Below are 72,089 nucleotides of genomic sequence, written 5' to 3' on the forward strand. Positions count from 1 at the left end.
GCAGAATGACTCCTTTTCTCTATTCAAACTGGTTGAATGAGTGATTTTTATATTGCAGGTACCTGTGACTCACTACAGGTGAGTTAAATTCCAAAGGAAAGGAGATGCTTGAAAATCACCTGTTTGAAACCAAACAACTTCTTGAAGGAGCCAATAATATTGTCCGGGCCATTTTCGGATTGATGTGTGGAATAAGTTCAGATTTCGTAGTTTTCATTCCCTTGTTTATTTCATTCCCTTGATGATTTCTCACTGCCAGTTCAACTTTGTTCTTCGATGAGCCTCGATCTTGTAAACAAAGTAATTAAAACGTGTGTGTACGAATAAAATAGGTAAATTTTTACAATCAAACAGGTTTTTTGATGAAATTCATTCGAATACGACATTCATTTCGGCGGCAAATGACTCATTTTTAAGATAGGACTGACCCCCCCCCCCCCCCCCCCCAATCATCAAAAATGAGGTATTTTGACAGATAAATATCAAATTTGAATGAATCTCATGTAACCGCGAACCGTGGAGGCCGCTCATTGGCCTATATGATCACATGATGTATCGCTGCTCTATGATTGGCTCTTTCTCGTCGGAAGGAGGTAATTTATATTCGTATTCTCTCAGTTAATATTTTGCTGCGATATTACTTGATAGAAAAGTTGTCTGAAATGACAGAATATATAATTGATTCTGGGTCTAAAAATTGTGTACGAAACTATGAGCAACTTGTAAAAAAAATACCATAAAATATACGGGCTGCAAAATACTTGTGGGCGATGATTCCATTGGCATGATAAAACGCTTCTTCTTCACTCCGCTCCCCCTTGTGTTGCATGTACGAGTACAATTTGAGTGGAGCATGAAGCACTCGTCCTCTTCGATTCCCGTCTGACCCCCACTCACTCATCCAAGAGATGGCGGCCTATTATCGCCAGCATCCTCGCCAGATGACTGTCCGACCGATCTCAGGGCAGAGCGTCCGCGTCACAGCCGTGCAAGCGGCTGATGATGTCACCACGTAGCCTTGTGCTCCATTCATAAGAAGAAGAAGAACCTAGACAGGAAGTTTTATTTTTGCAGCATTGTGGAGTCGGCTGCTCATCGGAAGGATTTCAAAGCGGTCTTTAGACAAAAAAACTCGTTTTAAGATCGCAGGAAAATCGTCCGGCGTTTCAAAATAAATATTAATACTGTGCGAACATTGTTTATAGTAAATGAGAGCAGCAAGTATATGTTTGCTTTCGTCTCGATGACGCAATATCGTATTTCGACTGCAATTGGCTGGACTGGCTCAGCTGAGGGATGGCTCCGCCCATTGGTTTGGCGGTAGTTGTTTGAGGCGTCGTTTTGATGTTTGATCACCAAATCTACTTGTGGATGTGGTCAACACCAGTCGTGGTGAGTTCATTGGTGTGGTACTCCTGGTATGTTATTGTGGTACTCGTACTATATTCGTGTGGAACTCGTACTATGTTCTTGTGGTACTCGTACTATATTCGTGTGGAACTCGTACTATGTTCTTGTGGTACTCGTACTATGTTCTTGTGGTACTCGTACTATATTCGTGTGGAACTCGTGCTATGTTATTGTGGTACTCGTTCTATATTCGTGTGGAACTCGTGCTATGTTATTGTGGTACTCGTGCTATGTTATTGTGGTACTCGTGCTATGTTATTGTGGTACTCGTGCTATGTTATTGTGGTACTCGTACTATGTTATTATGGTACTCGTGCTATGTTATTGTAGTACTCGTACTATGTTCGTGTGGTACTCGTACTATATTCGTGTGGTACTCGTGCTATGTTGTTATGGTACTCGTACTATATTCGTGTGGTACTCGTACTATGTTCGTGTGGTACTCGTACTATGTTCGTGTGGTACTCGTGCTATGTTATTATGGTACTCGTACTATATTCGTGTGGTACTCGTGCTATGTTATTGTGGTACTCGTACTATATTCGTGTGGTACTCGTGCTATGTTATTGTGGTACTCGTGCTATGTTATTGTGGTACTCGTACTATGTTATTATGGTACTCGTGCTATGTTATTGTAGTACTCGTACTATGTTCGTGTGGTACTCGTACTATATTCGTGTGGTACTCGTACTATATTCGTGTGGTACTCGTGCTATGTTATTATGGTACTCGTACTATGTTCGTGTGGTACTCGTACTATGTTCGTGTGGTACTCGTACTATGTTATTGTGGTAGTCGTACTATTTTATTATGGTACTCGTACTATGTTATTGTGGTACTCGTACTATGTTCTTGTGGTACTCGTACTATGTTCTATGTTCTTGTTCTTGTTCTATGTTCGTGCTCGTACTATGTTCTTGTGGTACTCGCACTATGTTCTTGTGGTACTCGCACGATGTTCTTGTGGTACTCGTACTATGTTCTTGTGGTACTCGTACTATGTTCGTGTGGTACTCGTACTATGTTCTTGTGGTACTCGCACTATGTTCTTGTGGTACTCGTACGATGTTCGTGTGGTACTCGTACTATGTTCTTCTGGTACTCGTACTATGTTCTTGTGGTACTCGTACTATGTTCGTGTGGTACTCGTACTATTTTCTTGTGGTACTCGTACTATGTTCTTGTGGTGCTCGTACTATGTTCTTGTGGTGCTCGTACTATGTTCTTGTGGTGCTCGCACTATGTTCTTGTGGTACTCGCACTATGTTCTTGTGGTACTCGTACTATGTTCTTGTGGTACTCGTACTATGTTCGTGTGGTACTCGTACTATTTTCTTGTGGTACTCGTACTATGTTCGTGTGGTACTCGTACTATGTCCGTGTGGTACTCGTACTATTTTCTTGTGGTACTCGTACTATGTTCTTGTGGTACTCGTACTATGTCCGTGTGCTACTTCTTTGGTTTCACTGTAATTGTGATGTTCAATGCGCAGTTTGTCTGTTATTTGCTCTTTTTCACCCCTCAGCCCAAATTGGGCTAAGGGGTATTGTCGTCCGGGCGTCCGTCAATGTCATGTATGCAGTGCAAATGTTCACCGTTGTATCCCTACACCGGGACCGGGTTGTATCCCTACGCCAGAGCTCGGATGGCGCTGCTGTGAATCGGGCCTTGATCGGCAGAGTGAATAAACGCGTACGACAATTGATCGCAGTTTGTCGAGATACTTTACATGGCGACGAAGGTAAACATCTAGACCATGACATCTTTCGGCCATTTCGATGAATTCGACCCTCATGAGGGGGATTTTGACACGTATTCTGAGCGATTGTCTTTCTACTTCGAGGCGAACGGCATTGCGACCGAAGGCCTGATGAAGGCCGTCTTCCTGTCCGTTTGCGGAGGTGAGACGTTCACACTCGTTAAAAACCTGATTCGGCCTCGGACAATCCAGGAGCTCACGTATGCAGAGCTCAAGGCCGCTTTGAAGGAACATTGCAACCCATCTCCTTCAGTCATCCTGCGTCGGTTTAATTTTTACATGTGCAGACAGCAGCAAGGTCAGTCGATCGCAGACTTCATTGCACACCTCAAAAAACTGTCATCTGTGTGAGTTTGGGGACACGATTGATGACATGCTTCGTGATTTGCTGGTGGTTGGCATGTCCGATGACCGCACTCGTAGACGCCTGCTTGCTGAGAGAAGACTGACGTTCCAAAATGCCAGAGACACCGCAATTTCCATGGAAAGTGCTGAACGCAACGCTACAAGCATCGGTGCCACTCGCTCATCTGGTACCAGCCCTGCTGTGAATCGGTTGGATCATGTTCAGCCACAACGTTGGAACAAGGCTCCTCGTCAGAAGCCAGTGCAGTCTCAAACCCACAACAACTGTTTTCGGTGCAACGGAAAGCACCCTCCGGAGACGTGTCGGTTCAAAGATGCCACCTGCCATTTCTGTTCGAAAACTGGCCATATTGCTCCAGCTTGCATCACTCGCAAATCGGGAAAAGGAAAAGCTGCTGACAAGATTCATCAGTTTATCGGTTCGGAGGAACCCGAGCTTGACCAGGTGAGCTCTGTTTCCGACAACTCAGAATCGTATGACCTGCTTCATATTGATTCTCACCATAGGCGGGACCCTCTTCTTGCCAATGTTGTCGTCAACAATCGACCATTGCAAATGGAGGTCGACACTGGTGCGGCCGTCTCGCTCATCAGCCATGCTGTTTTCACAAACCTGTGGAGTGATGCTGACCGACCCCATCTGAAACCTACTACCTATGGACTCTCCACCTATACAGGTGAGAAGATTGTTCCCTGCGGTACATGTGATGTCACGGTGGGCTACGATAACCGTGAGTTTCACCTACCCCTGATCGTCATTCCTGGAAAGGGCCCTTCCTTACTCGGCAGGAACTGGTTGAGCATAATTCGACTGAAGTGGGAAAGCATTCATCAACTCCGGGCAGCCAACGTTTCTCCTACCGCAGCATACACACTCAAAAATGTGCTGGATACGTACCCGGATGTCTTCAAGGATGAGCTTGGAACCTTGAAAGGACATACGGCTAAACTCAGGGTTGACCGGGATGCCAATCCTATATTTTGCAGGGCTCGCCCAGTCCCTTTCGCCCTGCGTGAGCGGATTGACAAGGAACTGGATCATCTTGAAAATCTGGGGATCATCGAGCAAATCCAGTATGCCGAATGGGCGGCGCCCATCGTTCCAGTCATAAAATCGGACCAGTCCATCCGCATATGTGGAGATTATAAAATGACCGTGAACAGGTGTTCTTCATTGGATAAATATCCAATCCCGAGGATCGAAGACCTCTATGCTCGTCTCACGGGAGGCAAGACTTTTACGAAACTCGATCTCAAATCCGCCTATCTACAGCTCTGCTTGGACGAGAATTCGAAACAGTATCTTACCATCAACACGCATCGTGGGTTGTATAGGTACCACCGACTTAGTTTTGGAGTGAAATCTGCACCTGGAATTTATCAGCGTGTCATGGACAGTTTGTTTGCCGCCGAACGCAACGTCGTTTGTTACCAGGATGATATTCTGGTTACTGGTCGTACGGACGCGGAACATCTACAGAACCTGGAGAGAGTTCTGAAGAAGATTTCGGACTCCGGCCTACGTTTGCGTCGAGACAAGTGCAAGTTTATGGTGCCATCAGTCACGTACCTGGGTCATACGATTGATGCCGAGGGTCTACACCCGACAGATGAGAAAGTCCGAGCTATCAAGGATGCTCCTTCTCCACGAGATGTGACCGAATTGAAGTCATACCTCGGTTTGCTTCAGTTCTATGGTCGTTACATCCCGAATGTGACCGACGTTTTGGGCCCCCTTTATCGGCTTTTGAGGAAAGGAGTCTCCTGGAGCTGGGGGTCTAGTGAACAATCAGCATTCCAGACCTCTAAGGATCTGCTCAAATCGTCCAATGTTCTCGTTCATTTTGATCCAGAGAAGGATCTTGTGCTGACATGCGATGCCTGTCGGTATGGAGTGGGGAGTGTATTATCGCACGTGATGCCTGATGGTACAGAAAGACCGGTTGCATTTGCATCCAGAACGTTGACCCCGGCAGAGAAAAACTATTCCCAACTTGACAAGGAAGGATTGGGAATCGTTTTCGGCGTTGGCAAATTTCGCCAGTACCTTCTTGGACATCATTTCACGATTCGCACTGATCACAAGCCGCTGATCAGTCTGTTTGGTCCAACTAAGGCGACATCTGACACACTACCGCCCAGGATCATCCGCTGGTCCCTGTTTCTCGCTGCTTATGACTACACCATATGTTATAAGCCCGGTTCGTCTATCACAAATGCAGATGCCATGAGTCGGTTACCCCTTCCAGAATCCGTTGATGATTCGCCTACACCAGGATCCATTATCGCACTGATGGATCATCTGGAAGATTGTGCTGTCGATTCTGGCCAGATCCGCACTCATACTCGACGAGACCCCGTTCTGTCCAGAACTGTCCAGGCTGTACAGCTTGGATGGCATTTGCTACCTGAGGGTGACCCAGATTTTGCGGCTTTTAAAGCACGTAAAAACGAACTCAGCGTGGAAAATGGTTGCCTACTCTGGGGATGTCGTGTCGTGATCCCGAAAAATCTGCGTTCCAGGGTCATGGATGAAATCCATGACTGTCACCCCGGGATTGTGAAGATGAAGTCACTCGCCAGAAACTATGTGTGGTGGCCGAATCTTGATGCTGATATCGAACATCATGTTCGACATTGTTACCCCTGCCAGAGCACCCGGAATACACCTGCGAAAGCGCCACTGCATCCCTGGGAATGGCCCAGCGAACCGTGGCATCGCCTACATCTCGATTATGCCGGGCCTATTAACGGCAGCATGATTCTAATAATTACGGACGCGCACACAAAATGGATTGATGCCTATGTGACGCGTGGTACTACGTCAGCCATTGTCATCGAAAGACTCAGACGCTGTTTCGCCACTCATGGTCTGCCCAGGATGATCGTGAGTGATAACGGTTCGTGTTTTTCCAGTACCGAGTTTGCCAAGTTCACACGTCGGAACGGCATCAAACATAAGTTTGTCAGCCCACATCACCAGGCTTCAAATGGCTTGGCCGAACGATCCGTGGGAATCATCAAATCCGGATTGCAGAAACTTCAGGAGGGAACCCTGGAAACAAAGCTGTCTCGTCTCCTGTTCAAATACCGCATCACGCCACAATCAACAACCGGTGCAGCTCCGTCTGAGTTATTGATGAAACGACACTTGAGATCGACACTTGACAATCTCAAACCAGACATATCATCAAATGTTTATCAAAGCCAGCTTAATCAAAAGTTGGTGCATGATAAGACGTCCAACAGTCGATGTATCAACATTGGAGATCCAGTGTTTGCCCGAAATTTTGGTGCAGGTGCGACGTGGCTACCGGGAGACATCATCGAGAAGCCAGGTCCACTGTCCAGTGTGATTCGCCTGCAGGACGGCCGCGAAATTCGTCGACATCAGGACCACATAACCTACCGTCACTGTGAGTCGATGGAGCCTGTAGCATCGTCACAGTCAGGACAACAGTTCGACCCGCCACTGCCGGAGATCGTCGTGGCCGCTCCAGCCGGCTCGGATGCCCCGAAAACCTCTGCAAACGCTACACCCTTCGTGGAGACCAAAGGAATCACCTCGGACTCTGTATCCACTGGTACACCGCGACCCAAAGGAATCACCTCGGACTCTGTATCCACTGGTACACCGCGACGCTCAATGCGTGAGAGAAAAGCACCCGACCGGTTGAATCTTTGAAGATGTTTTTTTTTCACGTTGACACATGTTCTATTTTCACGTATTTTCATTATTCTCATAACCGTTTGCACACATATTTTCACATGTTTTGGAAATGTTGCTTTTGAAATGTCAATTCTGGAAATCTAGCACGTATTGCTCTTGGTAATTTTGGACTTAAAGGGGAGGATGTCATGTATGCAGTGCAAATGTTCACCGTTGTATCCCTACACCGGGACCGGGTTGTATCCCTACGCCAGAGCTCGGATGGCGCTGCTGTGAATCGGGCCTTGATCGGCAGAGTGAATAAACGCGTACGACAATTGATCGCAGTTTGTCGAGATACTTTACAGTCAACTTTTGGTTTCCGTCAATTTCAAGCAGAACGGCCTGTCTGATTAAATCCATGTTTGCAGTGTGTGTTGGGGTTGAGTCGAGGAAGGTTCCTTTCGAAAATGGGCGCGCTGCGATTTTCAATATGGCCGCCACGGCAGCCATCTTGAAATTGGTTTCCACCATGCATGGGCTGAGGGGTTACGCCCGCTTTGCGGTGCTATTTATTTATGGTTTCATTCCCCCCCAGGTTCGTTCGTGTGACGTTTCCACACCACCTGGTAAAAAACGAGGCCATTGTGGCGGTCGGGGAAATGTTTGTTTATTTGTTTTATAATCAATTGGTTTGGAACAATTATTATTATTGTGATATTGACAGGACAAGGACATGCAGCCTGCGAATGTTAAAAGAGGACATTTCGGACGGTAGTAAAAGGCAGGACCGGGTCTTTGACTCCCTCAACAAGGTAGTTGATGCATGGACTCGGTGTCGGATATGTACCTTCCTGCTTCGGGGATAAAGAGGTACATGTCGGGTTGCCATATTTGATTTTCAAAACAGAGGACAATAATAAATAAATAAATAAATAAAAGTCTTCTTAAGAATACAAGTCATGTTGTATTCATGTGTTTTATATATAAACTGTGCACCACAACATGTCATCCAGATTGAGTATCTCGAAATAATAACAAGTGTTATGGCCACAAAAAATCTATGTTATTGAAGGAACTGCGCTCCAACGCGAGTCGAAAGAATTGACGCGACCAAAGACGGAATTCGTCCGAGTTGCTTTATTGAAACAAAACAGCTCAGGTATTCTGACAAGCCCGTTTATCGGGCAGCAATATATATACACATTTATGTCGAAGTTTGCCCGGCAAAAGCTATACCGGGCATGCCCGGGTGTCAAGGGCGAGCCTTGGAAAGGCGAGTCTGGACCTGCCCGGGCGTGTTTGGCTGCGACCTGGCAAGTCGAGGCTGGGCGTGCCCGGGCGCTCTGGACGAGCCCTGGAAAGGCGATAGCGGGCATGCCCGGACGCTCTGGGCGAGCCCTGGAAAGGCGATAGCGGGCATGCCCGGACGCTCTGGGCGAGCCCTGAAAAGGCGATAGCGGGCATGCCCGGGAAAGACGAGACCGGGCGTGCCCGGGAGGTTCGGGCGTGCCCGGGAACAGTGAGTCCGGGCATGCCCGGGAGAGGCGCGTCTGGCCGTGTTCTGGCCGGTGCAAGGCGATTGTGTGCATCCAGCGGTAACCGCTACACACGCCCCTCCAGAATCGACCTGCACCGGCAGGGTTAATTTAAGGGGGGTCCGGATGACCCGGCCGAAGCGACCCCTGGAGGGTCGTGGGGAGGGGTCCGACGTGGTGGTGGGTGGTCGAGCGGGGGGAACTGTGGACGGGGGGCGGCCTCGCCGCGGAGGAAGGGCCAACCGTGGTGGCCGGTCGACGTCCATGTGCACCGGTTTGAGGCGGCCCACAGAAATCCGGTCCGGCCGTCCGCCAAAGTCGACGATGAAAGACTTGTCGCCCTGTCGCAGGACCCGGAAGGGCCCGTCGTACGGCGGCCGGAGTGGCCCCCGGTGCGCGTCATGACGCACAAAGACGTACTCCGCTGTGCGAAGCGCCGGGGGGACGTAGGACTGGGGGCCACCGTGGCGGCACGTCGGCACGGGGGCAAATCGTCGGGCGGCCTCCTGGAGGTCCGAGCGCTGGCGAGCGGCGGACCAGGGACTGGTAGCGTCGGGCACGAATTCGCCCGGGACGCGGAGCGGCTGGCCGTAGACGAGCTCGGCGGCGGACGCCTGGAGGTCTTCCTTGGGGGCCGTGCGAAGGCCCAAAAGGACCCACGGCAGCCGGTCGGCCCAACCGTCGTCCTGAAGGCCGGCCATGAGTGCGGCCTTCATGGAGCGGTGAAACCGCTCGCACAACCCGTTGGCTTGGGGGTGGTAGGCCGTGGTGTGGTGCAGCGTGACCCCCAACGAACGGGCGACCGCGCCCCAAAGCTCAGACGTGAACTGTGGGCCGCGGTCGGACGAGATGTCCGCTGGTGCGCCGAAGCGCGCGACCCAGGTGGCGAAGAACGCCTGCGCCACGTCGGCGGTGGTGGTGGAGGCGAGGGGCACGGCCTCCGGCCACCTGGTGGTCCTGTCCACCATGGTGAGCAGGTGGGTGAACCCCCGCGAGGGGGGCAGGGGACCCACCAGGTCCACGTGGACGTGGTCGAAACGCCGTTCAGGCACGGCGAAAGGTGCCAGCGGGGCCTGGGTGTGGCGGTGGACCTTGACCCGCTGGCAGGCCGTGCAGGCGTTGGCCCAGTCGCGGATGTTTCGTCGAAGGCCGTGCCAGACGAAACGCGCCGACACCAGCTTCTGAGAAGCTTTCCGGCCCGGGTGAGAAAGGCCGTGGATGGAGGCGAAGATGCGGTGCTGCCAGGAAACGGGCACGATGGGGCGAGGCTGGCCCTGGGAGACGTCGCAGAGCAGGACGGTGCCCGCGAAGGGAATGTCGGCCAGGCGGAGGCCCGTGTCCGCAGCACGGAGTGCCTGCACCGAGGCGTCGGTGGTCTGGTCGGCCGCCATGAGCGCGAAGGCCACGCCGAGGTGGACCGCGTTCGCGCTGGCCCGAGAAAGACAGTCGGCCACGGCGTTGTCTTTGCCGGCGACGTGCCGGACGTCCGTGGTGAACTCCGACACGGCGGAGAGGTGGCGCTGCTGGCGGGCCGACCACGGCTCCGTGACCTTAGCCATTGCGTAGACCAACGGCTTGTGGTCGACGAAAGCCGTGAATGGGCGGCCCTCCAGGAGGTGTCGGAAATGGCGAACGGCCAGGAATAGCCCGAGCAGCTCGCGGTCGAACGTGCTGTAGTTTAACTCGTTCGGCCGGAGTTGCCGGCTGAAAAAAGGGAGTGGCTGCCAAACCCCGTCCACCCATTGCTCATGGACGGCGCCCACCGCGTAGTTGGAGGCGTCCGTAGTGAGGGCGATGGGCGCGTTGAGCACCGGGTGAGCCAGCAGCGTTGCGTCGGCGAGGGCCCGTTTGGCGCTGGCGAAGGCCGCGTCCATGGCCGCGGACCAAACAATGTCATGCTTGGCCGGCTTGCCCCGGAGGGCCTCGTAAAGGGGCCGCATGAGCTGAGCAGCGCGGGGCACGAATCGGTGATAAAAATTCACCATGCCGAGGAACTCTTGGAGGGCCTTGATGGAACGGGGACGCGGGAACGTGGTGATGGCCTCGACCTTGGTCGGCAGCGGCACGGCCCCGGTCTTGGTGATGCGGTGGCCCAAAAAGTCAACGGTCGTCGCGCCGAAGTGGCATTTGACCGGGTTGACAATTAAGCCGTGCTCGCTGAGGCGACCGAACAGTGTTCGGAGGTGGAGGAGGTGCTCGGCGCGGGACGTGCTGGCGACGAGGATATCGTCCAGATAGACGAAAAGAAACGGCAGGTCGCGCAGCACGCCGTCCATCAAGCGCTGGAACGCCTGGGCCGCGTTCTTGAGGCCAAACGGCATCCGCAAAAATTCGAACAGGCCGAACGGCGTGATGACTGCCGTCTTCGGGACGTCGGCCGCCCGGACAGGTACCTGGTGGTAGCCCCGTATCAGGTCAATTTTCGAAAAGATGACCCGTCCCGCCAAACGGGCGGAAAAGTCCTGAATATGCGGGATCGGGTACCTGTCGGGGGTGGTAGCGTCGTTGAGACGGCGGTAGTCGCCACACGGGCGCCATCCACCCCCCGGCTTTGGCACGATGTGCAGTGGCGAGGCCCACGCGCTATCGGAGCGCCGCACGATGCCGAGGTGCTCCAACGCGTCGAACTCGGCCTTCGCCACGGCGAGCTTGGCCGGGTCGAGGCGGCGGGCCCTGGCGTAGACCGGCGGGCCCGTAGTGGGTATGTGGTGCTCGATCCCGTGCCGCACCGCGACGGCCGAAAACGTCGGCCGCGTGAGGGCCGGGAATTCCGCGAGCAGGCGAGCGAACTCGTTCGGCTGCCGGGAGGGCGCACGCCAGTTCGGTCGGCGCGGAGCTGCTCATCGTGCACGCCAGGGAGCTGAAGGTCTCGGCGTTGACAAGGCGACGACGTTTGACGTCGACCAGCAGCCCGTGCGCGCAGAGGAAGTCGGCGCCCAGCAAAGCCATGGGGACGCAGGCGGTCACAAAAGTCCATTGAAAACGCTGGCTGCCGAAGCAGAGGGTGACGACGCGTGGGCCGAAAGTGCGTATGGCCGAGCCATTAGCAGCGACCAAAGAGGGGCCGCAAACGGCGTCCCGCCTGTCCTGCTCGGAGGCGGGTATGACGCTCAGTTGGGCGCCGGTGTCACACAGGAAACGCCGCCCAGACGCTTTGTCCTGAATAAACAGCAAGTTGCCCGAGTGGCCGGCGCTCATGGCTGGGAATGAACGCCGGCCCGGCCGTTTCCCGACCTGCCGAAAGTGCACGGGGGCCGGCACGTCCGAGCCTTGTGTCCGAACCTGGCGTGGTAATAACACCACGCCCGGTCAGGTGGAGGCCCCGGCCGTCGTGTCGGAAGCGGGCGGTGCGGCGTGGCGGCCGCCAGTTGCACCGGCAGTTCGGCCTCCAACCGCGCAGGGCGCTCGGGTGTCGTGGGCGTCGCCTCGGACGGCGGCGGGCTCCAGGTAACCGTGCCGATGTGCTGGCCCGCCGAGGAGATCTTATCGGCTTCCCTGGCGAGGGCGCGGGAATCCGTGATCAACGTGCCAGCCAGGGCGAGGCGTACCGGGTGAGGCAGCTGGCGAAGGAACAGCTCGCGGAACAGAAAATCTGGAGAGTGCTCACCGAGCAACGAGAGCATATAGTCCATGCGCTCGGACGGGCGCGTGTCGCCGAGCTCGGGCAGAGTGAGCAGGCGCCGTGCGCGTGCTGCCGGTGAGAGGGCGAAAGCGTCGAGGAGGAGCGTCTTCAGCGCGTCATACTTGTCGGCAGCCGGCGGGTGCTCGAGGAGGCTCAAGGCGCGGGCCACGGTGGCGGAACCGAGCGCCGCCACAACATGGTGGAAGCGGGTGTCGTCCGCGGTGATGCCTCGCAGGGCGAACAGAGTCCGCCTGAGCGAACCAAACAGCCGCGTGAGCCTCCCAGAAGGTAGGCAGTTTAAGCGTCACTGCCGTATCCATGTCGGTAGGTCACCAATGAAGGAACTGCGCTCCAACGCGAGTCGAAAGAATTGACGCGACCAAAGACGGAATTCGCCGAGTTGCTTTATTGAAACAAAACAGCTCAGGTATTCTGACAAGCCCGTTTATCGGGCAGCAATATATATACACATTTATGTCGGGAAGTTTGCCCGGCAAAAGCTATACCGTGCATGCCCGGGTGTCAAGGGCGAGCCTTGGAAAGGCGAGTCTGGACCTGCCCGGGCGTGTTTGGCTGCGGCCTGGCAAGTCGAGGCTGGGCGTGCCCGGGTGCTCTGGACGAGCCCTGGAAAGGCGATAGCGGGCATGCCCGGACGCTCTGGGCGAGCCCTGGAAAGGCGATAGCGGGCATGCCCGGACGCTCTGGGCGAGCCCTGAAAAGGCGATAGCGGGCATGCCCGGACGCTCTGGGCCAGCCCTGGAAAGGCGAGAGCGGGCATGCCCGGGAAAGACAAGACCGGGCGTGCCCGGGAGGTTCGGGCGTGCCCGGGAACAGTGAGTCCGGGCATGCCAGGGAGAGGCGCGTCTGGCCGTGTTCTGGCCGGTGCAAGGCGATTGTGTGCATCCAGCGGTAACCGCTACATTATAATAATTCAAATTTCAATGTACCCCTTTACATGTGGTGAGGCTTTTCCTTTGACCAGTTCTTCAATTTTGTGAGTGAGGATGATGGGCTCCACTCGAGCTCCACAATGTGATTGTAAATCGCACCTTTATTTGCCACAGAGACTACGTACCAGCTCTACGTACCAAGAACTCGGCTTCCCAATCTTCTCGACCACTTTGAAACGCAGGAAGTTTGTCTTTGGTTCTGCAGCGAATGTGAACTTTAGTTTTGGCATTTTAAAGAAGAAAATCGAATAAATGTATACGGTATCACGGTATGGACTCAGAAAAGACTGAGTGAGCACACCACGGAACTCTCTCACTACGAGGTTGGGCAGGAAGTGAACGAATGAAGTTCGAACATGTCCATTACGCCATGACGGAAAAGTAGAGACCTGTACGTAGCTGCCCCGGTCCAAACATCACTTAACCGCATTTTATAACCATAAAAAAACGTACAAAAATGGTTTCATCCACTAAATAAGGTAAAACGTATCCCAAATCTTAAAATTTGTACCTTTGAAAATGCCAAAAAAAACCGGTAAAACCCGGGTATTTATTAATATTTTAAAAAACCCGGCCGGATGGAAATTTATGGATCGAAATGGAGATGTCCATGAAAAACCGGACTATGAATTGTTTTCTATCCTCCAACACTTTGCTTTTCCATGATCTTAGGCGTTGTTTCCCAAAAATCATTTCAGGTGTTAAGGGGGGGGGGGGGGGGGGGGGTTCTACTCTGACCCCAGTCGGCATTGCTAGGCCTAGAGTGGGTAGATTATGTTTTTACTTTGCTATCCAAAGGAGAGTGTGTTCTGAGATGCAGCCATATTCTGGTATTGCTGCAGCTACAAACGTGAGAGGCAGTTTAGAAGCTGGGAAGTTTGCATCCGCGCAGCTACCATCAGCATGTGTGACCTAATAATGGCGTCTTACACCAGTGCGGTGTTAATGATTTCTCTTCCACAGCTTCTTCTCATGGAGTAATTACTTTGATCATGAATATCTTCTGCATGTTTGCCTTGTGCACCAATTTTTATATACAGTCAGACGCCGACGTTCGCGAGGGATACGTTCCTGGATACGATGCATCGTTCCACAACATGGTCTCGGCTTGTGGAAGAGCTAGGACACGGGACAAATCAGGAATCGGGACAAACAAGGGATGTAAGTAACTATGAGTGGTAAGGGAGAACGCAAAGATGGAAACATAAGCAGATATTTTCGGAGTAATGAGGGTGGTTTAACAGGTGTAGAAAAGATCAAGGTTTTGGATGGGGAAGATAAGAGATGGTGGTGAACAGCTGTCTTGATGACCTGGAGGGAATAATGAGATTGAAGAAAGTATGGAAGGTGCTTCCACAGGCAGGGAAAAAGAGGAATAAATGAGTGGAGGTGAGCAGAGGTTCTGGATTTGGGCAGTTTCATGAGGGGGGAGTTGCTGGTGTACCGTCTGCATCCTGCAGATACCTGAGGGGGACAAAGCATGGAGAGGGCAGAGGGTGCAAGTCTTGACAAGGCACCACCAGGTTTTAGAGGAGGGAGACTAGTTTGAAATCTCATTCTTGAGATTGGACAGATGTTGTTGTTTTTGGCTCTCCAGGGAGTAGACACACCTGTTGCGAGCTGTGTGGAATGATCTGAGGTTGTCTTCAGTTGGATTTGCCTTCCCAGAGGGAAATGCAAGTTGTTTTAACGCAACTACTTCACCATAGGATTCAGAGTACCAAGAGCAGGAGGATGGGTAAGATAATTGAGGAGATGGGACGAATCTGTGGATAAGAGAGCAGGTTTCTGTGGAAGAATTCCCAGGCTGAATTGATATCAGCGGCGGTGGATACAGGAGACCAGTTCTGATGTATAAAAAAAAAAAACTGTGAATACGCAAAGCACGAATGTAGAAGCAGGTCACATGTTATGAACCGTGAATACGCGGGGTCCTCAAATGTCGGCACAGCGAATGTCGAGGTCCGACTGTACCTATTTTAATTAATCTTTTTCTTTTTTTTTCTATTCTCATTCTTCACCTGTAGATTTTTATACCGTAGCGGTTGGTACGATCCTTGTCCTGTCCGTACACATGGGCGCACTGCTCTGGCCGCCTGGTGGGCCAAGCCTCGTCTCCCGCATCCTGCTGCTCTTCCTTGTGGGCGTGCTGCTCGCACTCGTACTCGACCTTCTGCACATCCAACGACGAGTCGTCCTCTTCCCTCCTGAGGTGGTCGCGGGATTATGTCCTGGCGCATGGTGGCTGCCTCTTTGCTGTGGATCAGCTGCTGGTAAGAGATGGCATCGAGCCTATTAGTATTGACTATTGTATTATGTCATTGAAATGTACAAGCTGTGCATTCCTCGTAATCTAACATCGAAAGCTCTTTCTGTCCACTCACTCACTGAATCGCTGATATAAATGTTTCGAGGAAATTTTGCATTCTTGTTCAACCTGAAGCCAATATTCCAGGAAAAATGACTAAACTGTCCGTGAATGCAAATACCCGTGAACAGAGGTCTGCCCGTGTTTCCTCTCTTGCTCATGGAGGGTTATGTGACAGAAGATGGCACGTCACATGATCGCTCGTGGGTGTTTCTAGGAAGTATATAAGATGGGAGGCTTGGTGTTGGCTTAATGGTTAAGGTGGCTGGCTTAAGATCTTAGGGTCTTGAGTTTGAGCCCCTGTCGTGCCGTTTAAATAACAGGTGAGTTGACTCAGCCTGTCATCCTTCCGAGGTTGGCAAAATGAGTACCAGCTCGTTGGGGTAATAAACCATTGGAGTATCCTGCGTCGGAGTGGTGACCCTTCCAGGATTGTCCTCCTTAGCCAATGAAACTGCCTCAGCAGCTCAAGACGTGAAGAAATGGTTGTTTTTACATAGGAAGGTGGTGATAAAAAATACCATTCTGTCAACCTGGAGTTACATAAGGTGTTTCTAGGTTTATGGGGGTTTGATTTGAAAAGTTTAGGTGGGTTTTTTGTCATATACGGACACTGTGTCAGAGACTGGGAACAATCATATCCTTGGACATTGTGTGGTTCTGCTCTGCTTCCCCAAAATTTACAATTACTTTGACCAGTAAAGAACCAATCCTCATGATAGGGTTAACTCTCCCACTTTTATGATGTTTATATCGTATTGTGATGGATGTGGCCCGGATAACTCCGAAAGGTCGAATGCACTGATGTCAGTCAGTTCACCGAGAGACCTCGATCAGGTCAATCATTGGTCATAACCCCTCATGAGGATTATCTTGGCAATTGCTGGAAGGAACTGCTTTTCAATTGCTCCAGAATGGCCTAAAATGCAGTAAGCAGACTCTGTGGCATTGTGGTTGGAGCGTCCACTCGGAGTCTGGAAGGTCAACGATTCGATCCCGACTCTGGGTGAGTCATATCAAAGAATATCAAAATGGTAGGTGCTGCTTTCTCGCTTGACACTTGGTATTTAGAGGATAGAACAGGATAAACTTTCTTGCTTGACACATCATTTATATTTTATAAGATAGAATACGGATAAACCCAGTGGGTCAGTATCCCTTGGGGATGGATATTTCTCCCTGAAAAAGACCCCGTTTACTGCGAAGAGAAAAGCACCATCACGAGATGGCACCATGGGCGCCCTGATGTGTTCCAGGAAGTAAATTCCCCCAAGGCCATGTCCTGTGTTGTCTGCTGTCTCTGCATATGAGTGCATGATTTGTATGTGGCAGCTCTTCCAAGAGCCCTAGAAATTGTAGAAAGTGAGAGAAAAAGAAAAGAAAAAAAAAGGTTGACGCTTCTATAAAAAGACCACAGACACTTTAGGTCGGATCCTCGCGCCCAGTGTCGGTTTACCATACCTTTAAGAAGACTGTGGGGATGAGGTAAATGTGGGGAATAGGGAGGGAAACAGTGTAAGCGGGTGTGCAACGGATGTTAATTGGCCGAGCAAACCAGGTGCTGGCTTAGAGGCCAGGTGTTGGCTTAGAGCCTGGTTGAGGAGCCTGGTGTTGGCTTAGCGGTTAGGGTGCCGGCTTGGGATCCTAGGATCCTGGGTTCGAATCCCGGTCGATCGCTGAATTAACGCCAGGGGGATTGACTCAGCCTGTCATCCTTCCAAGGTCGGCAAATTGAGTACCAGCTTGCTGGGATAAATGATCACGGTGTGTACCCCGGTTTAGAATAGGTACACTGTATCCCTGCGCATCGTAAGAGCGTGACCAAGGGTTGGCGTCAGGAAGGGCATCCGGCCATAAAAACATTGCCTCAAAAAGGGAACCATGATTGTCATGGGGCCCGCAAGGCTAACCCCCGCTGTAGTGGGGGAAAATGGCCTTAAAACGTTCATTCATTCATTCATTCATTCATTCAAACCAACGTTACACGCTGCACCCCTTTGGCTACCAAAGGCCAATCAACGGCTTGGGCTAATTAGATCCAGGAGTCCTATCTCCAACCAAACTCAAACAAGATAAGTCAAGACACGATCCTTTATATCACATGAGGTTTAATGAGCAAGCAAGGTGAGATTTGGCAGGAAAACGAGCAAGGACAATTTTGATGATGATAATTATACAGGAAATGGAGTGAAAGTGAGCATCGGCAATACAATAATTATATTATATGCAAATACTACAGGTCAGGTCAGGTATGAGAGCATGCGTCGGAGCAGCGCGTCGCCACATCCACTTTCCGACGTACTCCAGGGGCCTCCGTCTGGCCATCCCAAGGCTGATGCCTGGCCCATCTCCATCTCATTGAGATTCCGATCAACCTGCTGCAACCACGAGGGACACAGTCGGCCGGTTGGCCTACTCCACTCACGAGGCTCCCTTGCTGAGAGTATCTTGTGAGCTGGATCAGCGTCCGGAAAACGAGCCACGTGTCCATACAGCTGCAGCTGACACTCACGGACCAGCTGACACTGCAGATGACGCTCAAATACTACAGCACGCATACATTTCCCCTTATCCCCTGCGTGACAGTGAGGGATCATCTACGAGCCCCAAATACCTTGCCACAACCCGGCTGGATTGTGTCCACCCAATGTTCTGGCCCGATGGTCTGCATCTTGTTCCCCTCGTGCTTCCTCCCAGATTCTCCTCTCTGCTTGGCTCGTGCCCCCAATCTCCTGGGGCGCTTAATGATCTCTGATTGGAGACGATGGACTATGTAGCTCTGGCGGTAATGTTGCTGGTGAGGAGATTGCAAGGTGAGGTGGAATGAGGTGAAATTGCGCATGTCTTGGTGTGATAAGTGTGTGCGATGAAGTGAGGAGAAATGAAAGTACGACAAGAACCAATTGTGAGAAAGAGGCGGGCGTAGCAAAGCGAAGCGAGCGAGCTGCAGAAAGGGAAATAAAGGAATACAACAACAACATGCATTTTAAGGCCATTTTCCCTGCTAGAGCGGGGGTTAGCCTTGCGGTCCCCATGACAATCTTCTCCATTTTGCCATATTATCTGCATATCTCCTTGTTAACCCCCTTGCCCGCATTTCTTCTTCCACCATCTTTAGCCAAGTCTTTCTCGGTCTTCCCCATCCTCTACTTCCTTCTACATTCATTTCCATCACTCTTCTCAACCAGTCACTTTCATCCTTCCTCAACACATGACCAAACCATCTCAACCTGTTTCTCTTCACAGCATCAATCACAGGCTCTATTCCCATCATCTTTCGCAATTCATCATTTGTCTTCCTCTCTCTCAACGATACTCCACACATCCACAGAACCATTCACATTTCCACCCTTTCCAGCCTTCGTTGCTGCTCTACGTTCATTACTCATGTCTCGCTCCCATAAATCATAACACTTCTCACACATGCAGCATACACCTTTCCCTTCAGCTTCAACGACACTCCCCTCCTCATCAGCACGCCACTCAGTTCCCAAAACTTCTTCAATGCACATCTCACTCTAGCAACCGTTGCCGAGTCTGATCCACCTTCTCCATTCAGCATGTCTCCTCGGTAACAAAATGTTTTCACACCTTCCAGCTTCACGCCGTCTCCAAGATCCACCTCAACATCTCAACATTTCAACATTTTCTCGCCCTGGATTTTGCCAAAGTAGACAAACGTGCTTATAGGCCACAGGCTTTCCAATAACGATGAGTTCAGAGGTACATACACTTATATGGGACTTGTCCAAATACCACTTTGGCTTCCTTCTTCATCTATCGGGTGCACATCCTCCTCTGAGAGAAGCTCTTATCGTATCTGATGCATGAATTCCAAAAGGCCACTGATTCCATGGCGAGCAGCATTGCATCCACCGATTCCATGGCGAGCAGCATTGCGTCCACCGATTCCATGGCGAGCAGCATTGCATCCACCGATTCCAAGGCGAGCAGCATTGCATCCACCGATTCCATGGCGAGCAGCATTGCGTCCACCGATTCCATGGCGAGCAGCATTGCGTCCACCGATTCCATGGCGAGCAGCATTGCATCCACCGATTCCATGGCGAGCAGCATTGCGTCCACCGATTCCATGGCGAGCAGCATTGCGTCCACCGATTCCATGGCGAGCAGCATTGCGTCCACCGATTCCATGGCGAGCAGCATTGCGTCCACCGATTCCATGGCGAGCAGCATTGCGTCCACCGATTCCATGGCGAGCAGCATTGCGTCCACCGATTCCATGGCGAGCAGCATTGCGTCCACCGATTCCATGGCGAGCCGCATTGCTTCCACCGATTCCATGGCGAGCAGCATTGCATCCTGGAAGTTGCTTTGACACATAATTATGGATTACCTCGGTTTGCAAATTTGTGCAATAGATGCAAAAGCATGTTTTCTGTATGTTGTGCATTCCTGTGAATAAATGTCACATTGGACGAGCATGACATGTATGCTAACTGCACCAATGATCTGTTGCAGTCGCCATCGGCCTCCTCTACCCCTGCATGGACAGGTGCCTTGGTGAGCCGCACAGGTTCAAACGTGAATGGTCTAGTGTCCTACGGTGTGTTGCCGTCTTTATGGGCATCTACCATGCCAGCGCTGTATCCTTTTTAATCCTATCTTGTGATATCTTGATATGTTGTCCCCTGACTTTTAATATAGATGCTTCATTACTCTCCCTCTATTTATCTCTGCCACTGAAGGTGGGCGCTGCTTATGTCTTCGCCCTTGTATGTCTGTCTGTCTGTCTGTCTGTCTGTCTCTCTGTGTGTCTCTGTCTGTAAGCAAGATATATCAAAAACTATGGACGGATTTGGACGACACTTGGTGGACGGTTGGGTGTGCGACAACGATAAATTGATTCAATTGTGGTAAAAATCCAGATCTGCATCCGGTATTTTAAGCGACACTTTTCACCATTGAGATCGTGCCATAAACGATAGATATGGCACATTGGCACATCTCAAAAACGATAGATATGGCACATTGGCACATCTCAAAAACGATAGATATGGCACATTGGCACATCTCAAAAACGATAGATATGGCACATTGACACATCTCAAAAACGATAGATATGGCACATTGACACATCTCAAATACGATAGATATGGCACATTGACACATCTCAAAAACGATAGATATGGCACATTGGCACATCTCAAAAACGATAGATATGGCACATTGGCACATCTCAAAAACGATAGATATGGCACATTGGCACATCTCAAAAACGATACATATGGCACATTGGCACATCTCAAAAACGATAGATATGGCACATTGGCACATCTCTAAAACGATAGATATGGCACATTGGCACATCTAAAAAACGATAGATATGGCACATTGACATCTATCGTTTTTGAGATGTGCCAATGTGCCATATCTATCGTTTTTAAGATGTGCCAATGTGCCATATCCATCGTTTTTGAGATGTGCCAATGTGCCATATCTATCGTTTTTGAGATGTGCCAATGTGCCATATCTATCGTTTTTGAGATGTGCCGATGTGCCATATCTATCGTTTTTGAGATGTATGGCACATTGGCACATCTCAAAAACGATAGATATGGCACATTGGCACATCTCAAAAACGATAGATATGGCACATTGGCACATCTCAAAAACGATAGATATGGCACATTGGCACATCTCAAAAACGATAGATATGGCACATTGGCACATCTCAAAAACGATGGATATGGCACATTGGCACATCTCAAAAACGATAGATATGGCACATTGGCACATCTCAAAAACGATAGATATGGCACATTGGCACATCTCAAAATGTTGTGGACACATTTGAACAAAACTCGCCCGTTGAGTTGGGTGGGAGATGAGAACGAGCGGATTATATTCAGGTCAGTTGCGAATACAGATCGGGCCTATTGGTGGGATAGCAAACGTTACAGATCGGGCCTATTGGTAGGATAGCAAACGTTACAGATCGGGCCTATTGGTAGGATAGCAAACGTTACAGATCGGGCCTATTGGTAGGATAGCAAACGTTACAGGTCGGGCCTATTGGTAGGATAGCAAACGTTACAGATCGGGCCTATTGGTAGGATAGCAAACGTTACAGGTCGGGCCTATTGGTAGGATAGCAAATGTTACAGATCGGGCCTATTGGTAGGATAGCAAACATTACAGGTCGGGCCTATTGGTAGGATAGCAAACGTTACAGATCGGGCCTATTGGTAGGATAGCAAACCTTGCAGTTGGGGCCTATTGGTAGGATAGCAAACGTAACAGATTGGGCCTATTGGTAGGATAGCCAACGTTACAGATCGGGCCTATTGGTGGCATAGCAAACGTAACAGATCGGGCCTATTGGTAGGATAGTGTGGATCATGAATGTGTGGATCACGAGGATCATGAATGTGTGGATCACGAGGATCATGAATGTGTTGATCACGAGGATCATGATTATGTGGATCATGAATGTGTGGATCACGAGGATCATGATTGTGTGGATCATGAATGTGTGGATCACGAGGATCATGATTGTGTGGATCATGAATGTGTGGATCACGAGGATCATGAATGTGTGGATCACGAGGATCATGATTGTGTGGATCATGAATGTGTGGATCACGAGGATCATGATTGTGTGGATCATGAATGTGTGGATCACGAGGATCATGATTGTGTGGATCACGAGGATCATGATTGTGTGGATCATGAGTGTGTGGATCACGAGGATCATGATTGTGTGAATCATGAATGTGTGGATCACGAGGATCATGATTGTGTGGATCATGAATGTGTGGATCACGAGGATCATGATTGTGTGGATCATGAATGTGTGGATCACGAGGATCATGATTGTGTGAATCATGAATGTGTGGATCACGAGGATCATGATTGTGTGAATCATGAATGTGTGGATCACGAGGATCATGATTGTGTGGATCATGAATGTGTGGATCACAAGGATCATGATTGTGTGGATCAGGAGGATCATGATTGTGTGGGTCATGAATGTGTGGATCACGAGGATCATGATTGTGTGGATCATGAATGTGTGGATCACGAGGATCATGATTGTGTGAATCATGAATTTGTGGATCACGAGGATCATGATTGTGTGAATCATGAATTTGTGGATCACGAGGATTATGAATGTGTGGATCACAAGGATCATGATTGTGTGGATCATGAATGTGTGGATAACGAGGATCATGATTGTGTGGATCATGAATGTGTGGATCACGAGGATCATGATTGTGTGGATCATGAATGTGTGGATCACGAGGATCATGATTGTGTGGATCATGAATGTGTGGATCACGAGGATCATGATTGTGTGCATCATGAATGTGTGGATCACGAGGATCATGATTGTGTGGATCATGAATGTGTGGATCACGAGGATCATGATTGTGTGGATCATGAATGTGTGGATCACGAGGATCATGATTGTGTGGATCACGAGGATCATGATTGTGTGGATCATGATTGTGTGGATCATGAATGTGTGGGTCATGATTGTGTGGATCATGATTGTGTGGATCATGAATGTGTGGATCATGAGGATCATGATTGTGTGGATCACGAGGATCATGATTGTGTGGATCACGAGGATCATGAATGTGTGGATCATGAATGTGTGGATCACGACGATCATGATTGTGTGAATCATGAATGTGTGGATCACGAGGATCATGATTGTGTGAATCATGAATGTGTGGATCACGAGGATCATGATTGTGTGGATCATGATTGTGTGGATCATGAATGTGTGGATCATGAGGATCATGATTGTGTGGATCACGAGGATCATGATTGTGTGAATCATGAATGTGTGGATCACGAGGATCGTGAATGTGTGGATCATGATTGTGTGGATCATGATTGTGTGGATCATGATTGTGTGGATCATGAATGTGTGGATCATGATTGTGTGGATCATGAATGTGTGGATCACGAGGATCATGAATGTGTGGATCATGATTGTGTGGATCATGATTGTGTGGATCATGAATGTGTGGATCATGATTGCGTGGATCATGAATGTGTGGATCATGATTGTGTGGATCATGATTGTGTGGATCATGAATGTGTGGATCATGAATGTGTGGATCATGATTGTGTGCATCATGATAGTGTGGATCATGATTGTGTGGATCATGATAGTGTGGATCATGAATGTGTGGATCATGATTGTTTGGATCATGATTGTGTGGATCATGAATGTGTGGATCATGAATGTGTGGATCATGAATGTGTGGATCATGATTGTGTGGGTCATGATTGTGTGGGTTATGATTGTGTGGGTCATGATTGTGTGGATCATGATTGTGTGGATCATGATTGTGTGGGATCATGATTGTGTGGATCATGAATGTGTGGATCACGAGGATCATGATTTTGTGCATCATGAATGTGTGGATCATGAATGTGTGGATCACGAGGATCATGATTGTGTGGATCATGAATGTGTGGATCACGAGGATCATGATTGTGTTGATCATGAATGTGTGGATCACGAGGATCATGATTGTGTGGATCATGAATGTGTGGATCACGAGGATCATGATTGTGTGGATCATGATTGTGTGGATCATGAATGTGTGGATCATGATTGTTTGGATCATGATTGTGTGGATCATGAATGTGTGGATCATGATTGTGTGAATCCTGAATGTGTGGGTCATGATTGTGTGGATCATGATTGTGTGGATAATGATTGTGTGGATCATGATTGTGTGGGATCGTGATTGTGTGGATCATGAATGTGTGGATCACGAGGATCATGATTGTGTGCATCATGAATGTGTGGATCATGAATGTGTGGATCACGAGGATCATGATTGTGTGGATCATGAATGTGTGGATCACGAGGATCATGATTGTGTGGATCATGAATGTGTGGATCACGAGGATCATGATTGTGTGGATCATGAATGTGTGGATCACGAGGATCATGATTGTGTGGATCATGAATGTGTGGATCATGATTGTGTGGATCATGATTGTGTGGATCATGAATGTGTGGATCATGATTGTGTGGATCATGAATGTGTGGATCATGATTGTGTGGATCATGATTGTGTGGATCATGAATGTGTGGATCATGATTGTGTGGATCATGAATGTGTGGGTCATGATTGTGTGGATCATGATTGTGTGGGATCATGATTGTGTGGATCATGATTGTGTGCATCACGAGGATCATGATTGTGTGGATCATGAATGTGTGGATCACGAGGATCAGCTTGTGTATTATTCCTTGTTTGATTTGTTCCTGGAAGGAGGAGTAACGTGAACAGGACATGATGCATGATGTTAGACCATCCTGGTTTTGTGTACATTGTCATGTACCTGAATACCCAAAACACCCCGAAGACCCAAAACACCCCGAAGAACCAAAACACCCCGAAGACCCAAAACACCCCGAAGACCCAAAACACCCCGGAGACCCAAAACACCCGGAGACCCAAAACACCCCGGAGACCCAACACACCCCGGAGACCCAACACACCCCGAAGACCCAAAACACCCCGAAGACCCAAAACACCCCGAAGACCCAAAACACCCCGAAGACCCAAAACACCCCGAAGACCCAAAACACCCCGAAGACCCAAAACACCCCGAAGACCCAAAACACCCTGAAGACCCAAAACACCCCTGAAGACCCAAAACACCCCTGAAGACCCAAAACACCCCTGAAGACCCAAAACATCCCGAAGACCCAAAACACCCCGAAGACCAAAACCACCCCTGAAGACCCAAAACACCCCGAAGACCAAAAACACCCCTGATGACCCAAAAGACACTGAAGACCAAAAAGAGCCAAAGACCCTTAAAGACCAAGAAGACCCAAAAGCCCCTGAAGACCCAAAAGCCCCTGAAGACCCAAAAGACCCTGAAGACCCAAAACACCTCAAAGACCCAAAATACCCTTAAAGGCCCAGAGGATCCAAAAGACCCTGAAGACCCAAATGGCCCTGAAGACCCGAAACACCATGAAATCCAAAAGACACCGAAATGGTCAAAGATGCCTACCCCTCTGAAACGAAGTGTCGTGAGGCGTGCGGAGCGCGCCGAGTCACGCTAGTAAGCTTGAATTTGAAGGTTAAATGAGTTTGAATTATCCTGCCAAGTTTGAGTGTGGCCTCGCTGTTTCCATCAAATTCCTGCCTTCCCTCCATTTTTCCAAGGTGGTGCTGACCACTACCACCTGATCTCCATACAGTGTCAGCAGTGTTGTTTTTCGTCCCCTTTCAATTCTTCCTTCCCCTGTGCTCCACATACCTACTCGTACCCATGGCAGTCTGTAGTCTACCACTTTCTCAGCATACCCTGTACACCTTTAGTAAACTTTGTCCATGAGTATTGATTTCTCTACTAGTCAGGTATGGTAGTAGCCTTTGTCAAATTGATGGTGATTGCTCAGGTAGATTGGCCTAACCTTTTGCATTAGGTTCAGGGTATCATTTCACGGCTGGGATTGGAGGCCGATGGATTGCATCGTTGAGATGGCGGCTGCATATACGACGTTGTGGAAGGATCATCTTGGCACCTCCATCGGGAGCTTTTGGCACACTTGATGCTATTTTGGGAGTTGAACACCTGAGTTTGCTTCAGTGGCTTTCTGCGAAAGGTAAAAGGGCCTAGTTGGTATAAGCTAGAGTCCCTGTATAAAGAGTTGCGCCGAGATGCGCTGACCCGAGATTTCTGGTCACGTGATTTCGTGGCGCCATTTTGTGTCTAACTTCACCGTGCGTGAACGTCAGCTTGGTACGGGAATGTTGTTTATTGCCAAACAAAATGACTGGTTGTTCTGCTTTTGGTTGTTCAAACCAATCTGGGAAATATAAGATGTATAGATTTCCAAGTGATAAAGTCAGAAGACAAATTTGGGAAGCGAAAGTCAGACGAAAGAGCTGGAAAGCGATCGACTCCTCGAGACTCTGCCAGGTAGGCCCACGCCGCTTGATGATCGATGTTCAAAAGCAATTCTATCTGCTCGGTTTTTTTTTGGTTGTCTGTCCGTTGAAAACCCTTTTAAAGGGAAGTGATTTGTGTTTGTTTATAATCTTCAAGGAGCTGACCAAAAATGCATTTCCGTGGGAAGAACCCTGCTCAATTTTTTTCGGGTAGTCCTAGTGGACCGCATATTGTCCTTGATTGATGAAATGTCCTGGTACAGTGACATTGCCTGGTCTGCGGTTGGGTAGTCTGCGGGCAATGTCACTGTACTTTTTCAGAGGGAATTAATTTTGATTTTATAGGGGTGGGAAACCCATGGTCCGTTTTGTTTTCAGTTGTCTGTCCGTCCATTCAAAACTTATTCCGAGGCAAGTTATTTTTTTGGTTTAAAATCTTTAGCCTAATCGGCAATCATAAAAGCAATTTTAGGGGGGGACCTGCTTAATTTTTTTGCGGGTTGTGCAGCCAAGTCGCCAGCTATGAAACATATTAATCGATCAGGCAATATCCATCAGAGTTCTGGGCAAGGGTGTAGTAATAAATGAACGTTTCAATCTTACAAGATGCCGATGACGTTTTCCTTATGTCAGAGACAGAAGCTGACTTGCAGCTTGTTAAATCATTACAATGGAAATTGTATATAAATGTCGATAAAACTAAAGTTGTACACTATAGAAATATGGCAATACCACGTACAGAATTTGTTTTAAGTGTGTTAGACTATATGTCGGCTGGAAGTCCTACACCGTAATTGCTCTCGGCACCCTTTAAAAAATATTGGATATGCCCACACTCCTTTCTAAAAGTTATTAAAATTCAGAGAACGACAGCATTGGTTTGTCTTACTTATAATGTTAGCTCTTATATGCAGTGTTGGCTTGTAATATGCATTGCCATACCACTTTTAATATCACCACACAGCTCTTTTTCACGGCAATAGCTGAGTTTTTGACAAAACAAATATCACCTGTATGTAATAATGAGACTAAATATGTGTAGTAAAATTTTTTTTGGCAGGTTTAGAATATATCACCCCATATCGCGAATGTACATGTATATCTAATCCGACACACTTAGACACAAAATGGCGTCCAAATTTGAGTTGACACAACTCTCTATATACAGGGACTCTAGTATAAGCCGTGTCCTGCCCTGCTGTACCGAAGGTCGCCCGGTGTTTTGTGCACACTGTTGCTTACCTTTGTTCACTGCACCTCAATTTAGAGCAGCTTCATCCAAGGTACACTCTCTCCCTCATCTCCATGGCATTTCCTTTGTATTCATTGCAACATCTTTACCTGCACCACCAAAGGTGGACGGAGTGTATTCACCCCTATTTGTCTGTGACTAGCACAGGTACGTCCGCAGCACAGGTTCGGACGAACCTTGGTGGACAGGTTAGGTGTATGACGAGGAATAATCGATTCGATTTTGCTGCAGATCCAGATCCGGATCCGGATATGAGAGTTTTTTAAAGTGATTCTTCACCATTGAGAGATTTGTCAAAAACGAGATATAACTTGATATCTCAAAAACTTTGTGGACGACTTATGACAAAACTTGGTGGATGAGTTGTTTCGGTGACGAGGAAGCCGTTTCAATTTCGGTTCAGGTCCGGATCCAGATCTGGCCTATCAGTGGGAAGCAAAATGTAAATTGTTCACACCTGGCGGCGGAGGTATGCGCTCTCCCAAGTGCCCTTTTTTTTTCTTTTCTTTTTTTTATAACAACCCTTCTAGTTTTGTTTCATTTTTATTTTCAATTCCTTCATTGTCTTCCGAGCTATGTCCTTAAACACTTTGGCGGGTGACACAGAAGATCGACTTCGCCAACAATGGGCAGCTGCTGCTTACTCTGGCAGCTCTGTCAGTCGGGCTGTGGTGGATGTTTGATCGGTCATGCAGCGGCCTGGGCCTTGGGATTGGGATCGCTGCGTTCGCCACCCTCACCACGCAGATCCTGCTGTCCTCCGGCGTTTTCCAGTAAATTATTGTTCACATCATACTCTTAACCTGTCCTTTAATTCCACCGTCTTTAAAACGGGAATTTCACAATTGTTTTTGTTTTTCTGAGCATCCCGCTCCCCACCCTAGGTCTGTGTTGCCAGACATCCTCTACGTGCACTCCTCGCTGCCATGCATCTTCTTTGCGGGTGGAATCACGATAGGAAACATTGGGAGGCAGCTCGCTTTGGTGAGAGACCGTGTGGGTTGTCTTTCTTTTGCCTTGCGGATTTGTAACGGGTAGCACAGTAACAGGCAGCAGCCTTTGTAATTCCCTGTGAAGGCCTTGTAATTGTGCTTCCTTAATGGGTTGCTATTGACATTTATAATTTGCTTCATCACGATTTTGTAATTAGCAGGTATATCATCTACCCCCTAGAGCCTAGACCTAGTAGGTGTTACTGAAAACGATGAAGTTAGTGCCCCACTTGATAAAGTTGATCAAACATCGTCAAATGGCCTAATTAGGTCACAGGCTTGCTTTGTTTGGAGAGTCTGACTAAATCCGTTGATATCTTCTAAACGGAGCCCCGGAGACCCCATAAATGTATGACCAGCAGATAGACACATAGCTTTAATACTCATTTTGTCAGTCTCTCAGAAACTGAGCCCCGGAGACCCCATAAATGTATGATCAGCAGATAGAAACATAGCTTTAGTAGTCATTTTGTCCGTCTCTCAGAAACTGAGCCCCGGAGACCCCATAAATGTATGACCAGCAGATAGAAACATAGCTTTAATACTCATTTTGTCCGTCTCTCAGAAACTGAGCCCCGGAGACCCCATCTATTTATCTCCCTCTATTTATCTCTGCCACTGAATGTGGGCGCAGCTTATGTCTTCGCCCTTGTATGTCTGTCTGTCTCTCTGTGTGTCTCTGTCTGTAAGCAAGATATATCAAAAACTATGGACGGATTTGGACGACACTTGGTGGACGGTTGGGTGTGCGACAACGATAATTGATTCAATGGTGGTGAAGATCGAGATCTGCATCCGGCATTTTAAGCGACACTTTTCACCATTGAGATCGTGCCAAAAACGATAGATATGGTACATTGGCACATCTCAATTGGCACATAGATATGACCAGCAGATAGAAACATAGCTTTAATAGTCATTTTGTCCGTCTCTCAGAAACTGAGCCCCGGAGACCCCATAAATGTATGACCATCAGATAGAAACATAGCTTTAATTGTCATTTTGTCCGTCTCTCAGAAACTGAGCCCCAGAGACCCCATAAATGTTTGACCAGCAGATAGAAACATAGCTTTAGTAGTCATTTTGTCCGTCTCTCAGAAACTGAGCCCCAGAGACCCCATAAATGTATGACCAGCAGATAGAAACATAGCTTTAATAGTCATTTTGTCAGTCTCTCAGAAACTGAGCCCCGGAGACCGTGTAAATGTCGTATTATTCGATAGAAATAGATGGGCGCAGGCTGTGCTAAATTGTGCTTCGTTTCACGAGTAGGCCTCCAGGAAGTGAATAATGAAGCAACTGGGCTTATTGATCTCAGGACTAAGCATCAGTGATAACTCACCAAATGTTGAAGGATAGTGTGATTATGCTTGATATCTGGTTAGGAATAATCATTCCAAAGCCAAGTCGTGCCCTCCAAAGGCACGAGTGCTATGAAATGTGGGCGGTAGGCCGGACTATTTACATATCAATTTCACAATCTCTGTCATGGTCGGTACATTTGAATGGCACGCAGACAGACTTTTCCATGTTTTTTTGTACAATCCTGACACTTGCAAAGATCCATACACGGGACACCATTTGCACGACATGAGCAGCGCTTTGTGTCGTGAGTCTTTGCACATTTGCACAATGTTCAATAGTTCATCGTGGACTGAATCTTTCTTCATCCAGCAGATGGCGACGTGACTGCACCCATGGTCTTGAGGTCTTGGCACACCGATGTGGGCACGAAGAGCGTGGCAGTGAATAGCCGCTTAATAATTTACTTGAAGACGATGCTGCCACAGAGCGTCACCTGCAGGTGCTATTGCCCGATCCTCATTGGACCCGAGGCAGAAGATGCGGTAGCAGGCCTACTCGACAGACAGACATCTCTGGTCCTATAGCTGATAAACGAAATTCTCGACAGCAGGTCCTTCAGGCGAATTATCTTCTGCTGGGTAATGGGTTCTCCATCAAGCACATTCTCACAGAATTAGTTGAATGATGCAACATGGGGATCACGATCAGAGGAAGTGTCTCATTTTGATCACGATCAGAGGAAGTGTCTCATTTTGATCACGATCAGAGGAAGAGTCTCATTTTGATCACGATCAGAGGAAGAGTCTCATTTTGATCACGATCAGAGGAAGAGTCTCATTTTGATCATGATCAGAGGAAGAGTCTCATTTTGATCACGATCAGAGGAAGAGTCTCATTTTGATCACGATCAGAGGAAGAGTCTCATTTTGATCACGATCAGAGGAAGTCTCATTTTGATCACGATCAGAGGAAGTGTCTCATTTTGATCACGATCAGAGGAAGTGTCTCATTTTGATCACGATCAGAGGAAGAGTCTCATTTTGATCACGATCAGAGGAAGAGTCTCATTTTGATCACGATCAGAGGAAGAGTCTCATTTTGATCATGATCAGAGGAAGAGTCTCATTTTGATCATGATCAGAGGAAGAGTCTCATTTTGATCACGATCAAAGGAAGAGTCTCATTTTGATCAGGATCAGAGGAAGTCTCATTTTGATCAGGATCAGAGGAAGTCTCATTTTGATCAGGATCAGAGGAAGTCTCATTTTGATCACGATCAAAGGAAGTCTCATTTTGATCACGATCAGAGGAAGTCTCATTTTGATCACGATCAGAGGAAGTCTCATTTTGATCACGATCAGAGGAAGTCTCATTTTGATCATGATCAGAGGAAGAGTCTCATTTTGATCATGATCAGAGGAAGAGTCTCATTTTGATCACGATCAAAGGAAGAGTCTCATTTTGATCAGGATCAGAGGAAGTCTCATTTTGATCAGGATCAGAGGAAGTCTCATTTTGATCAGGATCAGAGGAAGTCTCATTTTGATCACGATCAGAGGAAGTCTCATTTTGATCACGATCAGAGGAAGTCTCATTTTGATCACGATCAGAGGAAGTCTCATTTTGATCACGATCAGAGGAAGTCTCATTTTGATCACGATCAGACGACGTCTCGTTTTGATCACGATCAGACGACGTCTCATTTTGATCACGATCAGAGGAAGTCTCATTTTGATCACGATCAGAGGAAGTCTCATTTTGATCACGATCAGAGGAAGTCTCATTTTGATCACGATCAGAGGAAGTCTCATTTTGATCACGATCAGATGAAGTCTCATTTTGAACACGATCAGAGGAAGTCTCATTTTGATCACGATCAGAGGAAGTCTCATTTTGATCACGATCAGAGGAAGAGTCTCATTTTGATCACGATCAGAGGAAGAGTTTCATTTTGATCACGATCAGAGGAAGAGTCTCATTTTGATCACGATCAGAGGAAGAGTCTCATTTTGATCACGATCAGAGGAAGAGTCTCATTTTGATCACGATCAGAGGAAGAGTCTCATTTTGATCATGATCAGAGGAAGAGTCTCATTTTGATCACATTCAGAGGAAGTCTCATTTGATCACGATCAGAGGAAGTCTCATTTTCATCACGATCAGAGGAAGTCTCATTTTGATCACGATCAGAGGAAGTCTCATTTTGATCACGATCAGAGGAAGTCTCATTTTGATCACGATCAGAGGAAGTCTCATTTTGATCACGATCAGAGGAAGAGTCTCATTTTGATCACGATTTTTTTTTTTTTTTTTTTTTTTGTATACAAGATCGAGGCTCGTGAAAGAGCGAACATTAATCACACAGAAAGACAAACAGACACATAAAACAAATAACATCGGGAGCGGTAGACAAGATGGGGAGAGAGGGGGAAGGACACAAACACAACATTTGAGAGCAGGGACCGAGAGACATGGAGACATCGAGAGATCTGTGGGAGGGAGAGGGCTTTGGGGGGGAGGCATGTGAAGGGGGGGAGGCATGTGAAGGGGGGGGGGGGGGTGGGAGAGGTATAAACATATGGACACTGCCAGGATTTCCAGGAAATAAGTTGGAATTTCAAACAAGGTGGATCTGGGGTGAATTAGTGGGGGTAGAAAAGATCAAGGTTATGGATGGGGGAAGATAAGAGATGGTGGTGAACAGCTGTTTTAAAGACCTGGAGGGAGGAGAGGGATTGAAGGGAGTGTGGGAGTTTGTTCCACAGGCGGGAGAAAAGAGGAATGAAAGAGTGAAGGTGAGCAGAGAGCCGAGATTTCGGCAGTTTAACCATCAGAGGGTTGCTGGCAGATCTTGTGCGACCTGTAGGAATATTTGGGGGACAGAGCACAGAGAGAGCTGGGGGAGCAAGGCCGGAGAGGAGTCGGTAGAAGACAGAAAGACCACCTACCTGCCTGCGGTGAGTGAGTGAAAGGCCCTCAGAGATAGCTTCATCGCGGGAGATTCCAATGATTTTGAAAGCTTTGGATTCAACAGCGTGAAGCCGAGCCAGGTGTGAGGCAGGAGCACCAGCCCATAGGGGAGAACAGTATTCCATTGAGAAAGGAAGTGTCTTCAAGAATGTGTTGTACATCTGAATATTGTACATCTTGTACATCATGTTGTACATCTTTGCACAACAGACAAAGTGAAGATCAGAGGAAGTGTCTCATTTTGATCACGATCAGAGGAAGAGTCTCATTTTGATCACGATCAGAGGAAGAGTCTCATTTTGATCACGATCAGAGGAAGTCTCATTTTGATCACGATCAGAGGAAGTCATTTTGATCACGATCAGACGACGTCTTATTTTGATCACGATCGGACGACGTCTCATTTTGATCACGATCAGAGGAAGTCTCATTTTGATCACGATCAGAGGAAGTCTCATTTTGATCACGATCAGAGGAAGTCTCATTTTGATCACGATCAGAGGAAGTCTCATTTTGATCACGATCAGAAACTGAAATTTTAAATTTGACGGTTTATCCGGTTTCTGTAGGTATAGAGACAATGCAGAGCTGCAAGGGCAAAATTCCCATTTGGGATCATTGAAGATGATCGGAGCAAGTATATTGTTACTCAGGAAAGAATGATGCATGCTGAAAAGCAACAGACTTGCACATCTTTTTTCCCTGGGAGAAATATTGTGGTACTGCCTGTAGAGTATGGGGTATTTGACATCCAAAGCAACACATTCTTGAACTCTTGTATCACGCAAGATGGAGTCAATGTCTTTCACAGTTGCAGCCTGATGTAACGGTCCTGAAAATTGAGCATTCATAGCATATTCAGATGCACGAAGACTTGACAGAATATCATCAATGTACTGTTATAGCACAAAAAAGTGACACATTGTCAACTGTCGGATAACCTCGGGCCGAGCTGAATCCAGTATACTGCTCATGTCATTGATAAGTGGATAACTAACCTGCATCAATCGTTTCAGCTTGAGCACGCTTGTCTCAGATGCAACGTCCTCCACTCTCGATCCATTTCGACTTCTTCTTGCAGATGATGCGCACTTCAGGAAGAATAAATCTAGATCTCTGGCCTGCAGCTGGAAGTGTTTTTGTTGATCGTAGTTGTTTCATTCGCTGAGCTGCTTCTGCCTGGGGTTTTGCAACCGGGGCAGGTGTCTTCACGGACCGTTTCTCAGAACGAGTAACTTTCGTTGAATCCATAAATCTGGCATAATATCGAGAGTGGAAACCACATCCTACTGCTATTTCTGGAATGAGAATGTTATCGATAAAATCTTATATAGGAGCTATATTCAGATTATCAACCATAATTACATGATTTAAAACTAGAACGCCACTCAGTAGAGCGCATGCTCCCGCCGTGGGTTTAGTTGGAATAATACGTTTTGTTTAACATCCCCTCTCCCCAAAACAATAAATGAAAAATAAAGTAAGCCCGAACTGTCAGAGAATTAATTTTGATATATCTCGGAATTAGAGGAGAAAAACATCATTTAAGAATAAGAATAAAAGCTTTAATGCAGCAAAACAGAAAAAATCTTTCCCAAAAAAATTCCTGGATCCAGGATAATATCCAGAGCTTCACCAAAAACTAATCAATTCTTCCTTGTCCCAAGGGCAATCATCCCACCAACTTTCATCCAAATCCGTTCATAACTTTTCCAGATATCTTGGTCACAAACACACGAACATATGAACACACACACACACACACACGGACGGACACGATCGAATGCATTTCTCCCTGGCGGGAGTAATAAACCTGAAAATCGCAGAGCCAGAACCAGAATTATTTATTTGGTCTGGGAAGCCCATGCGAGGTTTCATCTTCTTCAGCCTCTCACAACCCTGGGTGAATATGCGATCTTTTTTTTAAAAGTTGGAATTTTGCCAAATCTGTTTTATTCGTTTGTTAATATACCTCAGCCATTGACAAATCTGGAACTAAGTCTTTGTAAGTTCATCAAATAATGACACCGCGAATGACATTCGCTGAGCTAAATGTTGATATCTCTTCTGAGGTTAAAACAAACCAAAAAAAAACCAGTTTTAAAGCATTATACGTATCAAACGATACATTTTATTAAACGGGGAAACCTAATACACACTTTGGTGGTTTTAAAATGACAGAATATGTCTTTATTAGAAAAAAAAAAAATGAACATTGAAGACGACGCTGCTAAAAAAAATACACCACTCGAACGCATAACCACGAGTTTAAACTACCTTTACAACAAATATGAAAACTATTTTCATATCACAATGTTAAATATAGAATATATAGAAGATAATGTTTTAAAAAAATGAGCCCTATCTTCCAATGGTAAAAAAATCCTTCAAAAAATTCCTGGATCCAGAATAATATCCTGAGTTTCACCAAAAACTAATCAATTCTTCCTTATCCCAAGGGCAATCATCCCACCAACTTTCATCCAAATCCGTTCAGAACTTTTCCAGATATCTTGTTCACAAACACACGAACACACACACACACACACACAAACACACACACACACACACACACACACACACTCGGATACGAGTGAATGCATTACTCCCTGGTGGGAGTAATTACTATAAATACTTTTTTACATCCGAAAATATCCCTTCTGTGTCGGAAAGATACCTCCTAGTCTCGTACATAGGATAAATGATGCTGCCAGTACATCTCCAAAGCCCATCATCACCTCCCTCAATACAGTCGGTTGACAGCCCCCCAGACAAGTTGACAGCCCCCAGACAAGTTGACAGCCCCCCAGACAAGTTGACAGCTCCCAGACAAGTTGACAGCCCCCCAGACAAGTTGACAGCCCCCCAGACAAGTTGACAGCCCGCAGACAAGTTGACAGCCCCCCAGACAAGTTGACAGCCCCCAGACAAGTTGACAGCCCCCCTCCCCTCACACACAATACAATGTCATCAGCGGCAGACGCGTCCACAGAAAATGATGCAACCAGCAGCCGGGTGGCTGCACACCAACCACCCACCACATGTATTAATGTGAAAAAGCGTCAACTTGTGACGTTTAATGTGTGAGACATCAAAGATATGACAGAAGAACGAATTTCATCATCGCCACAACTACTGGCACTATTAAGCTTCCTGCCAATCTCAATTATTTCAAAATAATTTATTGGTACAAGGAAAACAGATGAAGATGAAGATTTTGGGGCTGTGCACATAGTCACTAACGTTGGTGTTAGTTGGTGTGATTTTATTCGCCAGTGAAGCGCCGATGTTAGTAAAGTTGGGATTGAACGAGTTCGCAACATCTCGAAGAATGGAGTGAATCTCCTGCCCATCGGAACCATTTCCCGGAATATCCACTTTATTTCCTTTACCAAGAATTTTAGTAATTTCACACAAACTATTTTTCACGTTATTTTTATTCATGTTAAATTTATTGATGTAATATTTTTTGTTGGCAAGTCGGATAGTAGCGGTTCATAGATTACGGTAACTCTTATAATGTCGCCCATTATTCTCGGAAGGATTGTGTAAGAAGCGCAGATGGAGCCCGTTTTTAGCCGCGTCGCAGACGCTGCTCATAGAGTGCACTCTGCTGTTGTTGTTGTTACAGGAGTTTGTCATGGCTTGGGTGAGCCAGGGATGATTAGTCTTTCCTCTTCCACTCCTTTTGGTAATAAGTGGGAAATGGCGATTGTTCGAGTTAGTGAGAAGAGAAAGGAAAGTATCATAAGCAGAGTTAGCTTCATGGGATTGATTGATTTTAGAGGCAATACTTATTAACCATACAGGTGATTTTAGAGGCAATACTTATTCACCATACAGGTGATTTTAGAGGTAATACTTATTCACCATACAGGTGATTTTAGAGGTAATACTTATTCACCATACAGGTGATTTTAGAGGTAATACTTATTCACCATACAGGTGATTTTAGAGGTAATACTTATTAACCATACAGGAGATTTTAGAGGCAATACTTATTAACCATACAGGAGATTTTAGAGGCAATACTTATTAACCATACAGGAGATTTTAGAGGAAATACTTATTAACCATACAGGAGATTTTAGAGGTAATACTTATTAACCATACAGGAGATTTTCGAGGCAATACTTATTAACCATACAGGAGATTTTAGAGGAAATACTTATTAACCATACAGGAGATTTTAGAGGAAATACTTATTAACCATACAGGAGATTTTAGAGGTAATACTTATAAACCATACAGGAGATTTTAGAGGAAATACTTATTAACCATACAGGAGATTTTAGAGGCAATACTTATTAACCATACAGGAGATTTTAGAGGTAATACTTATTAACCATACAGGAGATTTTAGAGGCAATACTTATTAACCATACAGGAGATTTTAGAGGCAATACTTATTAACCATACAGGAGATTTTAGAGGAAATACTTATTAACCATACAGGAGATTTTAGAGGAAATACTTATTAACCATACAGGAGATTTTAGAGGTAATACTTATTAACCATACAGGAGATTTTCGAGGCAATACTTATTAACCATACAGGAGATTTTAGAGGAAATACTTATTAACCATACAGGAGATTTTAGAGGAAATACTTATTAACCATACAGGAGATTTTAGAGGTAATACTTATAAACCATACAGGAGATTTTAGAGGAAATACTTATTAACCATACAGGAGATTTTAGAGGCAATACTTATTAACCATACAGGAGATTTTAGAGGAAATACTTATTAACCATACAGGAGATTTTAGAGGTAATACTTATTAACCATACAGGAGATTTTAGAGGTAATACTTATTAACCATACAGGAGATTTTAGAGGCAATACTTATTAACCATACAGGAGATTTTAGAGGCAATACTTATTAACCATACAGGAGATTTTAGCGGAAATACTTATTAACCATACAGGACATTTTAGAGGAAATACTTATTAACCATACAGGAGATTTTAGAGGTAATACTTATTAACCATACAGGAGATTTTCGAGGCAATACTTATTAACCATACAGGAGATTTTAGAGGAAATACTTATTAACCATACAGGAGATTTTAGAGGAAATACTTATTAACCATACAGGAGATTTTAGAGGTAATACTTATAAACCATACAGGAGATTTTAGAGGAAATACTTATTAACCATACAGGAGATTTTAGAGGCAATACTTATTAACCATACAGGAGATTTTAGAGGAAATACTTATTAACCATACAGGAGATTTTAGAGGTAATACTTATTAACCATACAGGAGATTTTAGAGGTAATACTTATTAACCATACAGGAGATTTTAGAGGAAATACTTATTAACCATACAGGAGATTTTTGAGGCAATACTTATTAACCATACAGGAGATTTTAGAGGAAATACTTATTAACCATACAGGAGATTTTAGAGGCAATACTTATTAACCATACAGGTGATTTTAGAGGCAATACTTATTCACCATACAGGTGATTTTAGAGGTAATACTTATTCACCATACAGGTGATTTTAGAGGTAATACTTATTCACCATACAGGTGATTTTAGAGGTAATACTTATTCACCATACAGGTGATTTTAGAGGTAATACTTATTAACCATACAGGAGATTTTAGAGGCAATACTTATTAACCATACAGGAGATTTTAGAGGCAATACTTATTAACCATACAGGAGATTTTAGAGGAAATACTTATTAACCATACAGGAGATTTTAGAGGTAATACTTATTAACCATACAGGAGATTTTCGAGGCAATACTTATTAACCATACAGGAGATTTTAGAGGAAATACTTATTAACCATACAGGAGATTTTAGAGGAAATACTTATTAACCATACAGGAGATTTTAGAGGTAATACTTATAAACCATACAGGAGATTTTAGAGGAAATACTTATTAACCATACAGGAGATTTTAGAGGCAATACTTATTAACCATACAGGAGATTTTAGAGGTAATACTTATTAACCATACAGGAGATTTTAGAGGCAATACTTATTAACCATACAGGAGATTTTAGAGGCAATACTTATTAACCATACAGGAGATTTTAGAGGAAATACTTATTAACCATACAGGAGATTTTAGAGGAAATACTTATTAACCATACAGGAGATTTTAGAGGTAATACTTATTAACCATACAGGAGATTTTCGAGGCAATACTTATTAACCATACAGGAGATTTTAGAGGAAATACTTATTAACCATACAGGAGATTTTAGAGGAAATACTTATTAACCATACAGGAGATTTTAGAGGTAATACTTATAAACCATACAGGAGATTTTAGAGGAAATACTTATTAACCATACAGGAGATTTTAGAGGCAATACTTATTAACCATACAGGAGATTTTAGAGGAAATACTTATTAACCATACAGGAGATTTTAGAGGTAATACTTATTAACCATACAGGAGATTTTAGAGGTAATACTTATTAACCATACAGGAGATTTTAGAGGCAATACTTATTAACCATACAGGAGATTTTAGAGGCAATACTTATTAACCATACAGGAGATTTTAGAGGAAATACTTATTAACCATACAGGAGATTTTAGAGGAAATACTTATTAACCATACAGGAGATTTTAGAGGTAATACTTATTAACCATACAGGAGATTTTCGAGGCAATACTTATTAACCATACAGGAGATTTTAGAGGAAATACTTATTAACCATACAGGAGATTTTAGAGGAAATACTTATTAACCATACAGGAGATTTTAGAGGTAATACTTATAAACCATACAGGAGATTTTAGAGGAAATACTTATTAACCATACAGGAGATTTTAGAGGCAATACTTATTAACCATACAGGAGATTTTAGAGGAAATACTTATTAACCATACAGGAGATTTTAGAGGTAATACTTATTAACCATACAGGAGATTTTAGAGGTAATACTTATTAACCATACAGGAGATTTTAGAGGAAATACTTATTAACCATACAGGAGATTTTTGAGGCAATACTTATTAACCATACAGGAGATTTTAGAGGAAATACTTATTAACCATACAGGAGATTTTAGAGGCAATACTTATTAACCATACAGGAGATTTTAGAGGAAATACTTATTAACCATACAGGAGATTTTAGAGGAAATACTTATTAACCATACAGGAGATTTTAGAGGTAATACTTATTCACCATACAGGTGATTTTAGAGGCAATACTTATTCACCATACAGGAGATTTTAGAGGTAATACTTATTAACCATACAGGAGATTTTAGAGGCAATACTTATTAACCATACAGGAGATTTTAGAGGTAATACTTATTCACCATACAGGAGATTTTAGAGGTAATACTTATTCACCATACAGGAGATTTTAGAGGTAATACTTATTCACCATACAGGTGATTTTAGAGGTAATACTTATTAACCATACAGGAGATTTTAGAGGCAATACTTATTCACCATACAGGTGATTTTAGAGGTAATACTTATTAACCATACAGGAGATTTTAGAGGCAATACTTATTCACCATACAGGTGATTTTAGAGGTAATACTTATTAACCATACAGGAGATTTTCGAGGCAATACTTATTAACCATACAGGAGATTTTAGAGGAAATACTTATGAACCATACAGGAGATTTTAGAGGAAATACTTATTCACAATACAGGAGATTTTCGAGGCAATACTTATTAACCATACAGGAGATTTTAGAGGAAATACTTATTAACCATACAGGAGATTTTAGAGGAAATACTTATTAACCATACAGGAGATTTTAGAGGTAATACTTATTAACCATACAGGAGATTTTCGAGGCAATACTTATTAACCATACAGGAGATTTTAGAGGAAATACTTATTAACCATACAGGAGATTTTAGAGGAAATACTTATTAACCATACAGGAGATTTTAGAGGTAATACTTATAAACCATACAGGAGATTTTAGAGGAAATACTTATTAACCATACAGGAGATTTTAGAGGCAATACTTATTAACCATACAGGAGATTTTAGAGGAAATACTTATTAACCATACAGGAGATTTTAGAGGTAATACTTATTAACCATACAGGAGATTTTAGAGGTAATACTTATTAACCATACAGGAGATTTTCGAGGCAATACTTATTAACCAGACAGGAGATTTTAGAGGAAATACTTATTAACCATACAGGAGATTTTAGAGGTAATACTTATTCACCATACAGGTGATTTTAGAGGTAATACTTATTAACCATACAGGAGATTTTAGAGGCAATACTTATTCACCATACAGGTGATTTTAGAGGTAATACTTATTAACCATACAGGAGATTTTCGAGGCAATACTTATTAACCATACAGGAGATTTTAGAGGAAATACTTATGAACCATACAGGAGATTTTAGAGGAAATACTTATTCACAATACAGGAGATTTTAGAGGTAATACTTATTCACCATACAGGAGATTTTAGAGGTAATACTTATTCACCATACAGGTGATTTTAGAGGTAATACTTATTCACCATACAGGTGATTTTAGAGGTAATACTTATTCACCATACAGGTGATTTTAGAGGTAATACTTATTCACCATACAGGTGATTTTAGAGGTAATACTTATTCACCATACAGGTGATTTTAGAGGTAATACTTATTAACCATACAGGAGATTTTAGAGGCAATACTTATTCACCATACAGGTGATTTTAGAGGTAATACTTATTAACCATACAGGAGATTTTCGAGGCAATACTTATTAACCATACAGGAGATTTTAGAGGAAATACTTATTAACCATACAGGAGATTTTAGAGGAAATACTTATTAACCATACAGGAGATTTTAGAGGTAATACTTATTAACCATACAGGAGATTTTCGAGGCAATACTTATTAACCATACAGGAGATTTTAGAGGAAATACTTATTAACCATACAGGAGATATTAGAGGAAATACTTATTAACCATACAGGAGATTTTAGAGGTAATACTTATAAACCATACAGGAGATTTTAGAGGAAATACTTATTAACCATACAGGAGATTTTAGAGGCAATACTTATTAACCATACAGGAGATTTTAGAGGAAATACTTATTAACCATACAGGAGATTTTAGAGGTAATACTTATTAACCATACAGGAGATTTTAGAGGTAATACTTATTAACCATACAGGAGATTTTCGAGGCAATACTTATTAACCAGACAGGAGATTTTAGAGGAAATACTTATTAACCATACAGGAGATTTTAGAGGTAATACTTATTCACCATACAGGTGATTTTAGAGGTAATACTTATTAACCATACAGGAGATTTTAGAGGCAATACTTATTCACCATACAGGTGATTTTAGAGGTAATACTTATTCACCATACAGGTGATTTTAGAGGTAATACTTATTAACCATACAGGAGATTTTAGAGGCAATACTTATTCACCATACAGGTGATTTTAGAGGTAATACTTATTAACCATACATGAGATTTTCGAGGCAATACTTATTAACCATACAGGAGATTTTAGAGGAAATACTTATGAACCATACAGGAGATTTTAGAGGAAATACTTATTCACAATACAGGAGATTTTAGAGGTAATACTTATTCACCATACAGGAGATTTTAGAGGTAATACTTATTCACCATACAGGTGATTTTAGAGGTAATACTTATTCACCATACAGGTGATTTTAGAGGTAATACTTATTCACCATACAGGTGATTTTAGAGGTAATACTTATTCACCATACAGGTGATTTTAGAGGTAATACTTATTCACCATACAGGTGATTTTAGAGGTAATACTTATTAACCATACAGGAGATTTTAGAGGCAATACTTATTCACCATACAGGTGATTTTAGAGGTAATACTTATTAACCATACAGGAGATTTTCGAGGCAATACTTATTAACCATACAGGAGATTTTAGAGGAAATACTTATTAACCATACAGGAGATTTTAGAGGAAATACTTTTTTTTTTTTTTTTTTTTTTTTTTTTTGTATACAAGATCGAGGCTCGTGAAAGAGCTAACAATAATCACAAAAAAGACAAACCGACACACAAAACACAAAAAAACAAGGGGAGCGGCAGACAAGATGGGGAGAGAGGGGGAAGGACACAAACACAACATTTGAGAGCAGGGACATCGGGAGGACTTGGGGGGAAGTGGGAGAGGAATAAAACATATGAACGCTGCAAGGACTCTGGGGTGAATTACCGGGGGTAGAAAAGATCAAGGTTTTCGATGGGGGAAGATAAGAGATGGTGGTGAACAGCTGTTTTAAAGACCTGGAGGGAGGAGTGGGATTGAATGGAGTGGGGGAGTTTGTTCCAGAGGCGGGAGAAAAGGGGAATGAAAGAGTGAAGGTGAGCAGAGAGCCTAGACTTTGGCAGTTTAACCATAAGAGGGTTGCAGGCAGATCTTGTGCGACCTGAAGGAATATTTGGGGGACAGAGCACAGAGAGAGCTGGGGGAGCAAGGCCAGAGAGGAGTCGGTAGAAGACAGAAAGACCACCAACCTGCCTGCGGTGAGTGAGTGAAAGGCCCTCGGAGTTGACTACATCGCAGGAGATTCCAATGATTCTGAAAGCTTTGGCCTCAACAGCGTGAAGCCGAGCAAGGTGTGAGGCAGGAGCACCAGCCCAGAGGGGGGAACAGTATTCCATTGAGCTGCGGATGAAAGCCTTGTATGTGGTGAGGAGCTCAGGTGTGCCAAGGAAGGACTTCGCACGACGGAGGATGCCCAGTCGGCGACTGGCTTTGGAGGCCAGCTTGGAAATGTGGTTTTCCCAAGAAAGATCATGGCAGATAGTGAGACCCAAAAGCTTGAGCGACAGAACTTCTTGGAGAGGATTGTTGAGAAAGTAGATGGGAGGGTTGTCCAGTCGGTCCTTTCGGAGAGACATTGTAAGAGTGTGAGATTTGTCAGGATTGAAAGACATGTTCCACTTGTTTGACCAGTCTGTGATTTTGTCCAGGTCTGCAGAGAGTGAGGAGGCTGCAGACTGCCGATCTGAGGGATGAGGAATGGAGCGGCAGATAGTGGAGTCATCAGCAAAGAGATAGAGCAAAGAGATAATAAGATAGATACTTATTAACCATACAGGAGATTTTAGAGGTAATACTTATTAACCATACAGGAGATTTTCGAGGCAATACTTATTTACCATACAGGAGATTTTAGAGGAAATACTTATTAACCATACAGGAGATTTTAGAGGAAATACTTATTAACCATACAGGAGATTTTAGAGGTAATACTTATAAACCATACAGGAGATTTTAGAGGAAATACTTATTAACCATACAGGAGATTTTAGAGGTAATACTTATTAACCATACAGGAGATTTTAGAGGAAATACTTATTCACCATACAGGAGATTTTAGAGGTAATACTTATTAACCATACAGGAGATTTTAGAGGAAATACTTATTAACCATACAGGAGATTTTTGAGGCAATACTTATTAACCATACAGGAGATTTTAGAGGCAATACTTATTAACCATACAGGAGATTTTAGAGGAAATACTTATTAACCATACAGGAGATTTTAGAGGTAATACTTATTAACCATACAGGAGATTTTAGAGGTAATACTTATTCACCATACAGGTGATTTTAGAGGCAATACTTATTCACCATACAGGAGATTTTAGAGGTAATACTTATTAACCATACAGGAGATTTTAGAGGCAATACTTATTAACCATACAGGAGATTTTAGAGGAAATACTTATTAACCATACAGGAGATTTTAGAGGTAATACTTATTAACCATACAGGAGATTTTCGAGGCAATACTTATTAACCATACAGGAGATTTTAGAGGAAATACTTATTAACCATACAGGAGATTTTAGAGGAAATACTTATTAACCATACAGGAGATTTTAGAGGTAATACTTATTCACCACACAGGAGATTTTAGAGGTAATACTTATTAACCATACAGGAGATTTTCGAGGCAATACTTATTAACCATACAGGAGATTTTAGAGGTAATACTTATTCACCATACAGGAGATTTTAGAGGTAATACTTATGAACCATACAGGAGATTTTAGAGGCAATACTTATTCACCATACAGGAGATTTTAGAGGTAATACTTATTAACCATACAGGAGATTTTAGAAGTAATACTTATTAACCATACAGGAGATTTTCGAGGCAATACTTATTAACCATACAGGAGATTTTAGAGGTAATACTTATTCACCATACAGGAGATTTTAGAGGTAATACTTATTAACCATACAGGAGATTTTCGAGGCAATACTTATTCACCATACAGGAGATTTTAGAGGTAATACTTATTCACCATACAGGAGATTTTAGAGGTAATACTTATGAACCATACAGGAGATTTTAGAGGCAATACTTATTCACCATACAGGAGATTTTAGAGGTGATACTTATTAACCATACAGGAGATTTTAGAAGGAATACTTATTAACCATACAGGAGATTTTCGAGGCAATACTTATTAACCATACAGGAGATTTTAGAGGTAATACTTATTCACCATACAGGAGATTTTAGAGGTAATACTTATTAACCATACAGGAGATTTTCGAGGCAATACTTATTAACCATACAGGAGATTTTAGAGGCAATACTTATTTACCATACAGGAGATTTTAGAGGTAATACTTATTAACCATACAGGAGATTTTCGAGGCAATACTTATTAACCATACAGGAGATTTTAGAGGTAATACTTATTCACCATACAGGAGATTTTAGAGGCAATACTTATTAACCATACAGGAGATTTTAGAGGCAATACTTATTCACCATACAGGAGATTTTAGAGGTAATACTTATTCACCATACAGGAGATTTTAGAGGTAATACTTATTAACCATACAGGAGATTTTAGAGGTAATACTTATTAACCATACAGGAGATTTTCGAGGCAATACTTATTCACCATACAGGAGATTTTAGAGGTAATACTTATTAACCATACAGGAGATTTTAGAGGTAATACTTATTAACCATACAGGAGATTTTCGAGGCAATACTTATTAACCATACAGGAGATTTTAGAGGTAATACTTATTAACCATACAGGAGATTTTCGAGGCAATACTTATTAACCATACAGGAGATTTTAGAGGTAATACTTATTAACCATACAGGAGATTTTCGAGGCAATACTTATTAACCATACAGGAGATTTTAGAGGTAATACTTATTAACCATACAGGAGATTTTCGAGGCAATACTTATTAACCATACAGGAGATTTTAGAGGGAATACTTATTAACCATACAGGAGATTTTCGAGGCAATACTTATTAACCATACAGGAGATTTTAGAGGCAATACTTATTCACCATACAGGAGATTTTCGAGGTAATACTTATTAACCATACAGGAGATTTTAGAGGTAATACTTATTAACCATACAGGAGATTTTAGAGGCAATACTTATTAACCATACAGGAGATTTTAGAGGTAATACTTATTAACCATACAGGAGATTTTAGAGGTAATACTTATTAACCATACAGGAGATTTTAGAGGTAATACTTATTCACCATACAGGAGATTTTAGAGGTAATACTTATTCACAATACAGGAGATTTTAGAGGCAATACTTATTCACCACACAGGAGATTTTAGAGGTAATACTTATTAACCATACAGGAGATTTTAGAGGCAATACTTATTAACCATACAGGAGATTTTAGAGGTAATACTTATGAACCATACAGGAGATTTTAGAGGCAATACTTATTAACCATACAGGAGATTTTAGAGGGAATACTTATTAACCAGACAGGAGATTTTTGAGGCAATACTTATTAACCATACAGGAGATTTTAGAGGGATTACTTATTAACCATACAGGAGATTTTAGAGGTAATACTTATTAACCATACAGGAGATTTTAGAGGTAATACTTATTCACCATACAGGAGATTTTAGAGGTAATACTTATTAACCATACAGGAGATTTTAGAGGTAATACTTATTCACCATTCAGGAGATTTTAGAGGTAATACTTATTAACCATACAGGAGATTTTAGAGGCAATACTTATTAACCATACAGGAGATTTTAGAGGTAATACTTATTAACCATACAGGAGATTTTAGAGGAAATACTTATTAACCATACAGGAGATTTTAGAGGCAATACTTATTAACCATACAGGAGATTTTAGAGGTAATACTTATTAACCATACAGGAGATTTTAGAGGCAATACTTATTAACCAGACAGGAGATTTTAGAGGCAATACTTATTAACCATACAGGAGATTTTAGAGGTAATACCTATTAACCATACAGGAGATTTTAGAGGTAATACTTATTAACCATACAGGAGATTTTAGAGGTAATACTTATTAACCATACAGGAGATTTTAGAGGTAATACTTATTAACCATACAGGAGATTTTAGAGGTAATACTTATTCACCATACAGGAGATTTTAGAGGGAATACTTATTCACCATACAGGAGATTTTAGAGGTAATACTTATTAACCATACAGGAGATTTTAGAGGTAATACTTATTAACCATACAGGAGATTTTAGAGGCAATACTTATTAACCATACAGGATATTTTAGAGGAAATACTTATTAACCATACAGGAGATTTTAGAGATACTTATTAACCATACAGGAGATTTTAGAGGTAATACTTATTAACCATACAGGAGATTTTAGAGGAAATACTTATTAACCATACAGGAGATTTTAGAGGTAATACTTATTAACCACACAGGAGATTTTAGAGGTAATACTTATTAACCATACAGGAGATTTTAGAGGCAATACTTATTAACCAGACAGGAGATTTTAGAGGCAATACTTATTAACCATACAGGAGATTTTAGAGGTAATACTTATTAACCATACAGGAGATCTTAGAGGTAATACTTATAAACCATACAGGAGATTTTAGAGGCAATACTTATTAACCATACAGGAGATTTTAGAGGTAATACTTATTAACCATACAGGAGATTTTAGAGATACTTATTAACCATACAGGAGATTTTAGAGGTAATACTTATTAACCATACAGGAGATTTTAGAGGAAATACTTATTAACCATACAGGAGATTTTAGAGGTAATACTTATTAACCATACAGGAGATTTTAGAGGTAATACTTATTAACCATACAGGAGATTTTAGAGGCAATACTTATTAACCAGACAGGAGATTTTAGAGGCAATACTTATTAACCATACAGGAGATTTTAGAGGTAATACTTATTAACCATACAAGAGATTTTAGAGGTAATACTTATTAACCATACAGGAGATTTTAGAGGTAATACTTATTAACCATACAGGAGATTTTAGAGGTAATACTTATTAACCATACAGGAGATTTTAGAGGTAATACTTATTAACCATACAGGAGATTTTCGAGGCAATACTTATTCACCATACAGGAGATTTTAGAGGTAATACTTATTAACCATACAGGAGATTTTAGAGGTAATACTTATTAACCATACAGGAGATTTTAGAGGTAATACTTATAAACCATACAGGAGATTTTAGAGGCAATACTTATTAACCATACAGGAGATTTTAGAGGCAATACTTATTCACCATACAGGAGATTTTAGAGGTAATACTTATTCACCATACAGGAGATTTTAGAGGTAATACTTATTAACCATACAGGAGATTTTAGAGGTAATACTTATTAACCATACAGGAGATTTTAGAGGTAATACTTATTAACCAGACAGGAGATTTTAGAGGCAATACTTATTAACCATACAGGAGATTTTAGAGGTAATACTTATTAACCAGACAGGAGATTTTCGAGGCAATTCTTATTCACCATACAGGAGATTTTAGAGGTAATACTTATTAACCATACAGGAGATTTTAGAGGTAATACTTATTAACCATACAGGAGATTTTAGAGGTAATACTTATTCACCATACAGGAGATTTTAGAGGCAATACTTATTAACCAGACAGGAGATTTTAGAGGCAATACTTATTAACCATACAGGATATTTTAGAGGTAATACTTATTAACCATACAGGAGATTTTAGAGGTAATACTTATTAACCATACAGGAGATTTTAGAGGTAATACTTATTAACCATACAGGAGATTTTAGAGGTAATACTTATTCACCATACAGGAGATTTTAGAGGGAATACTTATTCACCATACAGGAGATGTTAGAGGTAATACTTATTAACCATACAGGAGATTTTAGAGGTAATACTTATTAACCATACAGGAGATTTTAGAGGCAATACTTATTAACCATACAGGAGATTTTAGAGGAAATACTTATTAACCATACAGGAGATTTTAGAGATACTTATTAACCATACAGGAGATTTTAGAGGTAATACTTATTAACCATACAGGAGATTTTAGAGGAAATACTTATTAACCATACAGGAGATTTTAGAGGTAATACTTATTAACCACACAGGAGATTTTAGAGGTAATACTTATTAACCATACAGGAGATTTTAGAGGCAATACTTATTAACCAGACAGGAGATTTTAGAGGCAATACTTATTAACCATACAGGAGATTTTAGAGGTAATACTTATTAACCATACAGGAGATTTTAGAGGTAATACTTATTAACCATACAGGAGATTTTAGAGGTAATACTTATTAACCATACAGGAGATTTTAGAGGTAATACTTATTAACCATACATGAGATTTTAGAGGTAATACTTATTAACCATACAGGAGATTTTAGAGGCAATACTTATTAACCATACAGGAGATTTTAGAGGTAATACTTATTAACCATACAAGAGATTTTAGAGGTAATACTTATTAACCATACAGGAGATTTTAGAGGTAATACTTATTAACCATACAGGAGATTTTAGAGGTAATACTTATTAACCATACAGGAGATTTTAGAGGTAATACTTATTAACCATACAGGAGATTTTCGAGGCAATACTTATTCACCATACAGGAGATTTTAGAGGTAATACTTATTAACCATACAGGAGATTTTAGAGGTAATACTTATTAACCATACAGGAGATTTTAGAGGTAATACTTATAAACCATACAGGAGATTTTCGAGGCAATACTTATTAACCATACAGGAGATTTTAGAGGCAATACTTATTCACCATACAGGAGATTTTAGAGGTAATACTTATTCACCATACAGGAGATTTTAGAGGTAATACTTATTAACCATACAGGAGATTTTAGAGGTAATACTTATTAACCAGACAGGAGATTTTCGAGGCAATACTTATTAACCATACAGGAGATTTTAGAGGTAATACTTATTAACCAGACAGGAGATTTTCGAGGCAATACTAATTAACCATACAGGAGATTTTCGAGGCAATACTTATTAACCATACAGGAGATATTAGAGGCAATACTTATTAACCATACAGGAGATTTTCGAGGCAATACTTATTAACCAGACAGGAGATTTTCGAGGCAATACTTATTAACCAGACAGGAGATTTTAGAGGCAATACTTATTAACCAGACAGGAGATTTTAGAGGTAATACTTATTAACCATACAGGAGATTTTAGAGGTAATACTTATTAACCAGACAGGAGATTTTCGAGGCAATACTTATTAACCATACAGGAGATTTTAGAGGTAATACTTATCAACCATACAGGAGATTTTAGAGGTAATACTTATTAACCAGACAGGAGATTTTCGAGGCAATACTTATTAACCATACAGGAGATTTTAGAGGTAATACTTATTCACCATACAGGAGATTTTAGAGGCAATACTTATTAACCATACAGGAGATTTTAGAGGTAATACTTATTAACCAGACAGGAGATTTTCGAGGCAATTCTTATTCACCATACAGGAGATTTTAGAGGTAATACTTATTAACCATACAGGAGATTTTAGAGGTAATACTTATTAACCATACAGGAGATTTTAGAGGCAATACTTATTAACCATACAGTAGATTTTAGAGGTAATACTTATTCACCATACAGGAGATTTTAGAGGTAATACTTATTAACCAGACAGGAGATTTTCGAGGCAATACTTATTCACCATACAGGTGATTTTAGAGGTAATACTTATTAACCATACAGGAGATTTTCGAGGCAATACTTGTTAACCATACAGGTAATAGGTGGAGGTGGATCGGAGGAATAAAGAAAGTTGTAAGCAGTGGGTGAAAGATGTATTAGGTGTTACAGTGTCAACGTTATCTGTCACAATCTGCATAAAAATATGTTTACAGTAAAAGACCAAAAGTGCAGGTGGAGAAGAATATATTGTTATTGGTTTATTACTTGCTAAGTTTATTACTTACTTATGTTACTATTAGCAACACCTAAGCCTGGTGTTGGCTTAGCGGTTAGGGTGCCGGCTTGGGATCCTAGTATCCTGGGTTCGAATCCCGGTCGATCGCTAAATTAACACCAGGGGGGTTGACTCAGCCTGTCATACTTCCGAGGTCGGCAAATTGAGTACCAGCTTACTGGGATGAATGATCACGGTGTGTTCCCCGATTTAGAATAGGTGCACCGTATCCCTGCGCATCGTAAGAGGCGACTAAGGGTTGGCGCCAGGAAGGGCATCCGGCCATAAAAACATTGCCTCAAACAGGGAACCATGATTGTCATGGGGCCCACATGGCTAACCCCTGCTCTGGCGGGGAAAATGGCCTTAAAACGATCATTCATTCATTCACTTGCAAAATCCAAGATTTTTCAAGTATATTGGTCGGTTGCGTTTGTGGTTGTGTCTGTTACTTGGCAAAAAAAAAAAAAAAAATTAGCAAGTATGTTGATCACTCCGGTTTGTGTGTTTGTGTGTTTGTTTGTCTGTCCGCTCACTTATACTTGCCTACAGGAAACAATTTTAAGCCGATCTTCACGAAACTTTACCAAATGGTGGAGTTCGTGGTCCGACAAAATCCTATATATTTTTGGGGTCAAAAGTTCAACATAGGCTAAAGGTCAACCACTTTTTTCAAATTTCTAAAATCCTCAATTTTTATCCGATTGACTTGAAATTTGAAGAGGATTTGCATATCGGCTAACTGAATTCAACCACCAACTATTTTTGTCCCCCGTCGCACCGCTGAGCGAAAGGGGGACTATGGTTTTCCCCTCCATCCGTGTGTGCGTCCGTGCGTGCATGTGTGTGTGCGTGCGTTGAACCTTGTGAGCGGAATATCTTGAAAAATAAATGAACTACCAACTTCTAATCTGGTGTGTCGGTGTACCTAGGCATAAGGAAGAACGCTATTGAAAATTGGGTCGCCACGTCAAAATCCAAGATGGCCGCCACCATATATATGTCTGAACCTTGTGAGCGAAATATCTTGAAAAATAAACGAACTACTAACTTCTAATCTGGTGTGTCGGTGTATCTACGCATAAGGAAGAAGGCTATTGAAAATTGGGTCGCCACGTCAAAATCCAAGATGGCCGCCACCATATATATGTCTGAACCTTGTGAGCGAAATATCTTGAAAAATAAACGAACTACTAACTTCTAATCTGGTGTGTCGGTGTATCTACGCATAAGGAAGAACACTATTGAAAATTGGGTCGCCACGTCAAAATCCAAGATGGCCACCGCCATGTATATGTCTGAACCTTGTGAGCGAAATATCTTGAAAAATAAACGAACTACTAACTTCTAATCTGGTGTGTGGGTGTATCGACGCATAAGTGAGAACGCTATTGAAAATTGGGTCGCCACGTCAAAATCCAAGATGGCCGCCTTGCGTCTTCCACTTTGTCAACTCATCGCGTAACGCTTGTTGAGATTAGCTTTGGCCAAAAGGTCAACATAGGCCAAATGTCAACCACTTTTTTCAAATTTCTAAAATCCTAAATTTTCATCCAATTGACTTGAAATTTGAAAAGGATTTTCATATCACTTTACTGAAAGCAACCACCAACAATTTTTGAGGTCAACATAGGCCAAAAGGTCAACATAGGCCGAATTTCTAAAATTGTCAATTTTCATCTGATTAACTTAAACTTTGAAGACGGTTTACATATCAGGTCACTGAATTCAACCACTAATTATTTTTGAGGTCAAAAAGATGCTCCACTGAGTGCCATGCTACTTTGTTCTGTTTTGCCAAATGTCACTCGATGAGTGATTTTTCATTACTTGGCAAAAAAAAAAATAATTTGCAAGTCTGTTGATCACTCCGGTTTGTGTGTTTGTTTGTTTGTGTGTTTGTGTGTGTTTGTTTGTTTGTCTGTCCGCTCACTTATACTTGCCTACAGGTCACAATTTTAAACCGATCTTTACGAAACGTCACCAAATGGTAGAGTTCTTGGTCCGACAAAATCCTTTATATTTTTGGGGCCAAAAGGTCAAAAGGTCAACATAGGCCAAAGGTCAACCACGTTTTTCAAATTTCTAAAATCCTAAATTTTCATCCGATTGACTTGAAATTTGAATAGGATTTGCATATCGGCGAACTGAATTCAACCACCAACTATTTTTGAGATCAACATAGGCCAAAAGGTCAACATAGGCCAACATAGGCTAACAACCATTTCAAACTTCTAAAATTCTCAATTTTCATCTGATTGACTTGAAATTTGAATAGGATTTGCATATCGGCTTACTGAATTCAACCACCAACTATTTTTGAGATTAGCTTAGGACAAAAGGTCAACATAGACCAAAGGTCAGCCACTTTTTTGAAATTTCTAAAATCCACAATTTTCATCCGATTGACTTGAAATTTGAATGGGATTTACGTATCAGCAAACTAAATTCAACTACCAACTATTTTTGAGATCACCATAGGCCAAAAGAGCAACAGAGGCCAACGGTCAACAACAATTTCAAATTTCTAAAATCCTCAATTTTCATCCGATTCACTTGAAATTTGAATGGGATTTACGTATCAGCAAACTGAATTCAACTACCAACTATTTTTGAGATCACCATAGGCCAAAAGAGCAACAGAGGCCAACGGTCAACAACAATTTCAAATTTCTAAAATCCTCAATTTTCATCCGATTCACTTGAAATTTGAATGGGATTTACATATCAGTGAACTGAATTCAAACACCAACTATTTTTGAGATGAGCATTGGCCAAAAGGTCAACATACGCCAAAGGTCAACCATGTTTTTCAAATTTCTAAAATTCTCAATTTTCATCTGATTGACTTGAAATTTGAATAGGATTTGCATATCGGCTTACTGAATTCAACCACCAACTATTTTGAGATTAGCTTAGGACAAAAGGTCAACATAGACCAAAGGTCAGCCACTTTTTGAAATTTCTAAAATCCTCAATTTTCATCCGATTGACTTGAAATTTGAATGGGATTTACGTATCAGCAAACTAAATTCAACTACCAACTATTTTTGAGATCACCATAGGCCAAATGAGCAACAGAGGCCAACAGTCAACAACAATTTCAAATTTCTAAAATCCTCAATTTTCATCTGATTCACTTGAAATTTGAATGGGATTTACGTATCAGCAAACTGAATTCAACTACCAACTATTTTTGAGATCACCATCGGCCAAAAGAGCAACAGAGGCCAACGGTCAACAACAATTTCAAATTTCTAAAATCCTCAATTTTCATCCGATTCACTTGAAATTTGAATGGGATTTACATATCAGTGAACTGAATTCAAACACCAACTATTTTTGAGATGAGCATTGGCCAAAAGGTCAACATACGCCAAAGTTCAACCATGTTTTTCAAATTTCTAAAATTCTCAATTTTCATCTGATTGACTTGAAATTTGAATAGGATTTGCATATCGGCTTACTGAATTCAACCACCAACTATTTTTGAGATTAGCTTAGGACAAAAGGTCAACATAGACCAAAGGTCAGCCACTTTTTTGAAATTTCTAAAATCCACAATTTTCATCCGATTGACTTGAAATTTGAATGGGATTTACGTATCAGCAAACTGAATTCAACTACCAACTATTTTTGAGATCACCATAGGCCAAAAGAGCAACAGAGGCCAACGGTCAACAACAATTTCAAATTTCTAAAATCCTCAATTTTCATCCGATTCACTTGAAATTTGAATGGGATTTACATATCAGTGAACTGAATTCAAACACCAACTATTTTTGAGATGAGCATTGGCCAAAAGGTCAACATACGCCAAAGTTCAACCATGTTTTTCAAATTTCTAAAAGCCTCAATTTTCATCCGATTGACTTGAAATTTGAATTGGATTTTCATGTCAGCTAACTGAATTCAACCACCAATTATTTAAGAGGTCAAAAGGATGCTCTACTAACTGCCATTCTGCTTTGTTCTCTTTTGCCAAGTGTCGCTCTGAGTGATTTTTTCATCTGTCACCGGCCTACAGGTCACAATTCTAAACCGATCGTCACGAAACTTTACCAAGTTGTATAGGTCGTCCCAATTGAGAAGCCTATTGATTTTGAGGTCAAAGATCATCTGGAGGTCAAATTTCTAAAATCGCCATTTTATATCCGATTGACTTGAAAATTGAATAGCATTTGTATATCGAGTCACTAAATTGGGAAATGAACTATTTTTTAGGTCAAAACGTCAAAGGTCAACTCAAGGTCAAATTTTAAAAATCATACATTTTCATCTTAAAAGCCGTCAATTCTCAACCGATTGACTTGAAAATTGAACAGCATTTGCATATCTAGTCACACAATTGGGAAACTTACTCTTTTTGAGTTCAAAAGTTAAAAGGTCAACTCAAGGTCAAATTTTTTAAATCAGCAATTTTCATCTAAAAAGCTGTCAATTCTCAACCGATTGACTTGAAAATTGAACAGCATTTGCATATCGAGTCAGTAAATTGGGAAACCAACTATTTTTGAGGTCAAAGGTCAACTCAAGGTCAACCTTCCAAAATCATCATTTTTCAACTGAAAAAATCATTACTTTTCTTCCTATTGACCCGAGCTTTGATCAAAATTGTCAATTTAAATCTTGATGAAATGGACAATTTGCTGTATCAATGGAAAAAAAATTCTTGAGGAGAGGGGGGGGGGGGGGCGGATTTTGCAAGTATCGTGCTCCGCATGACGTCTTCTTGTTGGTTTATTGGTGTATTGGTTTCTTGATTTATTGGTTTATTGATTTATTGGCTTATTTGTGTATTGGTTTATTGGTTTATTGATTTATTGGTTTATTTGTGTATTGGTTTATTGGTTTATTGATTTATTGGTGTATTGGTGTATTGGTTTATTGGTGTATTGGTTTATTGATTTATTGGTGTATTGGTTTATTGATGTATTGGTTTATTGATTTATTGGTTTATTGATGTATTGGTTTATTTGTGTATTGGTTTATTGATTTATTGGTTTATTGGTGTATTGATTTATTGGTTTATCGGCGTATTGGCGTATTGGTGTATTGGTTGTCCTGATTGACATGTGAAAGATAAGAGCACAAATACTGCATGCCATAATTGCCATCCTTTCGGTGGAACAAAACTTGCCCTTTGATCAAGGTCTTTCTCTAATAGCTGTTGCTGTCTCTCTGCAGGGTAAGCAGCATGCAGAGTGAGCACTTCCTGGACACCGGAAGATGTTCCAGATATTTGTCCTCTCTCTGCGTGAATAGGAGAGGAGGCACATACCGAAGCCACAGCATTAATGAAGAATGACTGTTCTCTTGTGTTCATCAGCTTATGCAAAGAGCAATTTAAATGACTGGTACCTTCTCTTTCACCAGTTTGGTGTTGAATTATCGCACTCACCTTTGAGCCATCTCAGCTGAGTTTGATACCTGGCCCAACTAAAAAGTCAGAATGGTGCTTTGCAGACAGGCTGTTGCATCACAAAATGTGCCGTCCCTCGGAAGAACAGTAAGCCGGGTATCCTCGCCTGCCGGCATTAATCGGTGGACAGAAAATATCCCAGTATTTTTCATGCAAAGTTGCCGAATTATCGCCGGCATCCTGGACTTTATTTTTTTTTTTTTTGCAAATTCCTGTCACTTTAAGTTGAACGTCAGGCATGGCCAGCAGGTTTCTGAGACACATGGGCCAAAAACGTTCCCAGTGTGACCTCCCAAGGTGTGAATAATTGCAACTCGGTTGTAGTAGTAGTAATAGTAGTAGTAGTTTCTTTTTCAACAGACTGTAAATGTTCACTCTTTTCCTCAACGCTGGCATGGTGCTAACATGACATGATACTTGTTCCAAGCGAGAAAGCAGCGAATCTGTGCTTTCGGAAAGTGCATACCTTCTTCCTGGGTATTGTGTGCAGTTTTGCTGTTTATGATTAAACCCCATATGCTTTAACTGATCCCTTTTAATTAGGAATCAGGGTTCCTTTGTTGCTCTTAGCACTGAAATTGGTTCATTGGCAGGATGCAAAGGTGCGAAATGGTCACGTGAATGTGATGGCATGTTGTTGTTTTTTGTTTTTTAATACAAGATCGACGCTCGTGTAAGAGCGAACATTAATCACAAAAAAACCCAAAAACAAACGGACACATAAAACATATAATAAGGGGAGTGGTAGACAAGATGGGTAGAGAGGGGGAAGCACACAAGTACAACATTTGAGAGCAGGGACATTGGGAGATCTGTGGGAGGGAGAGGACTTTGGGAGGGGCGAAGCATGGGAAGGGGGCTGGGGGGTGGGAGAGGGAAAAAAAAACACATGGACACTGCAAGGACTTCCAGGAAAGAAGTCGGTATTTCAAAAAAGTGGATCTGGGGTGAATTAACGGGGGAAGAAAAGATCAAGGTTTTGGATGGGGGAAGATAAGAGATGGTGGTGAACAGCTGTTTTAAAGACCTGGAGGGAGGAGTGGGATTGAAGGGAGTGGGGGAGTTTGTTCCAGAGGAGGGAGAAAAGAGGAATGAAGGAGTGAAGGTGAGCAGAGAGTCTTGATTTTGGCAGTTTAACCATAAGAGAGTTGCAGGCCGATCTTGTGCGACCTGTAGGAATATTTGCGGGACAGAGCCCAGAGAGAGCTGTGGGAGCAAGGCCGGAGAGGAGTCGGTAGAAGACGGAAAGACCACCAACCTGCCTGCGGTGAGTGAGTGAAAGGCCCTCGGAGTTAGCGTCATCGCGGGAGATTCCAATGATTCTGAACGCTTTGGTTTCAACAGCGTGAAGACGGGCTAGGTGTGAGGCAGGAGCACCAGCCCAGAGGGGAGAGCAGTATTCCATTGAGCTGCGGATGAAAGCCTTGTATGTGGTGAGGAGCTCAGGTGTGCCAAGGAAGGACTTCGCAAGATGGAGGATGCCCAGTCGGCGACTGGCTTTAGAGCCCAGATTTGAAATGTGGTTTTCCCAGGAAAGATCATGGCAGATAGTGAGACCCAAAAGCTTGAGTGACAGAACTTCTTGGAGAGGATTGTTGAGAAACTGGATGGGAGGGTTTGTTTGATTATTGCTGCTTTTGTTGTCCAGTTTTGTACACCAGCTTCTGATTGACAATAATCATTGCAAAGAGAACATCACGTGCACGGATTTCTATCTTGTGTGAACCTTTCATACATCACCGAAACCTGTGCTCCAGTGAATTGATCCACGTCATCGTAAGTTGTGAAGAACTTCATTGACCATGTAATTGCTGCTCGTTTGTTGTTGTTGTTGTTGTTTTCTGCACAACACTATGGTTTCTTGTTACTACTGCTTGGTTTCATGGTGATTGCACGGCAGTCCTCTTGCACGACACCTGATTATTGTTGGTTTATCACCACGGCCTCGTTCCTTGCACACTCCGGCCTGGCTAGCTGCATCACGTTGGCATCTTGAGCCAAACCTGGTATTTCTTTCCGGTTTTTGAAGTTGGCACATGGCTGTGATGCGCAACCACGAGTTCTTGGAACATTATTTTTAATGACGTCACACTGAATGATGCTTGAGATGTTGATTGTCCTGTTGGCTACCTGCACATCATGTGGGTATCATGGAGGTGGATACTTTGAGACCTGGAGGATCTCCGTTCCATTTCCTGAGGCGCACACACACACACACACACACACACACACACACACACACACGCGCGCACAGTTGTACATGTACACACACACACACACACACACACACGCACAGTCGTACATGTACACACACACACACACACACACGCGTGTCAGTGTCAGTCATGTAAATTATAATATATTTTGCTATGAATATTCTAATAATTATTTTTAATGAAATAAACTCATATTTTTATTTGAACCCATTACATTTCAACAAATTATTTAATTGTAACTTGTGCATCCCATGTTCCAGATTTGCCCGATCTGCACACTGATCAATAGTATTGCGACACGAGAAGTACACCATTATTCATTTACAGTAATTATATTTCTGATTGGGTTTTGGTCGCTAGGTATCCCTTTGTGTCGTTGCATTAGTCGGTAAGTTTAGTAGACAATTCTGGTCTTTTGATTCCAGCTCAAAATGATGTTTGTCGACCCCAGAGTGGTCGGAATCAGGAGCTCCGAGCTGGTTATTACACATTACCAACATTGTTTCCAAGCACAAATCAATAGGGTCAAATGTGCATTGTCATGCTAGTCACCTTTAAAGGCCCTCGATGCATATTATGTCAAAGCCGTTAACGCAGATTTGTCTAAAATATCGACAAAAGCGGTTAATTTCTTTTTTTGCAAACTAATTTGTGTAACCTGCATTCGAAGTAGCTTCAAATTAATATTTATGTATTTATATTTATGGGGAGAGGGTCAGTCATTACAATTGAGTGATAGACCCCACTCAGCATGTGAATCCTATAGTTTTGGACATTTTCCTGCACGTTACAAGTACATGTGGTTCAGGAGAAGTTGGCTGATGTCACCGACTTCTTTCATGGAAGTCCAAGCAGTGTCCATGTGTTTTTTTTTTAACTCTCCCACCCCCCCCCCCCCAATTCCCATTCCTCCTCCCCCCAAGCCCTCTCCCTCCCACAGATCTCCCGATGTCCCTGTTCTCTACTGTTGTGCTTGTGTGCTTTTTCTCTCTCCCATCTTGTCTCCCGCTCCTTTTATTATCCGTTTTTAATGTGTTTTTTTTTTTTTTTTGTCATCAATGTTGGATCTTACACGAGCCTCGATCTTGTATACCAAAAAAATTAATGAATAAATAAAATAAAAGCTGGGTGGATGAGTCCATTTTTTAGAGTAGTCCATTTTTTAGAGTAGTCCAGTTTTAGAGTAGTTCATTTTTTAGAGTAGTCCAGTTTAAGAGTAGTCCAGTTTTAGAGTAGTCCATTTCTTATAGTCCAGTTTAAGAGTAGTCCAGTTTTAGAGTAGTCCAGTTTTAGAGTAGTCCATTTTTAGAGTAGTCCATTTTTAGAGTAGTCCATTTTTAGAGTAGTCCAGTTTTAGAGTAGTCCATTTTTTTTGGAGTAGTCCATTTCTTTTTAGAGTAGTCCAGTTTTTGAGTAGTCCCGTTTTTAGAGTAGTCCATTTTTAGAGTACGTAGTCCAGTTTTAGAGTAGTCCATTTCTTATAGTCCATTTTTAGATTAGTCCAGTTTTAGAGTAGTCCAGTTTTAGAGTAGTCCAGTTTTTGAGTAGTCCATTTTTGATAGTAGTCCATTTTTGAGAGTAGTCCAGTTTTAGAGTAGTCCAGTTTTAGAGTAGTCCAGTTTTAGAGTAGTCCAGTTTTAGAGTAGTCCAGTTTTAGAGTAGTCCATTTTTAGAGTAGTCCATTTTTAGAGTAGTCCATTTTTAGAGTAGTCCAGTTTTAGAGTAGTCCAGTTTTAGAGTAGTCCATTTTTTAGTGTTCCATTTTTTATAGTCCATTTTTTAGAGTAGTCCATTTTTTAGAGTTGTTTATTTTTAGTCTATTTTTAGAGTAGTCTATTTTTAGAGTAGTCTATTTTTAGAGTAGTCCAGTTTTTGAGTAGTCCAGTTTTTGAGTAGTCCAGTTTTTGAGTTGTCCAGTTTTTGAGTAGTCCAGTTTTTGAGTAGTCCATTTTTTAGAGTAGTCCATTTTTTAGAGTAGTCTATTTTTAGAGTAGTCCATTTTTAGAGTAGTCCATTTTTAGAGTAGTCTATTTTTAGAGTAGTCTATTTTCAGAGTAGTCCATTTTTAGAGTAGTCCATTTTTAGAGTAGTCCATTTTTAGAGTAGTCCATTTTTAGAGTACGTAGTCCAGTTTTAGAGTAGTCCATTTCTTATAGTCCATTTTTAGATTAGTCCAGTTTTAGAGTAGTCCAGTTTTAGAGTAGTCCATTTTTAGAGTAGTCCAGTTTTAGAGTAGTCCAGTTTTAGAGTAGTCCAGTTTTAGAGTAGTCCAGTTTTAGAGTAGTCCAGTTTTAGAGTAGTCCATTTTTTAGTGTTCCATTTTTTATAGTCCATTTTTTAGAGTAGTCCATTTTTTAGAGTTGTTTATTTTTAGTCTATTTTTAGAGTAGTCTATTTTTAGAGTAGTCCAGTTTTTGAGTAGTCCAGTTTTTGAGTAGTCCAGTTTTTGAGTTGTCCAGTTTTTGAGTAGTCCAGTTTTTGAGTAGTCCATTTTTTAGAGTAGTCCATTTTTTAGAGTAGTCTATTTTTAGAGTAGTCCATTTTTAGAGTAGTCCATTTTTAGAGTAGTCCATTTTTAGAGTAGTCCATTTTTAGAGTAGTCCATTTTTAGAGTAGTCCATTTTTAGAGTAGTCCATTTTTAGAGTAGTCCATTTTTAGAGTAGTCCATTTTTAGAGTAGTCCATTTTTAGAGTAGTCCATTTTTAGAGTAGTCCATTTTTATAGTAGTCCATTTTTAGAGTAGTCCCTTTTTAGAGTAGTCCCTTTTTAGAGTAGTCCCTTTTTAGAGTAGTCCATTTTTAGAGTAGTCCATTTTTAGAGTAGTCCATTTTTAGAGTAGTCCATTTTTAGAGTAGTCCCTTTTTAGAGTAGTCCCTTTTTAGAGTAGTCCCTTTTTAGAGTAGTCCCTTTTTAGAGTAGTCCCTTTTTAGAGTAGTCCCTTTTTAGAGTAGTCCATTTTTAGAGTAGTCCCTTTTTAGAGTAGTCCCTTTTTAGAGTAGTCCCTTTTTAGAGTAGTCCCTTTTTAGAGTAGTCCCTTTTTAGAGTAGTCCCTTTTTAGAGTAGTCCCTTTTTAGAGTAGTCCCTTTTTAGAGTAGTCCCTTTTTAGAGTAGTCCCTTTTTAGAGTAGTCCCTTTTTAGAGTAGTCCCTTTTTAGAGTAGTCCCTTTTTAGAGTAGTCCATTTTTAGAGTAGTCCCTTTTTAGAGTAGTCCCTTTTTAGAGTAGTCCCTTTTTAGAGTAGTCCCTTTTTAGAGTAGTCCCTTTTTAGAGTAGTCCCTTTTTAGAGTAGTCCCTTTTTAGAGTAGTCCCTTTTTAGAGTAGTCCCTTTTTAGAGTAGTCCCTTTTTAGAGTAGTCCCTTTTTAGAGTAGTCCCTTTTTAGAGTAGTCCCTTTTTAGAGTAGTCCCTTTTTAGAGTAGTCCCTTTTTAGAGTAGTCCATTTTTAGAGTAGTCCATTTTTAGAGTAGTCCATTTTTAGAGTAGTCCCTTTTTAGAGTAGTCCCTTTTTAGAGTAGTCCCTTTTTAGAGTAGTCCCTTTTTAGAGTAGTCCCTTTTTAGAGTAGTCCCTTTTTAGAGTAGTCCCTTTTTAGAGTAGTCCCTTTTTAGAGTAGTCCCTTTTTAGAGTAGTCCATTTTTAGAGTAGTCCATTTTTAGAGTAGTCCATTTTTAGAGTAGTCCATTTTTAGAGTAGTCCATTTTTAGAGTAGTCCATTTTTAGAGTAGTCCATTTTTAGAGTAGTCCATTTTTAGAGTAGTCCATTTTTAGAGTAGTCCATTTTTAGAGTAGTCCATTTTTAGAGTAGTCCATTTTTAGAGTAGTCCATTTTTAGAGTAGTCCATTTTATAGTCCATTTTTTATAGTAGTCCATTTTTTATAGTCTAGTTTTGGAGTAGTCCAGTTTTGGAGTAGTCCAGTTTTGGAGTAGTCCAGTTTTGGAGTAGTCCAGGTTTAGAGTAGTCCAGTTTTAGAGTGTTCCATTTTTTATGGTTTTCCATGCAAGATTGCTCCGCATCCGTAGTCATCGATCAGGGCTGTACCAAACCAGGCACCGACTGTCATTGGCTGACGGTCTTCACAATATTCCTAACCACGCTTCGAGGGCGGGAACTTGCGACGGCACAGAGGGCATTTTGACCATGTGAGACCGATGTCGCCTTCCTGCTGTGTCCTCGAGGGTATTACTCCTGGAGCTCGGGGGGTTTTATTTACCAAAAGGTCTGAGGGTTGTTTCTCGGGCAGAAATATCTGTAGAATTCAAAAATCAATTTCATACAAAAATCTACTTGGACGTTTTTCCACAATTTACTATTGAAGTGGGGGATACCCCCCCCCCCCCCCCCCCCAAAATAAAATAATTATCATATCCGAATCAATATTCAGATCTTCACCAAAATTGAATGGATTCTTTCTTGTCACACACACGACTTCTCCACCAAATTTCGTCCATAACTCTGAGATATCCTGCTATGTATCGTTTTTGGCCCTTGCTCCCAATGGTGAAGAATCACTTTTAAAATTCTAGGAGCCGGATCCGAATCCGGATCTTCACCAAAATCTAATAACTTCGTCCTTATCGCACACACTGCATCTCTGCCAAAGTTCGTCCGAGTCCGTCCACAACTTTTTGAGATATCTTGTTGACAGACAGACAGACAGGGGTGAAAACATAACCTCCATCCATCCACCTTTGGTGGTGAAGGTAAATATATACGTCACAAATGGTAGTTATTACCAATCACACAGCATAGTTATTAAAGGTCTGTTAGAGTAACATCATATTCTTGTACCACATTACCAATTGTGAATCTACTCCCCATCACCTCCCCATCTACATCCCCATTCATCACCCCCCATCACCTCCCCATCTCTATTCATAACCTCCCCATCACCTCCCCATCTACATCCCCATTCATCACCTCCCCATCTCCATTCATCACCTCCCCATTCATCACCTCCCCATCTCACCCCCATCACCTCCCCATATACATCCCCATTCATCACCTCCCCATCTCCATTCATCACCTCCCCATCTACATTCCCATTCATCACCCCCCATCACCTCCCCATCTCCATTCATCACCTCCCCATTCATCACCCCCCCCCCCCCCATCACCTCCCCATCTACATCCCCATTCATCACCTCCCCATATCCATTCATCACCTCCCCATCTACATCCCCATTCATCACCTCCCCATCTACATCCCCATTCATCACCTCCCCATCTACATTCCCATTCATCACCTCCCCATCTCCATTCATCACCTCCCCATTCATCACCCCCCCCCCCCATCACCCCCATCACCTCCCCATCTACATCCCCATTCATCACCTCCCCATCTCCATTCATCACCTCCCCATCTACATCCCCATTCATCACCTCCCCATCTACATCCCCATTCATCACCTTCCCATTTCCATTCATCACCTCCCCATCTACATCCCCATTCATCACCTCCCCATTCATCACCTCCCCATCACCCCCATCACCTCCCCATCTACATCCCCATTCATCACCTCCCCATCTCCATTCATCACCTCCCCATCTACATCCCCATTCATCACCTTCCCATTTCCATTCATCACCTCCCCATCTACATCCCCATTCATCACCTCCCCATCTACATCCCCATTCATCACCTTCCCATCTCCATTCATCACCTCCCCATCTACATCCCCATTCATCACCTCCCCATCTACATCCCCATTCATCACCTCCCCATCTCCATTCATCACCTCCCCATCTACATCCCCATTCATCACCTCCCCATCTACATCCCCATTCATCACCTTCCCATTTCCATTCATCACCTCCCCATCTACATCCCCATTCATCACCTCCCCATCTACATCCCCATTCATCACCCTCCTTCACCTCCCCATCCCCATTCACCATCTCCCCATCACCCCCCATCTACATCCCCATTCATCACCCCCCTTCACCTCCCCATCCCCATTCATCACCTCCCCATCACCCCCCATCTACATCCCCATTCATCACCTCCCCATCACATCCCCATTCATCACTTCCACTCTTCATCCGATTCATCTGAACTATACAGCACCTGTCCATGTACCCTTTCTTCATCCTCATCCCCTTCCATATATGTCGACTCGGTATCCTTTACAAGAACCTGGCATATAATCTGGGGCATCTGGTCACCATCAAACCACTTGAACTGGTAGTGGCCCTCCATGAGAATCCAACAATGTCTTTCAGGTAGCACTCCGGGATAGATAGATTAAACCACCAAAACTACTACTCCCACCCCGGGAGCCATAGCCACCCCTGAAACTACCTCCACGTTTTCCTCCTCTGTGGCCCATGGCCTGCCTTCTCTACTGTTATGGTCCGACCATCCAAATCCTTGCTATTCAAATCCTTTTCTGCATCTTTGGCATCCTTTGTGTTTTCAAACGTGACAAAGCCAAACCCTCTTGACTATTGCGTCTCCCTGGCTTTTATCAGCAGCACTTCCAAGAGTGGTCCATATTTGCCAAAGATAGAGTCCAGAACATCTTCCCTTGTGTTGAAGTTCAGTCCACCTACAAAGAGCTTGCCAACATTGCCTCCATCCATGACTTGTGTGTGCTGACACTCAGTTTCAGGGTACTTGACAAGACGTGCCTGTGCAAAGTGTGACGTCAGTACCTTCTCCTTCTCTTCAGAGCGCTTCCTACCCATAGCGCGAGTCGCGGCACAGGATGGAAAGATACCCGGAATCTCCTGCTCTAACTGTGCGGTGTTATTTTCCATACTGGGCTTTTCAACAAACATCGGGTTACCAGAAACTCGACCACCGGCCAAATCATTCCCGATAACAAAAGAGATTCCCTCTACAGGAAGAGTGGCTTGTAAACCTACGGTGACTGGTCCTGACACCAAATCAGACTTCAAATGGATGACATGAAGAGGAGCTCTAACATAGCCACCAACCCCCTGTAAAAGAACACTAACACCAGTTGCCGTCTTCTCTGACAATGGCAAAATGCCTTCAAGCATCAAAGATTGATGTGCTCTTGTGTCCCTCAATACCCTAACAGGTCTCTGGTTCGTTAAGTCTCCATCCAGTGACACAAACCACTCTGAAATAAAAGGTTTGTAACACTCTTGGACAAGGTCATTCACTGATGCCGTAACTTTGGCACGGGAACCTTCACAAGGCACTGTCCTCCAAGGACGATTTCTCACATTTGCCAATGCATTCGGAGTTGTACTAGTTTGACTCCGCTCCTGATTTTTCCTTTCCAGGGCGTAACATTGGGACATCAAATGTCCAGGTTTCTTGCAAAAAGCGCAAGTAGGCCCGGAGGAAAAACTCGTGGTCTGCCTCGGGCTCCCCGGAAGATAAGTCTGTCTTGGAACTGTAGACTTCTGATCCCTAAGAGTTGCGGTATCAGATCTGCCCTCATAGTCCTCTCCAGGCCACCCCCATGAATCTTCGTTCTCCGCACCGGATGTACCATAACTCCCCTGGCTAACTCTAGGCGGGAAATTAGGTTTGTGGAACCCCATCCTGTGTGTCGAGGCATAGTCATCTGCCACGGCATCTGCCATTTGCCACGGCATCTCCCGTGATGAAGCTACCTCCGAGGGCCTTTCACTTGCTCACCGCAGGCAGGTTGGTGGTCTTTCTGTCTTCTACCGACTCCTCTCCGGCCTTGCTCCCCCAGCTCTCTCTGGGCTCTGTCCCCAAAATATTCCTGAAGGTCGCACAAGATCTGCCTGCAACCCTCTTATGGTTAAACTGCCAAAATCAAGACTCTGCTCACCTTCACTCCTTCATTCCCCTTTGCTCTCGCTCCTGGTTAAACTGCCTCTCAGCACTTTAAAACTCTTAAAACAGCACTTAAAACAGCACTTAAAACAGCACTTTAAACCTCTTATGGTTAAACTGCCAAAATCAAGACTCTCTGCTCACCTTCACTCTTTCATTCGTCTTTTCTCCCGCTTCTGGAACAAACTAAAACACTTAAACAAAACAGCACTTAAACACTTCAACAAACAGCACTTAAACTTAAACAAACAGCACTTAAACTTAAACAAAACAGCACTTAAACACTTCAACAAACAGCACTTAAACTTAAACAAACAGCACTTAAACTTAAACAAAACAGCACTTAAACACTTCAACAAACAGCACTTAAACTTAAACAAACAGCACTTAAACTTAAACAAAACAGCACTTAAACACTTCAACAAACAGCACTTAAACTTAAACAAAACAGCACTTAAACACTTCAACAAACAGCACTTAAACTTAAACAAACAGCACTTAAACTTAAACAAAACAGCACTTAAACACTTAAACAAACAGCACTTAAACTTAAACAAACAGCACTTAAACAAACACTGCACTTACACCACACTTAAACAAACACTGCACTTACACCACACTTAAACAAACACTTAAACAATGAACACTTAAAACAAACAAACTTAAAACAAACAAACTTAAACTTAACTTCAACTTAACTTCAACTTAACTTAAACTTAACTTAAACTTAACTTAAAACACTTAAACAATGCACTTCAACAAACAGCACTTAAACAGCAAAACAGCAAACAGCAGCAAAACAGCACAAAACAGCACTTAAAACACTCTCTCAGCACTTAAAACAGCACTTTAAACTTCTTATGGTTAAACTGCCAAAATCAAGACTCTCTGCTCACCTTCACTCTTTCATTCCACTTTTCTCCCGCTTCTGGAACAAACTCCCTCACTCTCTTAAATCCCCCTCCTCCCTCCAGGTCTTTAAAACAGCTGTTCACCACCATCTCTTATCTTCCCCCATCCAAAACCTTGATCTTTTCTACCCCCGCTAATTTCACCCCAAATCCACTTTTTTGAAATACCAACTTCTTTCCTGGAAGTCCTTGGTGTTCTTGTGTTTTATACTTCTCCCACCCCCCCTCCTTCCCACGCCGCCTCCCCCCTAGCCCTCTCCCTCCCACACATCTCCCTGCTCTCAAATGTTGTGTTTATATGCTTCCCCTTCTCTCCCCATCTTGTCTTCCGCTCCCCTTTTTATATACTTTGGTTCTTTGTCTGTTTGATTTGTTTGTGTGATAAATGTTAGCTCTTTCACGAGCCTCGATTATGTATACAAAAAAAACACATGGGTTCGGTGGTGATGGATGCTTCCATCCACATATCTGCTGCACTGCTGCACTGCTGCAATGCTATCTGCTGCAACAGAGAATCCTTTTAACCTCAAAAATCATTAGTGGTTGAATTCAGTGACCTGATATGCATATCGTCTTCAACGTTTAAGTTAATCGGATGAAAGTGCAGCTGCACCACATGTCTGCTGCACTGCTGCACGAACAAACCCACAATCCTGTAGCCATGAATGAGCTTCCTCCACCTCTCACTGGCAGTTTGGCCCACTCTTCTTGTGCAAACTGCTCCATTTCTCCCAGATTTGAAGGGTGCCTTCTCCCAACTGCTGTTTTCAGATCTCCCCACAGGTGTTCAATGGGATTTAGATCTGAACTCATTGCTGGACACTTCAGAACAGTCCAGCATTTTGTCAAGAACCATTCCTGGGTGCTTTTTGAAGTGTGTTTGGGGTCATTGTCCTGCTGCAAGACCCATGACCTTCGACGGAGACCCAGCTTTCTGACACTGGGTTGAACATTGCGCTCCAAAATGCCTTGGTAATCTCCTGATTTCATGATGCCATGCATGCATTCAAGGTACCCAGTGCCAGAGGCAGCACAGCAACTCCAAAACATCACTGAACCTCCTCCATGTTTTGACTGTAGGGAAGGTGTTCTTTTCTTTGAAGGCTTCATTTTGTTTTCTGTAAACATAGAGATGATGTGCTTTACTAAAAAAAAAGCTCTAATTTGGTCTCATCTGTCCACAGGACATTCTCCCAGGATTTTGGCTTGTTCAGGTTTGTTTTGGCAAACTTCAGTCGGACTTTCTCACCAGTGGAGTCCTCCTGGGTCTCCTACCATAGAACCCCTTTTCATTGAGTTGGCGACGGATGGTTTGAGTTGAAACTGTCGTACCTTGTGTCTGAAGGTAAGCTTCAATCTTTTTGGCAGTTGATCAAGGTGCTTTCTCCACTATTCGAACAATCCTTCGCTGCAATCTTCGATCTAGTTTTCTCTTGCGGCCACGTCCAGGGAGATTGGCTACAGTGCCATGGGCCTTAAACTTCCTGATAACATTGCGTATGGTGGACACAGGAACACCAAGGTCTCTGGAGATGGACTTGTAGCCTTGAGATTGTCCATGCTTGGCTATAATCTTGTGTCTGACCCTCTCAGACAATTATCTGGTTTTCTTTCTTTTCTCCAAGCTCTTAAAGTAGAAAAGCGGGAGGGCCGACGTCAACAAAGTGACACAAAACAGCAGAACGACTCTTTTTATCTGTTGAAACTGGTTGAAGAAGTGATTTTTATATTGCAGGCACCTGCAACTCACCACGGGTGAGTTCAATTCCAAAGTAAAGGAGAATCACCTGCTTGAAATCTAATTATTTTTAACAACTTCTAAAAGGTGACAATAATATTGTCCGGGCCATTTTAGGATTTCTGTGTGGAATAAGCTAAGATTTAGTAATTATTTCAGATTTTTTTTTTGTTTCACTGCAAACCAAAGAAATACATTTGTGGAAACCAAAATATTTTTTTTATTTCAACAATTTTCTGGAAGAAATGGTGCATTATTTGAAAAAAGTACAAGGGTGACAATAATTTTAGCCACGACTGTATGAGGGAGGAATTCAGTTTTATGTTTAATGACGCAGCGTTGAGACTGCGCATGCGTGTATTAAACGGTCCTAATGGGTCCAAAAGCAGTGTACGTGTCCCTCTCTCGGTCGCTCCCAGTGTCCGTGTCCCTAACTCTTGGTCTCGGCTCTTTTACTGAAATATCGAAGTGAGGGTGTTTGTTTAGTATTTTACAGTAACCCGTGCGCATGATGAGTGTGTGACAAGGTGTGACACAGTCCGTGTGAGTGACGGTGTAAGAAGAGCCGGGGGGTGTTCAGTGGAAAAGATTGGTGTGCGAGAGAGCGATTGGCGCCCCGTGTGCCGTGTGCGAGTTCGGTGTGTGAAAGGATGTAAAGTGGATTAGATGCGAAGATCGAATGAGTGTAGTGGAGACCGTGATGTGCCTCGTGTGGATGTGTGGTGTGTGAAAGGGCGCAGGATAACCCGCACGCACAAGTGGTGTGAGCCGTGGCGCGGCCCCGACTGTACATGGTCCAAGAGGTTCCTCGTAGCACGAGTAGGCGTGACCCAAGTCGAGGGGCGGGGCGTGGGCAAGTGACGTTGGTGGAGTTTCTGGCAGCACGAGCCACAGCCGTGGCGAACACGGAGGGATTTCCAGTGGTTCCCGGAACGCCAGTATGTGCATTCAGAGGAATTGACGTGCGGCGGATGCGCTGTTGAGCACCATCTCATAAGGGGGATCAGTAATTAGGATGACGAGTACAACACCCATTTGGAGGTGTGGTTGTGTCTCCGTCCCAGTTAGGGGACAAATCTCAGGCCTGCAAAACATCGACGCTTGCTTCATAGAATCGTTTTAGACACAAAATCTCGTTCACGTTTTTTGTTGCAAATCACTATTCCAGTCGTCATCACCACTCATCACACACTTTGCTAACAGTCGTTTCCAGTCGTCATTGCCAATCACACACTTTGCTAACACTCATTTCCAGTCGTCCATTTGTTCAATATTGTACACCACTCTTTTTATTGTACACTACTCTTTCTTGTGCACCACTTCTCTACCTCCAGGCGCTGCATGACATCATCGCTGGACACCGAAGGGGGCCCAGAGATGACACGGGCCGAAAGGGAGTATTCGGTTTTTCACTCCGTTTGTTACTTGCAAAATCGAAGAATTTTGAAGGATATTGGTCGGTTGCATTTGCTATTCTGTCTGTTTTGTCTGTCTGTTTGTTTAGAATTGTGACCTGTAGGTGAGTGACAAACAAACAGACAGACAGAATGAAAAATCACTCATAGAGCGACACTTGGCAAAACAGAACAAAGCAGAATGGCACTCAATAGAGAATCCTTTTAACCTCAAAAATCATTAGTGGTTGAATTCAGTGACCTGATATGCAAATCGTCTTCAACGTTTAAGTTAATCGGATGAAAATTTAGGATTTTGGAAATTCAAAAAAGTGGTTGACCTTTGGCCTATGTTGACTTTTTGGCCTATGCTGATTTCAATAATAGTTGGTGGTTGAATTCAGTTTGCTGATATGTAAATTCTATTCAAATTTCAAGTCAATCGGATGAAAATTGAGGATTTTAGAAATTAAAAAAAAGTGGTTGACCTTTGGCCTATGTTGACCTTTTGGCCTTAGCTGATCTCAAAAATAGTTAGTGGTTGAATTCAGCATGCTGATATGTAAATTCTATTCAAATTTCGAGTCCATCGGATGAAAATTGAGGATTTTAGAAATTTGAAAAAAGTGGTTGACTTTTGGCCTATGTTGACCTTTTGACCCCCAAAGATATATAGGATTTTGTCTTACCACGAACTCTACCATTTGATGAAGTTTCGTGCAGTTTGGTTTAAAATTGTGACCTGTAGGCAAGTATAAGTGAGCGGACACAAGTATAAGTGAAACACACAAACCGGAGTGATCAACATACTTGCAAATATATATTTTTTTGGGCCAATTCAAAACAAACGCAACCGACCAATATATTTGAAAAATCTTCAATTTTGCAAGTAACAAAAAACAGACAAATAAACAAGAAAGACGTCATGCAGAGCACGATACTTACAAAATCCACCCCTCCCCCCAAAAATAAAAATTTCCCATTGATACATCAAAGTGCCCATTTCATTAAGATTTAAATTGACGATCGTAATGAAAGCTCGGGATAATCTAATAAAAACTGATGATCTGTCAGACGAAAATTGATGTTTTTACAAATTTGACCTTTTGACCTCGAAATAGTTTGCTTCCCAATTCAGTGATGGAATATGTAATTGATGTTTAAATCTCAGGTTAATTGGATGAAAAGTAACGATTTTTAAGATGAAAAATTGTGATTTTATAAGTTTGACCTCGAGTTGACCTTGACCTTTTGACCTCAAATGGTTGCTTTCCCAATTTATTGATTC

General features: G+C 42.9%; 1 protein-coding gene across 2 annotated transcripts; it reads left to right on the top strand.

Moving 5' to 3' along the window:
- The first annotated feature begins 1,031 nt into the window (after positions 1-1,031).
- INSIG1 (insulin induced gene 1) lies at positions 1,032-57,307 on the top strand. Of its 2 annotated transcripts, none has more exons than XM_068127769.2 (6): positions 1,032-1,392; positions 15,323-15,568; positions 20,146-20,270; positions 28,426-28,592; positions 28,704-28,803; positions 56,534-57,307. In XM_068127769.2, exons 2-6 carry the CDS (start codon positions 15,370-15,372, stop codon positions 56,552-56,554), a joined length of 612 nt encoding a protein of 203 aa, XP_067983870.1. In that variant the 5' UTR covers positions 1,032-1,392; positions 15,323-15,369; the 3' UTR covers positions 56,555-57,307. The 2 variants fall into 2 exon arrangements, with proteins under 2 accessions (XP_067983870.1, XP_067983869.1); XM_068127768.2 differs by lacking the exon at positions 1,032-1,392 and adding an exon at positions 14,004-14,456.
- The last annotated feature ends 14,782 nt before the right edge of the window (positions 57,308-72,089 follow it).

The sequence above is a fragment of the Myxine glutinosa genome, chromosome 10 (genome assembly GCF_964187855.1).
Source record: "Myxine glutinosa chromosome 10, kmMyxGlut1.1, whole genome shotgun sequence".
NCBI classification, from domain to species: Eukaryota; Metazoa; Chordata; class Myxini; order Myxiniformes; family Myxinidae; genus Myxine; species Myxine glutinosa.

Bases quoted from the DNA above. Each gene is read 5' to 3' on its own strand.
- INSIG1 (XM_068127768.2), top strand. From the start codon at position 14,288: ATGAATATCTTCTGCATGTTTGCCTTGTGCACCAATTTTTATATACAG. The intron at 14,457-15,322 runs GTAAGTAACTAT...CTTCACCTGTAG, and splicing joins AATCGGGACAAACAAGGGAT to ATTTTTATACCGTAGCGGTT. The intron at 28,593-28,703 runs GTAAATTATTGT...TCCCCACCCTAG, and splicing joins CTGTCCTCCGGCGTTTTCCA to GTCTGTGTTGCCAGACATCC.